Raw genomic sequence first — 71,184 nt, forward strand, 5'->3', positions numbered from 1 at the left:
ACAAAACAAAACAAAACAAACACTCTTTTGAGGAGGTGCAAGCATTGGGCTTTTTTCACGTTCCATAACTCTGTGATGTAGAATTAATTTTCCTTCCTCGTCTCCTGCTCCCTCCCCTGCTGTGTGAGGCCCAGTGGGGTCTGGGAGCTCTCAGAGCCCCATTTTGGGCTTCAACCTCCCCTGCCCAGAGGCTCTTCTTCCCTTGGGCAAGAAGTGAAAGCAGAAGCCGTTTTCTCACAATGTAACTTGTCATTATTATTATGTTTTTCAGGCAAAAGGTTTGCATTTGAAACAGGGAAGTTTGGAGACACGTTACCCATTAAGACTTTTATATATTTACACCGGTCAAGCACAGCAATGCCTATGAAATGAAAATATCAAAACAAAACAAAGCAAACACTCTTTTGAGCAGTGCAAGCACTGGGCTTTTTTCATTTTAGATTTATTCCGATGTATTTGCGGTTTTTTCGCCCCCGGCAGCTCCTGAGGCGGCGCGCGGGGCGGGCGCGCGCATGCGCGGGGCGGGCGCAGGCGGGAGCGCGCGGGAGCCGCGGGCGGGCCGCAGGTGAGGGCAGTGGGGGGGGACCCGAGCCGGGGGAGCCGCACCGGGATTTGGGGTTCTGGGGCTCTGGGGAGTAGGATTGGTGATCCTTGGGGTCTGGAGAGCGGGACTGGGGATCCCCGCGGCTCCGGGAGCGGCCGGCGGCGCCTCTGCCCTTCCCCAGCCCGCGCCGGGCCGCCCGTGCTCCCTCCTTGTTTGGATTTCGGGCAGGGTTGTTACCCCCGAAAAAAGTTTTTCTCTCAAGGCTTAAACCGATGCACAGGGCTTGATACCGCTCTCTTGCAACCCCTAAACAGGAACTTTAGCCATAATAATCACAACTTTTAGAAACAGCCTTCCTCAAAGCATCCTGTCAATGGACTGCGGTGCAGTTCCAGGCTCTGCCAGCGGTGCCTGGGAAATGCGCACAGAGTTTGGCCTCCAGAGCCATAAGGAACAAGAATTGATGCGGGGTTTGTTCTGTTTTCTCCAGGAAACATGAAGGTCATCACCTGTGAAATCGTGTGGCATAATAAGGAGCCAGTTTACAGCTTGGATTTCCAGCATGGAGCGGATGGGAGGATCAATCGCCTGGCCTCGGCAGGGGTGGACACAACCGTGAGGGTGAGCTGAACCGGGGCTGGAGGTGTGCGGGGTGTGGGGGCTGTTATCCAAAATACTGGGATGGTTTCATTATCAAAATGTCGGGTTGGTTTCATTATCCAAAATACTGGGTTATTGGGAGGTACATGCCAAGGGGAGTGGATCGTTTCAGGAAAGAGTGTAAGATTGTATATAGAATTACAGGTTGGGGTTGGAAGGGGACTTAAAGCAGGGACACCTCCCACTGTCCCAGGCTGCTCCAAGCCCCAATGTCCAACCTGGCCTTGGGCACTGCCAGGGATCCAAGGGCAGCCACAGCTGCTCTGGGAATTTCATCCCAGCTCCTCCCCACCCTGCCAGGGAACAGTTTCATCCTAATATTCAATCTAAACCTACTCTCTTAGTATGAAGCCACTCCCCCTTGTCATTACATACTCTGGTAAATAGTCTCTGTAGTAGTTTATTCCAGTTGTCTGAGGTAAAACTTTTTCCTTCCTCACTGGCAAATTCTTCCCTGATGGTGCATATGTTTCAGGGATTTTTTTAATATCTATTTTAGGGCTAAAAAAATGTCATTTTTCTTTCACATAAAATATGCTCCCTGACAGGAGGGTGGAGTCAGGTGGGGTCAGGCTCTTCTGCCATGTCCCAATGATTCATGGTCACCAGAAACTGATGCCTTGTGCAGGCTGGCCCAGAGCAGAGGCTGGGCAGAGCTACAGAATAAAGCAGGGATTGATTCAAAGCATCTCCTCCATGGATGCACCTTGGGCAGCACCAGAGCCCAGCCAGGGCTGCACCCAAGATGAACCAAAATGGCCCCAAAATGCACGGCCGGGCACGGGGTCTCTCCCTGGGATCAGTTCTGCTCCATTTGCATCTTGCAGTTCATTGTCCCATTCCAGCTTTAGCCCCTGCAGTCCCACCCTGCTTGTTTTTCTCTCTCCAGCCCACGGGGTTTGTGCTCTGGGGCTGAGATTTGGATCATTTGTCCTTGGTGCCCAGCTGGAGCAGGAATTGTTTTGTCTCCCTGCTCTGTGCACAGAGCTCACCATCCCAGAATATGAAGCTCAGACCCACACACTGAAGCAGCACAGAATGTGAAAAACAGAAAAGCTCAAACCCGAGGCATTACCAAGGGAAGGGAGGAGAGGAAATGGCCTCAAATTGCATCACAGGGAGGTTCAGATTGGAGATTTGAAAATAAATCAGAGTGGCAGAGTGGTCAGGCCTTGGGCTGAGCTGCCCAGGGAGGTTTGGAGTCACTGGAATTGTCCCAGAGGAGTCTGGATGTGGCTCTTGGGGACAGGGATTGGGGTGATGCTGGTGGCCCTTCCCACCCTGATGATCCTGTGCCGCTCTCCTAAGCAGATCTGGAAGGTGGAGAAGGGCCCGGATGGAAAAGCCATCGTGGAGTTCCTGTCCAACCTGGCGCGCCACACCAAGGCCGTCAACGTCGTGCGCTTCTCTCCCAGCGGGGACATCCTGGCCTCAGGAGGGGATGGTGAGAGCTGCTTCTCCTCTGCCTCATTCAGCAGAATTTTGAACTTAAACTAAATGAAATCCGCCTGAATGAACAAAAGGGACAAGGGGAAATTGAGCAGCTTGCTCTGGTTCCTTCTGCAGATGCTGTCATTTTGCTGTGGAAGCTGAATGACAGCAAAGAGCTGGAGCCGTTGGTGTTTCAGGATGATGATGAAGCTCAGCTCAACAAGGAGAACTGGGCAGTCATTAAAACTTTGAGGTAAATTTGTTGTTTGGTCAGTTTGTTTTTCTTTTCAATGGTTTTGTTTTCCCAGTGGTTTCTAACATGTGGTGCACTTTTCAGTTTGTGTAGAATTCCAGCACTGTCTACAGTTTGTTTGCTCTGATATGAATCCTTGTAACTCCCTGTTAATGAGACTCAGAAAAAGGGGGGAGAGGGACATTTTGAATAATCAGGTGGTGACAGGACAAAGAGCAGTGATTTTAAGCTGAAGCAGCAGTTCTTGGCAGCTGAGGTTGTTGTGAGAGGAATGCAGAAGTGCTTGAAGCACCAACAGGAGTTTTTATTTGCCTCTTGCTATTTTTTTTAACCTAAAAATTCATAAAACTCATATTCACACATAGCTTTTCATTTTCAAATTAATAATTGGTTTTTCCTGCCTTCCAGAGGCCACTTGGAAGATGTGTATGATATTTGTTGGACCTCAGATGGAAATTACATGGCATCTGCTTCTGTGGATAACACAGCAATCATGTGGGATGTCAATAAAGGTAAATGCTGCAGTTATCTCGTGGAATTCCAGATCTGCTGGAAGTGGCTTGTGGCATTTCCCCCCCAAAAAATGGGAAACATCTTTTTGATGATTGTTTTTCTGTGTGATTTTCTCTGTGTGTGTGAGGGCCCTCAATAAATAGATATAAAATATTCTCAATTTACACCTGAGGAATCTGACCACCTTGGAGTATTCAGGAAATTACTTCACACATTTTTTACCCCCCCAAAACTCTTGCACAAACTTCTTACGTCACTTTTTGGTGTTGTGCAGCATGGCCTGAGCTCTGTTTGTGTCTTTCCTTTTGAAAAGCTATTTATTTTCTTTGAAACTTGGCGGCTTCTGGTATTTCTTTGCAAGAAAGCAACACTTAAATAATAGAAAAAAATCCCACCTGTGGCAGGTGTTCAACAAAGTATTTCTAAAACTCTCTATAACTTTCTCTCATCAATATTTTGGCTCTGAGAACTTCTCCTGTGGAACATCAGTGGGGTCAGAGAGCTCCTGCCTTTGCTTATCTGAGTCATAATATTAATCTAATATTAATTCTAATTAATTGTTAAGTTTGTAGTGAACAAACCCTAAATAATGATCTAATATTAATTCTAATTAATCATCAAATTTGTAGTGAACAAACCTTTAACTGGCACTTTAAAAGCAACTTTTGCTGATAATCTTTTCAGCCACCATCCAATGGACACTTGTATGTTTAAAAAATTATTTCCCTACGTTTTGAAGCATTTCTTTGTCTTGTTTTATGTCTGAAATGTTTGGAAACACGTTGGAATTTATGATCTGGAAGCTGTTTGTAATTTCAGGACAGAAAGTTTCAATATTTAATGAGCACAAGAGTTATGTCCAAGGAGTAACCTGGGATCCTCTGGGCCAGTATATTGCAACCCTGAGTTGTGACAGGTGAGCTGTTGGTCTGAGTGGTTTTCCTGAATATTCCTTTTTCCAGGAGGATGAATTGAAAGGAAGTATGCCAGATAAACATGAGGTTTTGCTTTATTCACTTTGTTGTGTAAGCAGGCGGATCTGAAAGTAAAATGATATTTTAGTTAATTTTTTGGCTTAAGGTAAATGATTCCTGCAGTCTCTCTTAGCAGCAAATAAACTTTTGTAGGAGTCTTCCTTTAGGAAGACTTAATTCCTTTAATTCCTTTAGGAATTAAATTTTTATGTTATTGATCATTACTGATACTCTTCAGAGAGTGCTGCATGGTTGTGTTAATGAGCTGATAAATTCATCCCTGGGGATGGAGCAGCCTGGGACAGTGCAAGGTTAAAAGGAATTAAAAGGAAGTATGCCAGATAAACATGAGGTTTTGTTTTATTCACTTTGTTGTCTAAGCAGGCTGATGTGAAAGTAAAATGATATTTTAGTTAATTTTTTGGCTTAAGGTAAATGATTCCTGCAGTCTCTCTTAGCAGCAAATAAACTTTTCTAGGAGTCTTCCTTTAGGAGTTAAATTTTTATGTTATTGATCATTATTGGTACTCTTCAGAGAGTGCTGCAAGGTTGTGTTCATGAGCTGATAAATTCATCCTTGGGGATGGAGCAGCCTGGGACAGTGCAAGGTCCCTGCTCAAGGCAGGGTTGGAGTTCAATGATCTTTAAGGTCTCTTCCAGCCCAGAGCATTCCATGATGGTAGAACTGATGGAGATGTGGTTAATTGATTTTAAGGTGAGTTCCCACCCTTGAGGAGCCCACAGTGCCGGTAGGAACTGCCTGGCAGTTCCCTGTTTCCTAATTTCCTTGTTCCCCCATAAATCCAAATGCTGGGACCTGCCAAACCTTGTGGAGGGGTTGCCAAGCATTGTGAGGGGTTCATTGATTCTTTGGTCGTTCACACACATCCCTCTGGTGATGTCTCATGAGGAGAATTTTACTTGATGGTCAACTGGTGGTCCAGGTTTATATTTTTATATTTTGAGCTGCTGACTGAGAAGGGAGATCCTGGGGCATTTTTGGGAAACTTGGGGTGAAAGGAAGCTGTTCATAGGAAAGGCTGGCAGAACTGGGATTGTTCACCTGCACAGGAGAAGCTTTGGGCTGAGCTCAGGGTGGCCTTGCAGGGCCTGAAGGAGCCCCAGGAAAGCTGGAGAGAGACAATTTCACAGAATTCCCAGAATTCCCAGAATCCCTGGGTTGGGAGAGACCTTCAAGGCCATCCAGTCCAGCCCAGCCCCAACCCCTCAACTGAACCCTGGCACCCAGTGCCACATCCAGGCTTTGTTAAACACACCCAGGCATGGGGACTCCACCACCTCCCCGGGCAGCCATTCCAGAACTTTCTCACCCTTGCTGGAAAAACCTTTTCCCTGCTCTCCAGCCTGGATTTCCCTTGGTGCAGCTCGAGGCTGTGTGCTCTGGGTGTGTCAGTGCTGCTGGAGAAAGAGCCCAGGGCCAGCTGAGCCCAGGCCCCTTTCAGGAGCTGTGCAGAGTGAGGAGGGCAGCCCTGAGTCTCCTTTGCTCCAGGCTGAGCACCCCCAGCTCCCTCAGGGCTTCCTCACAGGGTTGAAGGACAGGACATGGGGATGGAGGGACAGGACACAGGGAATGGCTCCCACTGCCAGAGGGCAGGGCTGGGTGGGATCTTGGCAATGAGGAATTGTTCCCTGGCAGGGTGGGCAGGGCTGGCATGGAATTCCATCCCTGGATCCCTGGCAGTGCCCAAGGCCAGGTTGGACACTGGGGCTGGGGCAGCCTGGGGCACTGGGAGGTGTCCCTGCCATGGCAGCAATGGCTGATTTTTCATGTCCCTCCCAACCCTATGCACTCCATCATTCCCTGCTGGCTCACTCTGCTCTCCCACGCAGGGTCCTGCGAGTTTACAGCACCCAGACCAAGCGAGTGGCCTTCAATGTCACCAAGATGCCATCGGGGTCGGGAGCTGAAGGAGAGGTACCTGCTTCTGCTGGGGCTGCCAACTCTGCTGGGGGCTCTTTTAGCTAAACTTCCTGTTCCATGAAACCCAAAGATCCAATATTTTCCATTCAAACAATTCCTATGTTGTAGAATCATCAAGGTTGCAAGAAACCTTCACACTCATCCACTCCCACCATCATCACCCCGAAACCACATCCCCAAAATTTTTTGCTGATGAAAGCAGTAAGGTAATCCTTTAGTTGTAAAAATTAAAAATAGTGTGGAGAAAACAGTTCTTAACAGGGAAAATTTCAAACATACCTGGCAGTAGCCTGGAGTTTAGGAATGGATGTGAATAATAATAGTAATAATATTTTAAAGTTAATAGTGATAATGTCTTAAAGTTAATAGTAATAATATTTTAAAGTTAATAGTAATAATATTTTAAAGTTAACAGCCAGGAATTTTCAAGAAGGTAATTAGATTTTGAAGAAAGATATGAATTAGGGATTATTTAGGAAACTCTAACCCTAAGAGGGAAAACAAAGAGCTTTTGTTTCCTCCCAAACAGCTTTAAGTGATAGTAAAATAACACCTCCAGGCTGGCTGTAACTTTCTTAATTCCTTCTATTCATTCCTTTTCTTTTTGGGGGAAAACATTGGTAAGAGTTTTATGGACACTGAAGAACAGGCCTGAGAGCAGGCACTTTGCCATGGGAGAAGTTTTCTTTCAACCTCTAATCCTGGGGTTAGCACGAGATGCCTGAGCAGCACTGGGTGTTAAACAATGTTGTTCTCCAGGTTATGACTGTTTTTTGATGGCTGCTTTAAGGTGACAGCTCTGGGAGTGTTTTGCTTTGCAGCTCAAGAGGGATCAAGGATTATTTTTCTTAGCTGTGAAGAATTTATAGAGAGCTTGAAGGAGCCATGGCTTCTTAAAGCTTTTATTTGCAAAGTTCCATCAGGCTGGAGTGTCCAAGTGGATGTTTTGTGTCCCAGGGATGGCAGTTGCACATTCCTGGCCTTTTCCACAGTCCTGATTTCTGTGTTGCAGGCCAGGAGCTTTCGGATGTTTCACGACGACAGCATGAAGTCGTTCTTCCGCAGGCTCAGCTTCACTCCTGATGGCTCCTATCTGCTCACTCCAGGTGTGGGGACATCTCCTGGCACTTGGGTTGTGTCACTGAGCTTGGAAAACATTCCCAAGGTCATGGAATCCAAGCTGTGCCCCATGGGCACCTTGTCCCCAGCCCAGAGCACTCAGTGCCACCTGCAGGGGACACCTGCAGGGCTGGGCACTGCAAAGCTCCCTAGGCAGCCCCTGCCAAGGCCTGAGCTCCCTTTCCATGGGCAAATTGCTGCTGCTGTCCAAGCTGAGCCTGCCCTGGCCCAGCCTGAGGCCGTTCCCTCTGCTCCTGTCCCTGTTCCCTGGGAGCAGAGCCCGACCCCCCCGGCTGTGCCCTCCTGGCAGGGACTTGTGCAGAGCCACAAGGGCCCCCTGAGTTGGGATGGCTCCCAACCCAAAGCATTCCCTGAGAACCTAAGGTTTCTCCAGGCTGAGCCCCTTTCCCAGCTCCCTCAATCTCTTATATCCTAATTTGAATGTTCCTTAATATTTCCTGCATCTCAGTGATGCCGATTTATCCTAATTAAGCCATTCCTCATTCTCCTTATTGAAGAAAAGAAAAACTCCACAATATTCTCCATCAACAATCCACAACATCAAATTTCTCCTGTGATAAAAGTGCTATTTATGGCATTTTCGCTGGATAAATTGCAACTCCAGAAGTCTTAAGATAGAAATGAATGATAACGAGTGGGGTTTTTTTGATTTTGTCCTTCCCTCAGAACATTCTGCATTCAGAGTAAAAACAGCCCAGCAAGGAGGGATCAGTGTGTGCCTGTCCAAACCCTGCTTTTATTGATGTCTGGCAACATCAAAAAGCAGCTTTGAAGAGGGAAGTGTATAAGGAAAAACAAAACCAGCACTAAATAAATATTTGGGATGCCTTTTTAAGTTGTATTCAGCTTTTGCCCAACTGACAAGCCTAATTCCTGGGAATTAGAATATTTCTGGAGAGGCCTAATTGCCAGGAACTGGAATGTTTGTGGATACAAGGTGTGTGCTCAGGAGCTCTCTGAGGTGATGAGTAATGTTGGACTCTTTGTTTTTGCAGCTGGCTGTGTGGAATCAGGAGAGAACGTTACAAACACCACCTATGTTTTCTCCAGAAACAACCTTAAAAGGTAGGGGTTTAGTGAGATAAAAATCTGTTTGGATTGAAAAATAAACAATTCCAATAGTGCAAATGTGTTTTCTGAACTCCTGGCTCTCTCTAAGGCCCGTGGGTCACCTGCCCTGTCCTGGCAAGGGCACTCTGGCTGTTCGCTGCTGCCCTGTGTACTTTGAGCTGAGAGGAGCCTCTGCTGAAGGTATGGTCAGTGGGTTTGGGAAGGCAGCTGGGTGCTCAGGAAGGCAGGAGCCTCCCTGAAATAGAAAATGCAAATTATTACAGTCTGAATTATTATAATTTTGAAATGAAGGGACTCTCAGGCAAGGATATGGGAGTAGGAATAACAGCTCTTTACTGGGAAAAGTAAAAATACAAATGCAGTAGTACAAACAAACAAAAAAACCACTGCCAGAGTCAGAATAGGAGGTGCCCCTCTGTGTGCCAGGGGGTGGCACAGCCCCATCCCATGGGGGCTCAGCCCTCCTGCAGTGCCAGCTGTGGCTCTCCTGGAGCAGGGATCCTGCACAAGGGGGGAGTTTTCCTCTGCAGCTCCAGGGCTGCTGGAGATGGGCCTGGGCTCCCTCTGGCAATGCAGGGCAGCAGAAGCTGCTCCTCTGGCAATGCACTGGGCAAAGGCTGCTGGGCTGTCCCAGCACCTCAGATTGGATCCAGGTAGGAATGCTTGGCTCCTCCCCTGGGCGCAGCATCTCCCCATGGGATGATGGGATTGGATCAGCCCTGCAGGGACACTCAGTGGCCATGGACAGCAGAGATCTCCTGCAGGGAGGATTGGCTGTGGGAGAGAGAAAGAAAAAACTGCCCCATGGACAGCAGAGAACTGCCCCAGCTCTGACAGATGGGAACAGAACACACAGCCCCATTTCCAACCTAAGACATATGGGAAGCTTCAGGGAGTGGGAACTTTCCCACTTCAGGGAGTGGGAACTCCCAGCAAATCTGGGAAAGATGTGGCTGGACACTGTTTTATGCCCCAGCCTTTCAGCATTCATTCCTCTGAGACAGTGCTGAGAAGTTGCTTCCTGACTCTGAGGCCCTGAGTTCACCTCAAGTCCCTCATGAGTTGCTTTTGGTAGAGGGGATGAATGTTGTTCCTTGGCCTCTCAGGCTGCAGGAGCACTGTGAAATATTTTCCTTCAGCTGTTAACCATTTTGTGTTCAAAAGAAATAACCTGGTTTAGCACCAGAGGAGCAGTGCAGTGAAATAATTCCTGTTAGTCTCAGCTGCCCACATCACAGGGAGTTGGAGGAGTTTGCCACAACCACTGGTGTTTATTCAAGGAAGCAGTGCTGCTGTTACTGGGCAGAGCAGGAATTCTGAGCTGGGGGCAGGATTATGTGAAGTTGCACAAGAATTTGTTTTGTATTTATTTAATCCAGCTTTACTGTGGGTCCAGGAGTGTTTATATTTTAACAAGACTGGCATTACTCAGGTGGAAGGGCAGAGCTTGGCTCCTTTCTTTCAAGGTTAAATTTGTAGTATTCCTTACAGGATTTACCTGTTCTATTTCCATCATAATTTTAGATCCATAGTGTTGCAAAGCAAGGAGATGAGGGTCTGCAGTTGATCTCTGTAGCTCCTCTAAAATATTAACTTTAATATTAAACTTCTTATAAATATGCTGAAAAACTCCAGCTGGAAAACAGGGAAAAATTTACAAAACAAAACAGTAGTGATCCAGAGGGAGAAAGGTGCCCTTTTGTTTTTCAACTAAGAAAATAAAAAGTAAATTTCAGACAACAGAAATGTTGAATTTTTCATTTTATGCAAGAGCTGTCTGCTCAGTGTTTACACTGATTGATGCTGTAATTTTATTTAAATTAATGCCTAAGTGCAGTCACTACCTTGCAATAAATACAAGAGAATTCTCACTGTTCATTTCTTTGCAGATGAAATCAGTCCCAAATCCCCCCCTGCCCTGTTCAACCTCCCCTATCGATTGGTGTTTGCTGTTGCCTCAGAAGATTCTGTGCTTTTTTATGACACTGAGCAGTCCTTCCCCTTTGGTTATGTCTCCAACATCCATTACCACACCCTGAGTGACATTTCATGGTAAGGAATTGTGTTCCTGAGGTTTATTGTCATGGGGAAATGTCCTTTTTCCATGTCCACCGTGAGCCCTGCCTTGGCTTTGTATTTCATTTATGCCACACACGTGGTCACTCAGTGTCTGAGCAGCAATCCATCCCTGTTTGCTCTGTAAATTAGAGAATTATTTTAATCAGTTGAAGTAAAATCTTGGTCTTTAATGGGAATAAATCAATCCCAAACAGGTCCAGTGATGGATCCTTCCTGGCCATTTCCTCCACGGATGGGTACTGCTCCTTCGTCACCTTCGAGGAGGATGAGCTGGGAGTGCCCCTCAAGGAAAAGCCCCAGATCCATGTCAGGACTCCTGGAGCAGACAAGAAAGCCAAGAAGAGCCAATCCCACAAAGTCATTTCTCCAGGTTCCAGGCTGCCAGAGGGGACCCCTCCCAGCAAGGATCCCCCAGTGCAACCCCAAACCCCCAGCACTGTTGGGAAGGAGCTGCCTTCCACCCCTGTGGGCATCAAAACCATTCCAGTGCCATCCCCTTCCACCCCTGTGGGCATCAAAACCATTCCAGTGCCATCCCCTTCCACCCCTGTGGGCATCAAAAGCACCCCAGTGCCATCCTCAGAGGAGAGGAGGAGCAGCCAGGCAGGCACCCAGAGCAGCAGAGGCCCCCAGCCCAGGAGGGTCACCCTCACCACTCTGCAGTCCTGTTTCAAAACACCCAGGTGAGATTTCTGCTGCCCCTTCCACTTGGAAATAAAAGGGCCAAGGCAATTTGTGCTTGTGCTGCATTTAAAGGCTGAGCTTTGCACACAAATTCCCAGCCCTGGCTCTGAGTGGGAGCTCTCTTGATGTGGGGTTTTTTTGTTGTGCTGCAAACGAGAGGTCAAAATGTCTCCTAAATGTGGAGCTTTTAGGTTTCTGCTTGAAATGTGAGGCAGCAAATTCACCTGAGCCTTCACAACAGAAAGTGTCTGTCTTGGCCAGGAGTTGGGCTTTGATCCTCTTGGATCTCTCTCTTCCAGCTCAGAATATTCTGTGATTCTGTCTTCAGCTCCAGTTTTGTGCACAAAAGTGGTACCTGAAGCCTTCAGCTGCTAGGAGCTGTTTAAAAACCCTTCTGCAAGTCTAGCCAGGCCCTTGGTGTGGAACTTAGAACATGGATTAGGTGACTTCCTAAAAGATCTCATTTTTTAGGAATTGCCAGTAATCCAGGTGTTGATTGTACTGGGGCTCTGAGCACCCTGCTCCAGTGGAAGGTGGCCCTGCCCATGGCAGGGCATTGGAAGTGGATAATGCTCCATTCAACTTGTAAAAAGAAGGGAAAATGTGCAGTAAAACACATCTGAATTACCTTTGCAGTTAAGTGATTCTATATTAATTAAATCTTGAAGTGAAACACTCATGGAAGTGATGTCTATAAAGCAGTTTAACTGTTTCTGCTCTTTTAAAGGAGAATAAACTTGATTTCCTTGAAGCCAGACACCCCAGCCTCTGCATTTCCAGACCCAGCCCCCATCCCTCCTTCCTCAGAACAGGAACATGGTGAGTTTTTGTGGCTCTGAACACCAGCCAAGTCTCTTCCCAGGCAGATTTTTCTATTACAGATTTATATTGTAAAAAATCCTCACTCTGATTACAATTTCTGAAGCTTCTTCTTAGTTTTGATGCGTGCTTCGAGAGATTGAGATTGTTTTGAGAGGTGCTTTGGGCAGTATGAAATGTGTTCTCCCTGCTCTGGGGCAGCTGATGGTGGCTGTCCCTACAGGTTTGTAGAACCAAGGATAAATTCATGGGGGTGATGTTCTCCAGCTTTACAAAGACTTCTGTAGTTCCAGCTTATCCTTGTTGCAGGTGCTGGACACTCTCAGACCAGGGCTGGGTGGTTTTTAAATCTGAATTGATTCATTTGAAATGATTTTCCTGTCTGATTCTTCCAGAGAAGCCACTGCCATCTGATGAGAGCCTCCAAGCTCCCCCAGCCCCAAAACGTGCCAGGACTGAGGATTTGTCCCTTCCTGCAGCTGCTGGAGACCAGAGCAGCTGTGAGTCCAACAAATAAAGGCTGAGCACACCCCTCCCAGCCTGAAGGCAAAGCAGCCATGTCTGAGTGCATTTCTTTTTGCAAAAATTCAATCCTCAATTCCCAGTCCCAGTTCCCTGGGCAGGTTTGATGCAGAAACATCAACATTTCTGTGAAGAAACTGCCAGGAGAAGATCCAGGTTTCAGGAATGTGGTTCTGCAGCAGGAGGAATAGTTGGGAAGTGACTTCAAGGATAAGGAAATCAGGGAAATGTGGGGATTAAAAACCCATCCAGTAAGATGTGAGTCTCCACCAGAGTCCCTAAATCAAGTTTAGAAAGCATTCTACCTTCCAGGAACTGTCTGGCAAAAAGAATCAAATGCATTCATAAGATTTGATGTTGTTCAAGACCTAAAAAAAGAGGAAATGGTGTCATTCCAGCATTTTTGGTTATTTCTGGTGTAAAATGATGCTCCCCAGTAGCTGTGGGGTGGGGCTGATTCACTCTGAGCTCAGCACAAAGCTCAGGGTTGGGATGTGGGAGCAGAAATGGGAAGATTTAACTGCAAGAAACAAGAAAGCAAAAGGAAGGAATTCTCTGAAGAGCTGCTGGAAGAATGAAACAGCAGAAAGTTCTTCTTGTTTAATTTCTGGACTCAAAAAAGAAATGCAGCTGTGAGATTTTCCTGAGGCAGCAGGATTTGAGTGTGTACATTGAAATTTCCCCTTTTTCCCCAACTCCCTTGGCCAATAAAACACAATCCAGTGGATGGGAAACTGCTACACCTAAAACTTCTTTTTAGCATTTAATACTTCATAAAAGCAGAAATACAAATGTTCCAGAAGTGACTCACAAAAGTCTCACAGGGAGGAAATATTAACAAACCCCTCTGTCAGTCCTTCAGGCAAATGAATCTTGCCTCCAATTAAATTTCAGCAATTAATGAGCAAAAAGTTGGAGGAAACTTGGTGGGATCTTTGTTTTCTCACTGTGATGAGGATGGATCTTCATTAGACTTAATTAAAGCTGAGTTTTCTTCTAGTGAAGAATTACAAAGAGATCATTCTTACATTTCTTGGGTTTCAAGTAGAATTTGCAATTTTTTAGATTGATTTCAAGTGGATTTTGTCATTTTTCAGGTGGTTTCAAATAGAATTTGCAGGTTTTTGGATGGGTTTCATAGAGAACTTAGATTTTTTTTGGATGAGTTTCAAATAGAATTTACAATTTTTTAGATGGGTTTCAAGTGGATTTTGTAATTTTTCAGATGGATTTCAAATAGAATTTACATTTTTTAACCTGGGTTTCAAATAGAATGTGCAATTTTTATATGGGTTTCAGGTGGATTTTGCAATTTTACAGATGGGTTTCATTTTAAATAGAATTTGCACTTTTTACATGGGTTTCAATTGTAATTTGCAATTTTTCAGATGGGTTTCAAATAGAATATGCAATTTTTCAGATGGGTTTCAAATAGAATATGCAATTTTTCAGATGGGTTTAATTTCAAATAGAGTTTGCAAGTTTTCAGATGGCTTTCAAATGGATTTTACAGTTTTTCAGATGGGTTTCATTTCAAATAGAATTTGCAATTTTTCAGATGGGTTTTAAGTGGATTTTGCAATTTTTCAGATGAGTTTCAAATAGAACTTGCAATTTTTAGATGGGTTTCAAATAGAATTTGCCATTTTTAGATGGGTTTAATTTCAAATAGAATTTGCAATTTTTAGATGGGTTTCAAATAGAATTTGCCATTTTTTTAGATAGGTCTGAAATACAATTTGCAATTTTTAGATGGCTTTCAAGTGGATTTTGCAATTTTTCAGATGGGTCTCAAATAGAATTTGCAATTTTTCTGATGGGTTTCAAACAGATTTTGTAACTTTTTAGCTGGGTGAGGATTCATGATTGTCTTGTTCCTGAAAAGATTTTTGGCTGTGTAATAATGGTTCATTTTTAAACAGCCACACCTTGTGCTCCTGTGCTGTTGAATTTTAAATTTTTACCTACCCAGCTGCCAATATTAATTATCTTGTCATTAATTAGCCACTGCCTTCTGGTCAAAATTTGTTTGATCCTTGCCCATGGATTCCAAACAGGCTCTGCATTTTGTCTGCACATTCCCTGTGTTTATATGAATTTTGTTATTAAATAAGGAAATAATATAATATAATATAATATAATATAATATAATATAATATAATATAATATAATATAATATAATATAATATAATATAATATAATATAATATTTATATATCATTATTATAATATATAAATATATTAATATAATTTTATAAATTAATATATTATTATATATGATAATATATAATATTATCATATAATAGTATATATTATATAATATAATAATATTAATATATATAATATAGTATATTATAATAATATTATAATATATAATATATAATATATATTATATATAATTTATAATTATATAAAATTATATATAATTATATATTATATAATATATATAATATATTATATAATATAATTATATATATTTATATATATAATATATTATATAAATATATTAATATAATAATTTTATAAATTTATATATTATTATAATATAATATAATATGCAGTATATAATATAACATGATATAATATAATATAGTATAAGTATAACATAATTATAAATAAAACTTAAAAATATATAAAATATATTTATAATATAAACTTATAGCTTACAAAATTTATAATATAAATAAAAATAGATAAATTAATATAAATAAATAATACATTAAAATATAAAAGCAATATATAGATATAAATAAACAATATATGAACATAAAATAAATATAATATAAATATTATATAAATATTATATAAAATATAAAGACCATCAAATTAATTTTTTTTTAAATACTTTTTGGGGATTTTTGGGTGTTTTCTGCTCTGGCAGCTGCAGGACCCTGGAGAAGAGGCAGATGAATTATGTGCTAACAAAATGTCAGGAATTAAATGACATCAGGGATGTGATTCCACCACTGCCCTGGGCATCCTTCCTTTTCCAGGAATAATTTTTTCCTGATTTTTTCCCAACCACAGCCCTGGAGTGGCCAGCGCAGGGCCAATTTGTGGCAGTCCCAGATCTCACAGTGCTGCCTGTGAGAAATGGAAATTGTGGAATTCAGGGAGGTGTGAGAGGTCCCTGCCCTGTGGGAGCTCCTGCTTTTCCCTGGCCACGGGGAAGGTGGGAGATGGCTGGAAGAGAGGAGGGAGTGTCCCTGGGAATGGAGGTGGCTGGGAGAGGAAAAGGGACATGAAGGGGTTAATGGGAGCTGGGATGTGCAGAGAGGTTGGAGAAGGAGGCAGAAATTGGGCTGGGTGTGTGCGAGGGAAGCTGAGAGGGACTTTGGTGTCTCTGGGAATTCCTGTGCAGGAGCCTCCGCCCAGTGAGGATCCCTCTGTCCCAAGAACGCCTCATTTCCCAGCCTGGCTTTTACTTGGGAGGGCTTTTGTGGGGTTTTTCCCCTCTGGAATGGGGAGGCTCTTTTTTATTCCCACAAAACTCCAATTTCTGACTCTCCTGCCAGCAGGTGACAGCATTCCCTAAAGCAGAGCAAACTGAGCAGAAACTCCCCTCTGCTCCAGACTTCATCCTTCAGACATTCTTCATCCTCTTTACTTTTATATTTTTTTGTTCTACAAACTGATTATTTCAGGGTTTTTTTCCACGTGCTGAAGAAGCAAAGAAGGGTTTTAGAGGGAAGAGGACACAGCAAGATGACTTCAATCATGATCACAGCCTCTCCTACTCAGGGCATCCAGAGCCTTTTCCAGGAGGAACTGGCAGCACAGAGTGCTCCAAGCATCAGATCTTGGGTTAGCCATGGGCTGAGGGGGTACAGATTCCCAGGACTGCACATCCAGCAGAAGCTCTGACTGCAGGAACAGCCCACAGAGCTGCTGGCAGCCTTTAGGGAGAGGCTGGCGTGGATTTAGGGCTTGGGAGAAAAGTCCAGCAAGGGAAGAATGTTCAGTGCCTGGAGGAGGTGATGGGAAAAGAGGAGAGACAGGACAAGGGGGAGTGGCTTTGGGATGACAAGGAGTGGGCTTAGGGTGGATAAAGGGAAGGAATTGTTCCCTGGGAGGTGGCACAGGGTGCCCACAGCAGCTGGGGCTGCCCCTGGATCCCTGGTGGTGCCTTGTGCAGGCTGGCCCAGAGCAGAGGCTGGGCAGAGCTAAAGAATAAAGCAGGGATTGATTCAAAGCATCTCCTCCATGGATGCACCTTGGGCAGCACCAGAGCCCAGCCAGGGCTGCACCCAAGATGAACCAAAATGGCCCCAAAATGCACAGCCGGGCACGGGGTCTGTCCCTGGGATCAGTTCTGCTCCATTTGCACCTTGCAGTTCATTGTCCCATTCCAGCTTTAGCCCCTGCAGTCCCACCCTGCTTGTTTTTCTCTCTCCAGCCCACGGGGTTTGTGCTCTGGGGCTGAGATTTGGATCATTTGTCCTTGGTGCCCAGCTGGAGCAGGAATTGTTTTGTCTCCCTGCTCTGTGCACAGAGCTCACCATCCCAGAATGTGAACCCAGACCTGAGGAATCCTTGGCAGTGCCCAAGGCCAGGTTGGACACTGGGGCTTGGAGCAGCCTGGGACAGTGGAAGGTGTCCCTGCAATGGCAGGGGGGGGAGTTGGATGATTCTTAAGGTCCCTCCCATCCCAAACCCCTCTGTCCTTCCCAGATATTTTCCCCTGCTCATTCCAGACGTTCCTGCTCAGATCTCTCAGCCCTCACTCAGCAGCACTTTTACCAATCATCTCTGAAATCAAATCCCAACATTTGGTCCCAATTATGCCTCTCCCTGAGCAGCCCCAACCCCACACAGCAGCTCTGTTCTTCCTCAGGTGTGGGATTTTGGGATGCTGCCATTCCCCTTCCAAGGGGATCTGACAGAGCTGCAGAGGGATGGGACTGGGGGTGCTGAGGCTGCTCCTCCTTCCCCGTCTCTGTCAGAGAAACTTTTCCATGTTCATCATCTTGGGGTCTCCCTGCAGCTGCTCCAAGCCCAGCAGAAAAGCTGGAATGAGCAAAAAAAAGAAGGGCAATGGCTCCTGGTCTGGATCAGGAATGGAGTGGCCAGCAGGAGCAGGGAGGTCATTCTGTCCCTGTGTCTGTCCCTGTGTCTGTCCCTGTGTCTGTCCCTGTCTGTCCCAGGAGCAGGGAGGTCATTCTGTCCCTGTGTCTGTCCCTGTGTCTGTCCCTGTGTCTGTCCCTGGCTGTCCCAGGAGCAGGGAGGTCATTCTGTCCCTGCACTGCTGAGGGCACACCTGGAGTGCTGTGCCCAGCTCTGGCCCCTCAGTTTGGGAAGGACCTGGGGACCCTGAGCACATCCAGAGGGGCCAAGGAGGCTGGAGAGGGGCTGGGAGCACAAACCCTCTGAGGAAGCCCTGAGGGAGCTGGGGGTGCTCAGCCTGGAGCAAAGGAGACTCAGGGCTGCCCTCCTCACTCTGCACAGCTCCTGAAAGGGGCCTGGGCTCAGCTGGCCCTGGGCTCTTTCTCCAGCAGCACTGACACACCCAGAGCACACAGCCTCGAGCTGCACCAAGGGAAATCCAGGCTGGAGAGCAGGGAAAAGGTTTTTCCAGCAAGGGTGAGAAAGTTCTGGAATGGCTGCCCAGGGAGGTGGTGGAGTCCCCATGCCTGGGTGTGTTTAACAAAGCCTGGATGTGGCACTGGGTGTAGCCACATTTCTCTTCACAGAGAAACACAAGGCACAACTTCCCAAGAATATTTCTGAGATTCACATTCTCTGAACCTCAGAGAAAGGAAAAACAATTCTTGTTTCATTTCCTGCTCCCGTGTTTGTTCTCAAGTGGAATGCATGGTGGAAGATGGTTTACCTGAAGAGAATTGATAACTGGGTTCTGGTGGGGTTTGATTCACTGACCAGGTGAATCCAGGTGGGTGTGTCAGGACTGTGGGCTGACAGTCACGAGATGAGTGCAGATTCAGTTAAGATGTAATGTAACATAATCTAATATAGTATAGAATAATATAGTATAATAAATTAATTAATTAGCCTTCTGATAAGATGGAGTCCACCTCATCATTCCTCCTGGACGTTGGGGGCAAAAATATCTACCAGGGTTTAGTTGTGTTTGGGCTGGGTTGGACTCCATGGTCTTGAAGGTCTCTTCCAACCCAGTGATTCTGGGAATTCTGGGAATTCTGGGAACTGGGGGCAGTTTTCCCTCCTGTGGCTGCTGAGCTCCCAGCCCAGGGGTGTTGGTATTGCTGAGGATCCTGCTGCTTTTTCCCCCAGCTGAAAATTCCCAGGAAAAGCCCTGGCCCCGAGGCCTCTGTGCCTGCAACCCGAGAGGATTTGCCTCTCAGAGCATGAAGAATTAAAAAGGTTCACAGATTTCTTTCTGTCTGGAAACTGGGTATAAATTGGGGCTCTTCCAATGCCTGGGAAAACCTGATCCTGGTGCTCCTGAAAGGAGAGGAACCTGTTTGTGTCTTTGAAGTTTTTGCCATCTTTTCTGCAGGGGCTGAACTCCCCAAATCTTCCTGTTTGTGCTCCAGTTATTTGTGGTTTCCACTTGAAATGTTTTCCTTGCTGAGAGTTGAACCAGGAAAGCTTCATTTTGAAGGGAATTATTTCTCTGTGAAGTTTTCCTCCTCAAGATTTCAGTTTTAAGCACAATAATGCTAATTTTGATGATAAATAATGTCAGGATTTGTCTCAGCATAAACTCCTCCCCTTCAGCCACCAAAAGTAAATAAATAAGCTGGGCAGGAGTTTTTGTTTTGATTTCTGCCAAGCTGAAATGAGGAATTTTGAAGTGTTGTTTGCTGAGGGAAATGGAAAAGGGCCAGGTTGGAATGGGAATGGCTGTGGGATCTCAGCCTGCTCCATTGATCTCCTTCAAAATGGTACTTTGGGCTCACTGAGTGCTCCTTCTGCAAGGCAGGAGCTGCAGGAGCCTCTGGATGTTTTTGTTTTCCCCTTTCCAGTGGGGTTGCACCAGCTGGATGTGCTTAAAAATAAACAGCAGGGCAGGAGAGGAGGTGTTGGCTGTGTGCTCCAATATTCCAAATCTGAAATCTCTAAAAAATCTTCAGCTCTGCTCTGGGATGGATTTTACAAGAAGGGAAAATTGACAGCCAGGAACAGCCAAATCAGAGTTCCTTGCTTGGATCAGCAGGAATAGCACAAAACACTGTCCTGCTGCAATATTTTATTGGATAAAATACGAAATTCTGAGCAGAGAGTGCAGGAAAAAGGTGGGTTCTTGTCCATGGAATTCCTTGGAATGGGAAATCCTGTGTAGTGGCAAAGGGTGGGCATAAAACAACTGCACTTTATGCCCAGGCAGGGTTTTCCACCAAAAAAAATTGGAGAACTTTGCCAGGAGCTGGGATGTGCTGGTTCCTGGAGCAGGGGGGTGGTAAATTCACCATTGTTTCTGTAAATTCACCAGTGCTTCTGTTCACTCTCAGCTTCCCAGAAGGAGGGAAGGGATTTTCCAGAACATCACAGAATCATGGAATGGTTTGGGTTGGAAGGGACCTTAAAGCTCACCCAGGGACAGGTTCCACTGTGCCAGGCTGCTCCAGGCTGGCCTTGGGCACTGCCAGGGAGCCAGGGGCGGCCACAGCTGCTCTGGTGTGGCTGTGGGGGTTCCTGCCCTTGGATTTTTCCTGTCAGTGTTGAAGAATTTATGTGATACTGCAGAGAAGGGATTATAAGAGAAAATAGAATAAAATCACTGAAATTCACAAATTATTTCAGCAGTCGGGATGAAGTAATTCAAGAGTTGGAACATTAAAATTTCACTTTCAAGCCATGTCAAATATGAAGAGTATTGAAACTGATTCCTTGTCCTTTTTTCTTCCTTCTCGTTTCTGCAGGAAGAGAGGATTTTCACTTCTAGAATTTCTGCTTGGATAGCTCAAGATGAATTTTGGAGTGAGGTTTTCAATATGATCTATAAATCCCTGAGGGTAAGGAGCACAGGCAGAGCTGTGGTTTCACCCTATCCACTGCACACACGGTCTTGCTATAAAAATAATTATTGTAATTATATCCTGTAGTAGTAACAACTTCCAGCATCGTTTCGGAGCTTTATCAGAAGGATCCAGGTGGAAAATTCTTTCTGATGGATAAATTCAGGCTCATGAGCCTTGGCTGGGAGCAGCCACACGATGGCAACGTTGCTAATCCTTCATTTTGTTCATGGAAGCAGCTCCTGGAGCTGGGCTTTGCCTCAGAACGAGGAGTGGAGCTCTGGAGTTCTCTGGGGTTTCAGGGAAACTTTTCCTTCATGGTTTGACCTGGAGAGGGACATTTCCCAAGGGATGGAGTGATGGGAAAAGAGGGAATGGTTTTAGGATGAGGGAGGGCAGGGACAGATGGGATTTTTGGAGGAAATTCTTTATAATGAGGGTGGTGAAGCACGGATTGCTTGGAAGGTTTTGGACTTCCCATCCCTGGCAGTGCCCAGGGCCAGGCTGGACCCTGGGGCTGGAGCACCTGGGACAGTGGGAGGTGTCCCTGCCATGGCAGGGCTGGCCCTGGGTGGGCTTTGAGGTCCCTTCCAACCCAAACCATTCCAAAATTCCATGCAATCAAACCATTGTGAGACACTTTGTGGCTCTCAGCTCAACGTGGGCAGGTTTTTAAGAGGCAGGAGGAGAAAATGCCACTTTCCTCTTTTTTTCCCCTCCTTTTTTTTTGCTTTTTTCCCCCCCTGTAAAAAGCTTGAACCCGTAAAAGGCTTTTCCCTGGTGACAACCATGCAATTCCTGAAGTGGTGCAGCTCTGAAACAGGAGAACAGGATCTGGCACTGCTGAAGGAGCTCAACCAAGTTCAATCAAGATCCTCTTAGATCTTGGACATGATAAATATGGGCGAGTTTTGGTGGAGACTGGAAGAAAAATGTGTCCTTTCAGCCAAAGTAACTCTTATCCCGACAAACATTTTGCTGGATTGTTATTTGAATGAATATTTAATATAAAACATGCAACCTGCTCTAATAAGAGCACATTCATAATTTTGAGCAGGCAAGCCCTGTCCAAAATTCCCCTGGCTTTGCTCTGGGTAAGGAATAACTTAAGAAGGAAATGTTGGACTGCAGCAGCTCTTGGCTGAAGGACACAGTACAGCAGGAACAGCTGTGGAAGCAGATTTACTGCAAGAAGTGAGGCTGCTAAAATCCTGACAGTACTTTGATTTTTTTCTGCCTTTTTTTTTTTAATGAAAAAGTCCAATATAGAGTTTATGACTTTTCATACAGTTATTTATTTTAGGAATAAGAGAGCTGCCAAACACAGCAGGTAGTTAATACCCAATTCAGACTGTGTTTAAATAGGGAAGGAGCTATTGGCTGCATCCTTTGGGATTCTGTGATTAACCCACAGGGAGCTGGAGGTGGCTTTTTCCAGGGGCTTTCGGGTGAAACATGAGTGGGAGTTGGCTCCCTTGGGCTGGAGTGAAGTTGGAATCAGATGTAGCAGATAATTCAGCTCATCCTGAAATGATTTCTCTACTGAAATGAGCTTTTCCTTTGGACATGGGAGATGGAGCTGCTGGAGATAACCTGGAGCTGGGATGGAGATTCAGTCTCTGCCTCTGTTCCAGACATGGATCTTTCCTGCTGAGGGTGGTGAAGGTTCTGAAGAGTCAATCCCAGCTGAGGGAGCTGGGCAGGGGCTGGAGAATCCCTGAGGGAGCTGGGCAGGGGCTGGGGCTGGAGCAAAGGAGGCTCAGGGGCCCTTGTGGCTCTGCACAAGTCCCTGCCAGGAGGGCACAGCCGGGGGGGTCGGGCTCTGCTCCCAGGGAACAGGGACAGGAGCAGAGGGAACGGCCTCAGGCTGGGCCAGGGCAGGCTCAGCTTGGACAGCAGCAGCAATTTGCCCATGGAAAGGGAGCTCAGGCCTTGGCAGGGGCTGCCCAGGGAGCTTTGCAGTGCCCAGCCCTGCAGGTGTCCCCTGCAGGTGGCACTGAGTGCTCTGGGCTGGGGACAAGGTGCCCACGGGGCACAGCTGGCACTGCACGGGCTGGCAGGGCTGGGCCAGCCCCGGGGATTTGGGGTTCTGTGTCTCCTGTACTCAGGAAGGAGGCTCAGGCTGCTGGGCCCCAGCTGAGCTGCCCACGAGTCCTTGGTGGGACCCTGGAGGGTGATTGTGATTCTCCCTGCGTGTCCCATGCCAGGCAGAACTTTGGGATCAGCTCCAGAGGCTCCATGTGTGACCCCTGCTGCTCCCAGTCAGCTCTGGCATCTCAGGTTTGGGGGATGAGAGGGTTCAGCCACAGTTTTGGGGGATGAGAGGGTTCATTCCCAACCCACAAGGGGCTGGGGGCCTCTGGTTAGTGCTGAACAGTGGCCACTTCTTTAAACCCCTCTGGTGAACTTGGCAGCATTCACTGAATTCTTATTTTTGCTTGGTGCTCATCATAAAAAAGGAGGGATAACAATCCTTGCATCCCTCCTGAGTGTGCTCTGAGGTTAAATCATGGAATCCCAAAATTATTTGTGTTGGAAGGGACCTTAAAGGTCACCTCATTCCAACCCCCTGCCATGGGCAGGGACACCTCTCAGGAGATGATGGAACTCATTAGGCAGAAAACAAAGAATTCAACAAAGTTGGCCAAAACACATCTTCAAAATGTGTTGCAGGAGGAACAGAGGAAACTTTGGCTGGGGCTGGGAAAAGAGAAGCAGATCTGGCAGCGGGATTGACAGGAATTGCTGCAAGTCTGGTCACACTGAGGGAGAGCTGGAGCTGATGCCCAGACACCATAAAAGCTCCAGAGGAAGGGAAGGTGTTGAGTCCATGGAGTGTGAGCTTCTCTAAAGAGCAATATTCTCCTGTTTGGGCCTTGGAAGCAGCGAGACATTCCAGAAGTTCTGTTCACAGCCCATTTCTGCTTTTATGGGCCAGTTTGCTCGTGTCTGCCGCGTAACTTCTGCCAGGAGGCAGAACCACAGCTGGGAGAGCCCAGATTGCTTTGGGAGTCTGGAGAGGAGGAGCTGAGGCTGTGGCAGAGCCTGAGGTGCCACCACTGGGGTTCTGCTGGCTGCACTGCATATTCCAGTGCTCGGGATGTGCTGCTGGCCACGGGATCAGCTCCACGAGCCCAGAGATCCCAAACGGGGGCGTCTGCCTGGATCCAGGTTCCAAAGACTGGGTTCAGATCCCAAAGGCTGGATCCAGGTCCCAAAGACTGGATCCCAGGTCCCAAAGACTGGATCCCAGTTCCAAAGACTGGGTCCAGATTCAAAAAACTGGATCCAGGTTCCAAAGACTGGATCCCAGTTCCAAAGACTGGATCCAGGTTCCAAAGTCTGGATCCCAGTTCCAGAGTCTGGATCCCAGTTCCAAAGGCTGGATCCAGGTTCCAAGGTCTGGATCCAGGTTCCAAAGTCTGGATCCCAGTTCCAGAGTCTGGATCCCAGTTCCAAAGTTTGGATCCAGCTTCCAAAGTTTGGATCCAGCTTCCAAAGACTGGATCCAGGTCCCAAAGACTGGACCCAGGTCCCAAAGGCTGGATCCAGGTCCCAAAGTTTGGATCCAGGTTCCAAAGGCTGTATCCAGGTTCCAAAGGTTGGATCCAGGTCCCAAAGTTTGGATCCAGGTTCCAAAGGCTGTATCCAGGTCCCAAAGGCTGTATCCAGGTCCCAAAGGCTGGATCCAGGTCCCAAAGTCTGGATCTCATCCCCAGACTGGATGAGTTGGGAGCTCCAAAGAGCCTCACCCCAGGGCTGAGGGAGTGGCAGTTCTGGTGGGGCACCTGCCGGCTCCTGGTGCCAGGGGTTCTGTGGGGCTCTGGATCCAGCACAGCCCCGTTTGTTGCGTGCCCAGGTCACTGAAAGAACACTTGGATGGTACTGGAGATGGGAATTCCTTTCCTTTGCTCTCGGTTTTTTTCTCCTGCTGGCAGCTTGCTTGGTGGGTTTCCCTTGCAGAGGAAGCAAGCACCAATTCCACAAAACTCTAGAAAACATCAACCAGTGCAAAGCTGATTCCCTGAGTTCACAGTGCTCAGTGGAAGGAAAATATTTTACTGAACTGTCCCAATTTCCAGATTCTTCATCCTCTGCTTCCTTCCAAGAATGAGTGGGCTTAAAATGGTCTGACTTTGCAAACAGGATGTAACCCAGATCTGGTGTTACTTTATCTGTGCTATTTTATCTGTGTTATTTTATCATGGGTTTCACAGAATCATCCAGGTTGGAAGAGACCTTCAAGATCATCCAGCCCTGCCATGGCAGGGACACCTCCCACTGTCCCAGGCTGCTCCAAGCCCCAATGTCCAGCCTGGCCCTGGGCACTGCCAGGGATGCAGGGGCAGCCACAACCTCTCCCAAGCACTTTAACTCTGATTTTCAAGGCTTAGTGATGCTCCTGAAATTTTGCTCTCTGTGTTTTCCACGGAATGATAAAATGTGACCAAGTGGAAGAAAGAGGCAGCTCAGGGCAGGGTGGAAGGCTGGAATTGCTCTGTCCATGATCCCTTTTCTCCCACAGAGAGCCATGAAAAGCAGCTGAGGTTCATTAGCAAGGCAGCCGAATTGGGCTGGGATTGCCAGGGATAGCAACAGTGGTGGTAGCCCCAGCCTGGATGGATTTGAGAGCACCCCCGGTGATCAATACCAGTGATTATGACATTTTTAAAATAAAATTGCTTGTCCTTGACTCCAGTGGAAGGGAGATCTCCCTCACACATCCCACGGGTTGCAGCTGCTCTGCTCAATACCAAACACTTTGTGAAATGGCCAGCAAAAGCCTTTCCTTGCCATCCCATCCCTCTGAGGGGGCAAAATCCTCCTGACTTTGATTGTCTCTGCTCTGGAGGCCTTTTAGTTAAAAGCTCTCTAATAGATTTGGGAGTATTGACAGTAATAATGAGCTTATGGGTGAAATGGTGACCTCAGGGAAGTCAATGGAGCTGGAGTTCCAGCATTTTAAATATCCACACATCTCTATGAAGTCTGTACTTGTGCTCTCAGCAGGTCAAATCTCTGCATTGATTCACTCCCCTTTCCAACAGTTTGCTTACCAAACATCTTTGAAGTGTGAGCTAATGAAATTAATGTCTTTTCCTCCTGCTTAAAGCAGAAAATAAAATTAACCACCTTTTCCCCCAGGAAAAAGGAGGGAGGTTGGGTCTGTCCTGCCTTTCTTGTCCATAGAGCGTTTTAAAGCCATTCAGATGTTTGAGTTTATGGGAAACTGTCTGAAGAACAGTCAGGATTCTCAGGGAAGGGTTTAAACATGGCTTCTGATGGGCTGAAGATTTGGAAAGGATGATCTGAATTAAGTTGGGAATCAACACCTCCAGGTGCCCCTTTAGTGATAAGAATAGGAAATGTGGATACAATGAATGTGGGGAACAAGCTGTATTTGTAATTTTTAAGAAAACAAGTGAAAAATAACATTCATGCTACATGGCAAAGCAAGGCATGCAAGGAAGGGATAATGTCTTTTAGTAGATCAAAGGAGGAAAGAAGGAAAAGAGGGAAGGGAAAGGGAAGGAAATTTCAAGGAAAGGAAAGGAGATTTCAAGGAAGTGAAATTTCAAGGAAATTCCAAGGAAAGGAAATGTCAAGGAAATTTCAGGGAAAGGGAAAGGGAGAGGAGAGGAGAGGAGAGGAGAGGAGAGGAGAGGAGAGGAGAGGAGAGGAGAGGAGAGGAGAGGAGAGGAGAGGAGAGGAAGAAAGGAAGAAAGGAAGAAAGGAAGAAAGGAAGAAAGGAAGAAAGGAAGAAAGGAAGAAAGGAAGAAAGGAAGAAAGGAAGAAAGGAAGAAAGGAAGAAAGGAAGAAAGAAAGAAAGAAAGAAAGAAAGAAAGAAAGAAAGAAAGAAAGAAAGAAAGAAAGAAAGAAAAGCAGACACTGGTGTCAGTTTTAGCATGGAGTAAGATCCCCTGGTTCACAGCTCTGTGACAGAAACCATTTCCCTCTCTATTGACATCTGAGCACTTCCAGGAATTTTTGCCAGGATTTATAAACTGTTCCTACTCCTGTCACACATTCTGCCTGGCTGGGGATTGCTGCAGTAAGAACAGCCCTGCACAGGAGTATTCCCACCACACCAAAACCTGGCCAGGGAAGGAATTTATCAGTAGATGGCAAACCCTAATGACCCACAGCCATTTCCTCCCTTGGAACTGTGCTCCAGCATTCATGGCTGTCCAAGCCCTGCCTCAGGCTGATATCCAATCACTTGGCAGCATCCCTTAGGATGGAAATGATGGAAAAGCCTAAGGCATTTACCACCTCCATTGAGCTGAAAAAAGCATCCCAGAAATCCATAATGGACCATGAACAGTTGGTCTCCATCTTCCCTAAGAAGCTGTTGTGCAGTTTGTGTCCATTCCCTGCATCTCAGAGTCTGTCCCTGAGATGTTTGCAGGGTCATTGATCACAGAATTTGGGCTGGAGGGGACCTTAAAGATCACCCAGCTGCACCCCTGTGCCATGGGCAGGGACACCTTCCACTGGTGTCCAGCCCTGGAACCAGCCCAGGGAGGAGCTGGAGCTGCTGCAGAGAGCCCAGAGGAGGCTCCAGGATGAGCAGAGGGATGGAGCAGCTCTGCTGGGAGGAAAGGCTGGCACAGCTGGGATTGTTCACCTGCACAGGAGAAGCTTTGGGCTGAGCTCAGGGTGGCCTTGCAGGGCCTGGAGGAGCCCCAGGAAAGCTGGAGAGAGACAATTTCCAGGGCATGCAGGGACAGCACCCAGGGAATGGCTGCCAGTGCCAGAGGGCAGGGCTGGGTGGGATCTTGGCAATGAGGAATTGTTCCCTGGCAGGGTGGGCAGGGCTGGCATGGAATTCCATCCCTGGATCCCTGGCAGTGCCCAAGGCCAGGCTGGACACTGGGGCTGGAGCAGCCTGGGACAGTGGGAGGTGTCCCTGCCATGGCAGGGGTGGCTCTGGGTGGGCTCTGAGGTCCCTTCCAACCCAAATCCTTCTGGGATTCTGGGATTCTATGAATATGCAGACCAGGCTGCTCCAGCCCCAGTGTCCAACCTGGCCTTGGGCACTGCCAGGGATGCAGGGGCAGCCCCAGCTGCTCTGGGAATTCCATCCCAGCCCTGCCCACCCTGCCAGGGAACAATTCCTAATTCTCAATACCCCATCCCTCCCTGCCCTCCTTCAGTTCAAAGCCATTCCCCTTGTCCTATCACCACAAATAACCAAAGTCAGGTCCCAGATCACTTTTATTATTGTTGGTCTCAGCAAATTGCTTAGAAAATCCATTTATTTTTAAAAACAGTGGTGATGTTAACATGAAGCAGTGCTGAAAACCCTCTGTCCAATCCAAATCAACATAAAGCCAAAGGCAATGGTGATCAACCACAAAAGGGAAGGTTCAGAGTGAAACCAGGGGAAATGTTGAAAATCTCCCAGCTCCAGAGGTGACACAAGGTGACAATATAATTGCAAACAGATTTTTCTTTTTGCCAAATGAAGAATTGTTGCCTCATAGGTCTTGGAATTATTTTTTTCAGTGTGTTGGTCCATCTGTTGAAAGTGGGAGACCTATACATTTCTGGTTTAAGAGAAATCCATTGATTCTCTTTTTTGTCATAATTTTATATCCTAATATGTGTGCCTGGGACTTTGCTGTAATGTGAGATGGAGAGGGCTAGGCTTCTTTGCTCATTATTTTAATTTTTGATTGTTTGAATGCACTGTGGAATGATGGAATTCTGTGAGGATTTGAGAAGGAAATGTCTGGATTTGGTACTTCTGACAAGCAGTGGTCACAGTCCATGGGTGTTGGCATGAAGGGTGCCTTATGCCCCAATGGAAGTTCCCCAGAAATCACTGGAGGGGATGGAAATAACCTTGCCAACCCTATTGCACCTTCAGGCACAAAATACCAGCATTCATCCTAAGAAATGAGCACATTTCATTACATGGCATTCATGAAATAGGATTCTAGAAACTGTTTTTCCACTCCCTATAATGCATAGATTGTGCAGAATGCTAAATCTGCTCAACAGCTAAAAGTGACGAATTCTGAGACTTTTTAATTTTAATTTTTAAAGTATATTTAATATCAAATGTCTGGTTCCATTCTATTCCTGACATTTGTGGAAAACCCAATTCTGAGCCACTTAGAGGGTTTTTTTCCCTTGTGATGCATTTCAAAAAATGCACTGAAATTTTATTTTGATCAGGTCAAAACATTGTAATATAACTTCAAATATTGGCTGTAACAGGCTGTCAAATACATCTGTCACGGTGCCATTGAAATTCATATTTCAAGGGACTGTACAAAAACAAACAAAAAGTTAAGTGAAAGAAAAATTAATACCTTGTCATGTTCATGAATTATGGAAATGAGGAGCTGAGCAGGCAATCTGCTGGAAATCATTGTGTATCCCCAAAAAATTCTGGGTTTTAGGGAAAACTGTCTTTTTTTGGGAAGAAACAAAGCGATGTGGCCAGTTCTGCTTCACAGGGCACCGACTCCAAACCAAACTATAATTTTTAACAAAACACCTCTTGAATTACCTGGAAAGCTGTGATGGGAGGTAGACAGGGATGTGCTGCCTTGGGAATATCTCAGCCTCCTTTGACTTTATTTCCCAGGTTTTGCAGGCAGCAGTTCTGCATCCACACCCTGTCCTCCTCCGGGAAGAAAAGGAAGGAACGAACGATTGTGAACTCCAACATCCATTCCAAGTTCTCTGGTGCCAGGCACGGAATTCCCGAGGCAGCCGTGCCCGATCCAGGGAGAGCTCACACGTAGTCACTCAGTCTGTAGCCGCTGTGGGACGCAGATGCCAGGGAAGGAGGGTGGTCGCCCTTGGAGGCACTGAGTGGCCTGGAGGACGGAGGCGCTGCGGAACGCGGCTGGGAAGGCGCCTCATTCCCGAGGTACGACGTGCACAGCAGGGCCCCACCCAGGATGGTCAAGGCCGAGGAGACAAAGCCCAGATAAAGAGCCTGCCCTATCTCGTACTTCATCCCAGCGGGCAGCGTGGGGCTGTAGAACTCCACCACCACCTCGTTGGTGCACCACGACACCGGCACCAGGCAGAGCAGCCCGGCCGCCACGAAGCCGACGCCGCCGGAGCCGGCCATGGAGGCCTTGGTGGGGCTGCCCTCGGCGCAGCGCGTGCACCTCATGCCCACCACGGCCACGGCGGCCGCCAGCACGGCCAGCAGGCAGGAGGTGACCATCATGGCCCGGGCGGCGCGCAGGTCGGCGGGCAGCGCCAGCTGGGAGCGGTGGGCCTGGCACTGGTAGACGCCGGTGCTGTGCCGCACGCACTCCATCCACAGCCCCTTCAGGTAGGCCACGGCCGTCAGGATGTTGGTGCCCACGTGGGCCGAGCGCCACCAGTGCGGCAGGATGGTGGCAATTAACGTCCCAATGAAGCCCAGCAGGCTGAGGGAGAAGCCCAGCAGCTCCAAGGCCCAGCTGGCCATGGGAATGTTTGTCCTGTGTGGTTCCCTTAATGAGGCGCCTCCGCTTGGGTTCGCTTGGAAGGCGCGAGGTTTTCTTGGAAGATCTGCGGCTGTTTCGCCCCGACACCTCCTGCTCTCCTAATAAAAGGTAATTGAGGGAAAAAGGAGTTAATTATTACCCCAAAGCTTTGCCTCTCCAGCCAGTGAGGTGGGTTTCAAGTGCAGCGAGGGCAATAATTAGCATAGCTATCGCTGTTAATCGTGTTTTTGTGGAAGTAATGGGAAAGCAAGCTTCCCTCTTCCCTTATATAAACAGCCTTGTGCTGCCCACTGGGAAGAGAACTCAAGACAATTTATGAAATGGAAAAAAAATATTTGAAATGCAAATATTCCTCTTCCCAGCAGGCTCTTCAAAAAAACAAACATGATTTCCTCTCTAAAGCGGAGAATTAGGTAGTGTTAACACTTGGAATGAAGGAGATTTATAAAGTAGGGAACTGCAGGTTGCTTTACACGACGAAAACACTCCCAGAAGGTCATAGCAGGACTAGGAAAACAATAAGGGTGTATTTGCTCAAAGTAGGGAGCAAAAAGAGTGATTTAAATCCTGTGGAAGAGGATAACAAATATTGGATTAAAGTAGCTTTCCTGACTGCCCAGTATTTCTTGAGGTTGCATTTCAAGAAAGTAACTCGAAGGGGAATAATTTTCATTAGGATCTGGGGAGTTTCAGGTCGTGATTTCAGGTTGTGGGTGAGATGTGGAATCAGTTGAACATCCTGGAGCTTCTGAGGGACAACACCTTCACACTTTGGTCATGTATAAATCCAAGCTGGAAAAAAAGGAATGGCAACTCTTCCTCCTGTATAAATCCCAGACTAAGTGGCCTTTTCCAGTGGCTGCCTTGCCAGCTCTGTTATCCATCACACATGATGTGTGTGGGCAGAAACACGATATTTTAATATATAAAATAACCCCTGCATCACAATCCAGCCTGGAATTCAGAAACAGGAATGAGTGTAGGCTCCAGCTCTGCCAAGCCCTGTGCATGTGCTGAAGCTCCTGCTCAGAGGAGAAAGTGGAAGTGTTTGCTGGAGCTGGCCCAAGCAGGAAAAGGGAGGAAAAGCATCTGGATCAATAATCAAAGCCATCAGGACAGCAGAAGGAGACAGAGGGAGCAAAGTGAAAGCTGCTCCACATTCCCATTATCTCAGACTTGTCTCTAAATACCCTGGAGTGCTTGGAGTGGCATCAATGCCAGGGTTGGTCTCTGTTGTTGTGGCTTTCACTGCTCTCTGCCTGACAGCAAAATCATGGAATCGTGGAATGGTTTGGGTTGGAAGGGACCTTAAAGTTCACCCAGTGCCAGTGCAGGGACACCTCCCACTGCCCCAGGCTGCTCCAGCCCCAGTGTCCAACCTGGCCTTGGGCACTGCCAGGGATCCAGGGGCAGCCCCAGCTGCTCTGGGAATTCCATCCCAGCCCCTGCCCACCCTGCCAGGAACAATTCCTCATTCCCAATACCCCATCTAACCCTGCCCTCTTCAGTTTGAAGCCATTCCCTGTGTCCCGTCCCTCCAGCCCTTGGAAATTGTGTTTCTCCATCTTTCTTGCAGCAGGGGTCATCTCTTCCCCAAACAATCCTTTGGATGTTGTGAAAAGAAAGGGAAAAGGGAAAAGCACAAGGATTTTGTGGCCTGGGCAAGAAAACACCACAGGCTGAGGACCCTGTGCTCCTACACATTCCTTTGGTTTGGAATTTGCCATGGGATGGGCAGCAATGGGATGTTGGATTTGCTGCCTGGAAGGGAAGAGCAAACCAAAGAGCAGCTTTTCTTTAGTGTGCTGGTTCTAGGAGAGATTTTCCTCCTGTTGCCAGTTCCTGGCCTTTCAGGTTCTCTTCATGTAACACGGAAATGAAAACACCTGAGTTGATGTGGCTGCTGAAGGAATTGACCTCGTTTGCAGATTCTGAGAAAATCACAGAGGGTTTTATATCAGAAATCACCATTCCAGGGGAGGTCAGGCTGCAGATTTCTCTCAGCTATCACAGATATGACAGGCCATCAGTTAGGGCCAAGCACAGCACAAAGGAGCAAACTGTTTCCTCCAGCACTACTGGAGATATTTTATTTCTGTCCCAACCATGGGAAGTCCTCATGTATGTTTGCCTTGCAGGTTATTTGGGTTTGAGTCTCATATTAAGGAAAATTAAGCAGTATTTTACTTTTTTATATTATTTTTTGTTTTCTGCGAGGTGCTCCTGGATCTAAGCACGCCATACATCTCAGGGAAATTATCCTGGGAATATTCCTCCATGATCAGGGAGATGTCCACATGGTTTTGGGTCACAGCAGGACCATGAGGGACCTCAAGACATCTCACAGGACATCGGCAACTGAGCTGGAAATGGAGCTTGGGTCACCTGTGTCCTTAATCCCAGCACCACCTTCCTCATCCCTGTTTTTGCCTGGTCTGGACAGAAGGCAGAATTCACAGAGTGACCAGGTTGGGAGAGACCTTCAGGACCATCGAGTCCAGCCCAGCCCCAACCCCTCAACTCAACCCTGGCACCCAGTGCCACATCCAGGCTTTGTTAAACACACCCAGGCATGGGGACTCCACCACCTCCCCGGGCAGCCATTCCAGAACTTTCTCACCCTTGCTGGAAAAACCTTTTCCCTGCTCTCCAGCCTGGATTTCCCTTGGTGCAGCTCGAGGCTGTGTGCTCTGGGTGTGTCAGTGCTGCTGGAGAAAGAGCCCAGGGCCAGCTGAGCCCAGGCCCCTTTCAGGAGCTGTGCAGAGTGAGGAGGGCAGCCCTGAGTCTCCTTTTTTCACTCCCTCGTGATGAGCACGACCCAAGATTATCCTCTCCAATTCCTCACCCCACCCAGGACCTTTCCCACCCTCCTGAGGAGGGATCCAGCTCACTCTGGTGCATTTGCAAAGAGGCTCCCGAGGTCAGGCACGAGGCTTTGCAGCTGATCCTGGGGAGAACAGGGCCTCAAAGGAAAATGTGATTTACACCCCCAGTCCTGGGAAATGGACCCCCCCATTTAATGGAGGTCAAACCAGTCTGGGGCTCAGCAGCAGCTATTTTTAGATGTCATTAAGGTGTTATTTTTAAACATCAGCCATTAAAAGCTTTCTAATTTAAGCAGCCAGCATTAATTAGCCCCGCTTGCTCGGCGTCATGTTTTCCATGTGCCTCCCTCAGCAGTTCCAGCTGCCCCTGGTGCTCAGTAACACTTTCACTGCTGGGCACCAGCCTTCCCCTGCTCCTGCCAAGGGGTGAAAGCAGCAGGAACTCAACACCTTTTATCTCCAGGAATATCTGCAGCCTGGTGGAAATATCTCACTTTACAGCTCCTTTGAGCTGAGGAACATTCTGTGGGATCAGGTGAGTGGTGGCTTGGATGTTCCCTATTGGCTGAGCCAGGCAAATATTAAATCAAAAATCAGCCTTTTTTTCATGTGTGGGTTGTGTTTGGTGCTGTTTCTTTAGAAAGTGAGCAAATTTTGCTTTCTCACTTGGGAGTCACCCTTTTCTAGCAGGGAACAGGGACAGGATGAGAAGGAAAGGCCTCAAGCTGTGCCAGGAGGGGCTCAGGTTGGATATCAGGAAAATTTTCCCCATGGAAAGGGAGCTCAGGCCTTGGCAGGGGCTGCCCAGGGAGCTTTGCAGTGCCCAGCCCTGCAGGTGTCCCCTGCAGGTGGCACTGAGTGCTCTGGGCTGGGGACAAGGTGCCCATGGGGCACAGCTGGCACTGCATGGGCTGGCAGGGCTGGGCCAGCACCAGGATTTCTGTGTTTAGGATGAGCTGCTCAGACTTTGCCTGCAATTCAGTCTAGGAGAAACACAGGAACCAAAAAAAGGCAAAGAAATAAAATAAAAGATGTGAGAAGGCTGTGAATGCCTGGCAGCTGTGGGATGAAAGTTTGTGGGGGCACAAGTGAGAGGGGAAGGGTGCCCTGAGCCCCTGGGCATGGAGAAGATGGGGAGACACCCTGCCCATTCCTGCAGGCCAGCCTGGATCCAGCACATGGCCCTGGCCTTCCCCTTCCCCCTCCTCCTGTGCAGCATGGCAGCCCGGATCCTGTTTCAGGGCTTGTGCTGGTGCATTTTTCTCTCCCTTAGATCTTTCCATGGGAGAGCTCCGGCCCATCCATGTGGGACAGATCACCCTGGGGCTGGGCCTGGGGAAGGAGGGTCAGCAGAGGGGCTGTGCTGCCTCTGGAGAGCCACCAGAAATCTGGGAATGAGAGGAGAGCTGAGCATGCAGACAGACCCCCAGCAGGTTATGCCACTGGCAACACATCAGATTTCCTTTTGGTCTTTAACAAAACAATGGTTGAAATGTTGGGAAGAAGTTCCTGGAAGCACCTGCACCACGGGATGGCACTGGCCAAGATTTTGCAATGGGCCAGTTTGGGGATCAAAGCCCAAAACTCACCAAACATCCTAGCACCACAGGTGAAGCTAAATTGGGCTGGAAACCATTTTAAGCACTATTAAATAACATAAATAACGTGAGAAGGGGGAGCAGGAGTGAGCCCAGGTGAGACAGGGATAACAAACAAGGCAGGAGTGTCCAATGGATATTGGCAGGGCATGCACAGAACGAGGTCATGGGTTTGGGCTGCTGCAAGGAAATGCAGCTGGGGAAGGAGCAGCAGGGTTTGGTTTGGCTCTCAGGGTGTGTTTCTGGGCAGTGCAGAAATCTGCCACGGGAAATGTTAGAAACTCAAGGCCTGAGGCTGTTAAAAACCCAGTGGGGAAAATCACCCAGAGTAATTTGGGGGGGGAGCGCTCGTGGAACTGGGCAAGCACAGAGGTCTCAGAATTACAAGAGGGGCTATGACTTACAGTAACTCTGATACAATTATATATATATAAATATAAAATGTACATATATATATATATATAATTACAATATTCATATATATCTATAATATGTACAATAATGACAATATGAATAGAGGGCTATGAATTACAATAACTCAGAGACAAGAATATGTATATTATATATATAATACTTAAAATATATTATAGATATCATATATATAATATACAATAATTACACTATGGATAGACACCTATGAATTACAATAACTCAGGTAAAATAATATATATAATATAGATATGTTATAATTACAATATATTATTATATAATATATTGTACAATATATAATAGATGATAATTACAATATTATTAGAGGGCTATGAATCACAATAACTCAGATGCAATTATATATATTATATACATAATATATAATAATTACAGTTTGAATAGAGGGCTATGAATTACAATAACTCAGATACAATAATACATACATATCATGTATATATTATAATTATAATATATTATATATAATATATAATAATTTCAATATGAATAGAGGGCTGTGAATTACAATAACTCAGATACAATTATATATATAATATATAATAACTACAATATGAATAGAGGGCTATGGATCACAATAACTCAGATACAATTATATATATTATATATATAATACATAATAATTACAGTTTGAATAGAGGGCTGTGAATTACAATAACTCAGATACAATTATATATATAATATATATAATATATATAATATATATAATATATAATATATAATATATAATATATAATATATAATAATTGCAATATGAATAGAGGGCTATGGATCACAATAACTCAGATACAATTATATATATATTATATAAATAATACATAATAATTACAGTTTGAATAGAGGGCTGTGAATTACAATAACTCAGATAAAAGAATATATATAATATATATAATATATAATAATTACAATATAAATAGAGGGCTATGGATCACAATAACTCAGATACAATTATATATATTATATAAATAATACATAATAATTACAGTTTGAATAGAGGGCTGTGAATTACAATAACTCAGATACAATAATATATATAATATATATAATATATAATAATTACAATATGAATAGAGGGCTATGGATCACAATAACTCAGATACAATTATATATATTATATATATAATAAATAATAATTACAGTTTGAATAGAGGGCTATGAATCACAATAACTCAGATACAATTATATATATTATATATATAATACATAATAATTACAGTTTGAATAGAGGGCTGTGAATTACAATAACTCAGATACAATTATATATATAATATATGTAATATATATAATATATATAATATATAATAATTGCAATATGAATAGAGGGCTATGGATCACAATAACTCAGATACAATTATATATATATTATATAAATAATACATAATAATTACAGTTTGAATAGAGGGCTGTGAATTACAATAACTCAGATAAAAGAATATATATAATATATATAATATATAATAATTACAATATAAATAGAGGGCTATGGATCACAATAACTCAGATACAATTATATATATTATATAAATAATACATAATAATTACAGTTTGAATAGAGGGCTGTGAATTACAATAACTCCGATAAAAGAATATATATAATATATATAATATATAATAATTACAATATGAACAGAGGGCTATGGATTACAATAACTGACACAATAATATCTATATATAAAATATATATAATAATTACAGTATGAATAGAGGGCTACGAATCCCCATAACTCGGCTACAATGGGCAGCCAGCACAGCGAGCTGCGCACATGCAATGGGGATGATTTATGCGAGCCCAGAGCAGAGCTCCTGAGCCCGGGGCTAGCGCGGCTCCATCCCCCCGGGCATGCAGGGTTCCAGACCCCTGACTGATGCCGGGGCTCTCTGCACTTTGCCAGCAGCCAGGAGTGGCGCAGGGCAGCGAGCCCCGCGGGCTCTGCGTCGCTGCAGCCCCGGGGCTTTGTGCGGATGCTGGTGCCCCCCTTCCCCTCTAATCTGCGGGGCTGATGAAAGCCCAGCCCACGCAGAGCCGGGCCCTGGCTGCACAGATCGTGTTCCACAAGTGGATATGCTTGTTCCCAGCACGGAGACTTTCTGAGCTTGCTTTGCCTGCTCTTAGTTGGGAAGGAAAACGGTCCCAACACACACAAAAAATATATATTTTGATTGTCACGTCTATGTTTTTGCCAAAGATTTATTTTTACTCCAATCTCATGGGTAAATATTGAGATAAACTCTTGTCTTGTCTTTTCCCTGTGTATCAACTTATAAAGAAATGGTACATGAGGTTCAGAGCAATGCTCTTATTAAAAAAAAAAAAAGCTACGTTTAGCATAATAAAAAAATGTGATGTTCAGACCAATGGCTCTGTGGTCCCACTGTAAAACACCAGGGGTTCAAGCACCCATGGATTTACCCTCAGATGGAGTTATTTTCATAGAGGAAAAAAGTCAAATTATAAGCCAAAAGTCAAAATTATCAAAAAATATCACCAGTGTTATCACCCAAAAAGCACCCACCAGTGTCAGTGGAACTTGTTGGATTACACCTTTTTTTGATTTACAGATGGGGAAACTGAGAGGAATTTTAACAGCTTTTATTCCACTTTTAATCTAATAAGAAGGGTATGACTATACAGAATTACATTAGAAGTTGATTATTTCTTAATTACAATACATTATAAGCAGTTCTTGGCTTATCAGCTTTACCACACCATGCTGTAAATGCCTTAAAACCAATAATCTAAAATTACCCCTCGTGGGTCCCACTGCAATGCATCTTTCACAGTTCTGTTTCTCTAAAATATCTAATCTTATTTACAAAACCATCCTTTAAAACTTATTTCTAGTTCCATTTCTCTCTCAACAATGTCTGTCCTATTCAATGGCATTTCTAAGTCAGCATTTCTCATCTCAAAGTTTACACACAGATGCACACACTGTGTGAGCCTTCTATTAAACCTTAAGAATTTTCTATAAATCCATTTCCCACAGAACCAATCACCTGATTTTAACAGCACTGAGCATTTCCCCACCTTGCCTCGTCACACACAGAATTTTTTGTAGTGTTTGGTCCCCCCTGGAAATGGAATCTGGCATCTCTGATCTGCCCAAGCCTCCCCAGGAACTTTGGGAATGATTCCTTTCCCTGTTACCTCCAGACCAAATGAGGGATGGGCTCTAAAGGAAATAAATGCTGATTTATCATGTTCATACACAGGATTTCATTGTGTTTGTGTGTTTGCAGACTGATCCAATTTAAGATTATTCAGACAGGTACTGAGAACTCTTCCAAAGCCACAGATTCAACTGCAAGAAAAGAACCATTTTTGGAGGGTGTTGACTCCTCCAGCAGAGTCTCACAGGCAAACAAACCCTTCCAGGATTCAGTAAACCAATTAATTATTTTATTATTATTATTATTATTTTATTCCAGTGAATCAATTCCAGTCAATTTCTGAAAAGAAATGAAGGTTTTTGATGTGTATTTTAATACTATAAATAAAGGGCAGAACGAAATAGTCCATTGCATGCAGAATGTACTTTATAAATGTAGATATAATAAGTTATAATATCCTCCTTTATGTTATCCCATGGTGGATGTTTATTATCATTCAAAACTAATAACCTTGGCTTCCTTCAGTGAAAATCTGAGCTGCAAGAGCTTTTGTTCACATGCCAAGCAAAGAGCTAAATGTGAATATCCCTTTCTCTGACCACATCAATCATTTTATAACCACAGTCAGATCATTTTGCTCTTTCACTCTTGGTTTTTTTTTTTTTTTCCACACCACAGATTTTATGGTAGGACTGAGAGCCTGAGTTCAAGATGTGACAAATGATCCACCCAGCCACCCCAAAAAGCAGGTGGCAGCCCTTGAGGGGGCTGGCAATTAATGCCATATGTGACACAAAACTCTCCCTAAATGTACCTTCCTCAGCCACTGCTTATCTGTGGGGCTGAGGGGACGAAACTCTGAAATCTGAGGAATAAAATTAAATGGAACCAAAATGGAGACCTGATCCTGTTTTCCTTGTTGCCTCTCCAGTTTTTCCAGGTCTAGTGACTTTAATAAAAATTCAAAGTTTCCTCCTCTGAGAAAAACCCCAAATAACACACCACAAACAGCTGCATAATTCCATGATGGAAACAAAACATTTGGTGTCTTTTGAGGAGTATTTCAAAAAGAGAGAGAATTTTAAATCCAGCAGAGATGATGTGGGGCTGGTCCCAGGCAGGAATAAACCATGAAATAAAGCCAAGACAACCACAAAAAACCTTCCCTGGCACCCAGGAGGAAATCTGGGGAAATAATGAGGTGATGCAGGTCCAGTTCTACGTCCATGGAGGTTCCCACCCAGGGAAGGCGCTGGAGGCTGCAGGGATGTGAGGAGGGTTTGGGGCTCCTGCTGCACATCTGGCAGGGAGAGCAGCAGCTGCACTGCCCTGATCCATGGCAGAGGGGGTGGGAGTAGGTGGAGGATCAGGCTGGGTTACAATGTGCCTTTCAAACTTCTCTTCATTTCCTAATCTCCTCTTTCAAAAAGCAGAGAGGGCTGGGAATGAGGAGAAGAATTTTGCTGTGAGCCAGGCAGGCCTTGCTGCCCCTCAGATCTGCCCACCCTCGCCCACATCCAAGCAGGGAGCTCTTCTTACCAGCCAGTTTGGGTTTGTTGTTTTCTTTTTTTTTTCCCCTGAAAATATTTGTGAGAGGGCCTGGGGAAGTTGAAACAGCAGAATTTACAATGCCAGGGTGTGGAACCTCACTCACCTGTCTGGTGAACCTGAGCACAACCCAAATCTCTGATCCTTAAACATTAATTAATCAAGCTGTGAGAGATTAATCAAATAAAATTAATTTAAAAAGTAAAATGAGTCCATACTTAAGGGCTCGGCTTAGCTAAGATCCAGTACATGGTAATAAGGACATCACATCATTTTGCATTTTGCATTCCCAGTGTGGAGGCTGAAAGGGATTTCTGGCATTTTGGAGGGAATTGGTGCAGAATTTGAGGGTGCTGAAGGTAAAACTGCATCTGGGAAGGGGGCACAGGGAAATACTAAAATTACTGGGGCAGAATTCCCTGGCAGAAGCACCTGCAGCCCAGGGAAGGGGCACAGCAGCCACGGTCTGCATGAGAGGAACAGCTCAGAGGTCTGGAGAAAGAGCAGGAACAAAAGGATCAGACTGATCCGGGCAGGGAAGCAGTAAAATGAGAATCAATGAAAGAGACAGCAGTAAAACATGCATCTGTGGTTATTAATCCTGGGTAAAGACCCAGATTAGTGACATCAGACTCTGCTGTTTGTTTGGAGTTTACTCTGGAGCCGTGGCTCCCAAGGCTGAGGCAGCTGGGATGGAGCCCATGGATCCAGCCCAAGGATTTATCCCAGACATGGCTGATCCTGTGCAGCACAGGCATCAGGCAGAACTAAAGTTTGGATGGAAAAATTGCCTTTCCAGCCCTTGTGCTCATAAAAATAAAGCTGGCATGAGCTGGCAGGGTGAGGGAATTCAGAAGTTTCATAAATTGTCACATCATTTCACAGTCACTCAGTGCTTAGCTGGGCCTTGAAGGTCATGAAGGCTAAACATGGACATTGTGTCTCATTTTTTCTGTTGGTTTTTATCCCAGATGCCATATTATTTCACCCAAAAAGGCTGAGTCTGGTTGACAGAATCCCAGAATCATGATGGTTGGAAAAAACCAAGATTATGGAGTGCCAGCTGTTCCCAATGCCCACCTTGTCCCCAGCCCAGAGCACTCAGTGCCACCTGCAGGGGACACCTGCAGGGCTGGGCACTGCAAAGCTCCCTGGGCAGCCCCTGCCAAGGCCTGAGCTCCCTTTCCATGGAGAAATTCCCTCTGAATTTGCACACAGCCGTGTGAGCTGCACAAACTGCACCACTCCTGAATAAATGGGATTGGTGGCACCTGTGGCACCCAGGTTTGGCAAAGCCCAGGAGCTCAGCTGGCATGGCTGCTCCAAATGCAGCTCTGGAATGGGCTTGGCAGCCCCAGACTGGCCAAACATCCCCACTGTCCTCTGCCACCTCTGGGCAGAGGTTTGGACTGGCTGCTGTTGGTGTGAGCAGAGAGCAGCTCCTCCAGGTCCATCTGATGGGAGGGATGGGATCAAACCTGATCCACAGATCCTTCCTTTGTGCTTTGCCTTAACTTTGCACTGGTGACACTCATGGGTACCCCTGGATCCCTGGAAGTGTCCAAGGCCAGGCTGGACAGGGCTTGGAAGCAACCTGGTCTAATGATTGGCTTCCCTGCCCGTGGCAGTGATGCCTCAGGTTGGAGCTTTTCTATTTTTCACATTCTGTGCTGCTTCAGTGTGTGGGGCTGGGCTTCATATTATGGGATGGTGAGCTCTGTGCACAGAGCAGGGAGACAAAACAATTCCTGCTCCAGCTGGGCACCAAGGACAAATGATCCAAATCTCAGCCCCAGAGCACAAACCCCGTGGGCTGGAGAGAGAAAAACAAGCAGGGTGGGACTGCAGGGGCTAAAGCTGCAATGGGACAATGAACTGCAAGATGCAAATGGAGCAGAACTGATCCCAGGGACAGACCCCGTGCCCGGCCGTGCATTTTGGGGCCATTTTGGTTCATCTTGGGTGCAGCCCTGGCTGGGCTCTGGTGCTGCCCAAGGTGCATCCATGGAGGAGATGCTTTGAATCAATCCCTGCTTTATTCTTTAGCCCTGCCCAGCCTCTGCTCTGGGGCAGCCTGCACAAGGCATCAGCAGGGAGTTGAAGTGAGATGATCTTTAAGGTCCCTTCCAATCCAAACCATTCTGGAATTTTTGATTTTACACAAAGTTTTAGGTCCTGCCACTTGCATACCTCCATGGGAGACATTCTATTCCAGGCTGACAGAGTTCCATGACCAAACCAGCCCAAAGGTGACTGACACAAAGCTCAGGATGCTCGTGGCTTCCTGCACCCGACCTGGGGCACTGAACATCATATAAAAATCCCTGGAAACACCAAAATGTCATTTTCCCTTGGAGCTGAGACATTGTTGAACTCCTCACTGCCACACTTTAACCTGCATTTGTTCCCTCAGCTGTGCCTTTGGCCATGTGTGAAACTCTCCCCACAGTTTTGATATTTTCATTTGTTTCTCAGAATGACATCAGCAGAACCAGCGCTGTCGGCCACAAGCTCATTCATCTTTCCTGTGGCTCTCAGAGAGTGCCATAATTATTTAGCTTCTTAAAACCTTCACACTCTTACAGCTCTCATAAAGTAGTTATTCAGCTCTTGATATTTTCTCCCCAGCTGTGATGATTTAATCTGGCCTGGGGTTTGAAAGGCTCAGCCAGGAAAATCCCAGAGCGCAGTACAGCTCATTTATAAGGCTCAGCATTTCTGCAGTACCCAGCCCGAGCTGGGCTCTCCATCTGCCTTATCTAAACACTGCCATCACACTGCATTCAGGCTTTCCTGGGAAGTTAAACCACCACACAGAGCTCCTACATCTGGCCTGGAAATCTCATCCTGTATTTGAAACATTTTGTGGCACAGCTCGGTATTAATTCAGGTAGGGTGCGTTTGTTCAGGGAGGTTTCGTTCTCCTGCCAGCAAGGGGGAAGCACTGTGGTCTCTTCCCCACAGAAATTCTCAAAAAAAAAGCCCCCAAAAGATTAGTTCAGTTATAACTATATAAATCACAGCTTTTTATAAGCATCACAAAGTTGTTCTGAGGTGATTATAACACAGGTGAAATCCCCTTTTTTTTCCTGGTGATGACAAAAACCCCAAAATAACTCAGCCATGCAGCAGTGCCATTTCATTTATTTCAGAACCAAGCCCCCTCTGAATTCCACAGCCAGGAAATTCTCATGATTAAGATGCCTCTTCAAGACATTAAATAACCAATATAGTTTATGCTGCATATTAATGGTCAACAAGACTTTTAGAGTTCAAATTTCACACAGAAATTGCAAGTACAAACTCCTCTCACTACATATATTTGCTGTTGCTGAGCTAACATTGAAAGACACGTACTAACTTTTTAAATTTCCTGACTTTTATGATTGCTCAATTTTGCAACCTGAACATTATTTTGAAAGTAGGATTGTGTAAAATTTCCCTCAAGGGACTCAGAGAGCTCTGTGCTTTTGAAACGTGGCCTTGCTGTAGCTAATTTCCCTCATTTGGTTGGAGGGTGGGTTTTTTTTGGGGGGTTTTTTTCCAACCTTGCAGACAGGAGCAAAATTGCAGGACCTCAAAAATAATCAAGCGTTTTTCTGGTACCCTGGTGCCTTAATTTTGTGCATTTGCTGAGTTTTCATTCTGCAGTGCAGGTGCACATCTGCTATGGATCACAGCCCTGTCCAGGAAAGCACTTGACATCCCCAGAACCACTCACAGGCCTGAGGTGAAACTTTTGCTTCAGGGCTGTCCTGAATGGGGGAATATCTTCAGAGATATTTCAGACTGAAAGGAAACTGAATTTAATTTTCCTATTGATGCAGGTGGGGTTTAAACAGATGACAAATTGCAGGTAATGGCTGCAGTGCTCCCTGAGCAGGAGTGGGAAATGGATCCTTTCTGTCTACATGGAATTATAGAGCAGCACTGTAAGAGGGAGAAAATGTGTTCATCTGGAACAATCACAGGCTGTTCTCAGCTTGCTTGGCACGGCAAGGTGAGAACTGGGTTCTGTGCCCACCACTGCCTGGTTTGCTGGGGGTGAGCAGAGAGTGGGAGCTCCTCCATTAAATGGAATTTTTAGGTGCAAATTCTCCCCTTGTGAGGGGCCTTAGCAATACACAATATCTGAAGCCCCTCCAAAGAGGATTATTCAATGTCTGGAGGTTAATGCTGGCTCTCCACGATGAGGTGGCTTTTGGAAATGGGAATTTTGACTGCAAAGTAAGGACAACATCCCTCAGCCCAACACGGAGCAGTGCCAGGCACCTGCATCTCACCCAGTCGTCTTCCTCTGGCAGCAAGAATCCCATAAATCCCATAAATCCCACTCTACACCTGTCTGGGCTGATCTGGTTTTATTACTGACCCTAAATAACAGAGCAGACACGTTCCCCACAGGAACTCACCCCTGCGTGTAGGACCAAGGGCTGCAGTGGAAAACCAAAATCTCCTTAAACAACGAACAAATCACTCCTGCTACAAACCCCACAAAACCTGGTGGAAGCAAAGGTCTTCCAGAGGGCTCAGTGTCACACAGGAGAAAATTATTCACACTGCTGCAAAAATCTGTGCAAGGATGGGGGGTTAAATTTGGGAAGTGCTGGGAGATGCAGGTTCTTTTCCTTTGAATGCCCATTAATGCCTTCCCTTTCTTCCTTTGTTTTTAGGGGAAAACACCAAGCAGCATCCCCTTTTTGCCCACAAAATGAAGGTATTGTTTCCAGTGCCTTTTTCCCAGCATGGAGCAAGTTTTCCTATGGCAGAGGAAAAATTTGCAGCATCAGCTTTTACAGGGACTCAAGGATTCAACCATTACAGCATCGCTGCCTTATTAATCTGATTATTCCCGATCTCTCACTCCTATTTCCATGGTGTCAACACCCTTTTCAGAGGCAGTCACATCTTCCAAGGAGTTTGTCAGTGCCCATCCAGAGGTAGAAAAGGGTGTTTGTTGTTCTGACTGAGCCTTGCCCAGGAATTACCCCTCCAGTCCTTCCTTGGAGCTGCGATTCCTGGTGATGAAAGCTCCAGACCTGCTGGCTCCAAGGAGTTACTTTTTACTGGATCAACTTTTCACATGTCATAAAAAGCGGAGCCACACGAGAAATTGAAGTTATCTGTGTAGCCCCAGGTCTCAGGGAGCAAAAGACTTCTAAAGCCAGTGATGTGATTAGGAGAAATAAGGAAATGAAATCATTTAATGGGAATGCGCTGCGTGGAGAAGGAATCAATAAACAGTTCCCAGGAGTTATCAGGGGCCATTTAGTGCTTTTTTTGGATCTAAACTCTCTAATCCCTGCCCTTTCTGCTTTATTTGTCCTGCATTCTACCACGTATCACCGGGCTGGGATGCTTCCTGAAGATCCCAGCAGCTGCTCAGCCCTGGGATGGAGGTGCTGTGGAAAGGTCGAGTTTTCCTTGAATCCCATCTTGGGTTCTCCCTGAGAACTCTCTGTCTCTTCACAAGTGCTTTAAGGGCTCATTAAGGATATGGATAGAAGCCTGTTTCCACAGCCACTGAGTTACCTTCCTCTTCCTGTGGATTAATACCTGCTATGGAACAATCATCCCTGCCCAGTAGCAGCGAGTCCATCTGGATGCTGATAGACAAAGCAGTGCCTGGCTGCTGAATCGCTTAAAAAAGCAGCTCTTGCCAAAAAGAAAGGAGGCAATAAAAGCCTACAGGCCTCCTGTGACACCTCTGTGACCTTGCTGTGACTTCAGAGCCTGTCCCTGGATGTTTTCTGAGTTGCCTACCTGGGGTTCTTTGAATGACAGGAAAGGGATGAAGGAACAAGGATTGGAAACTGTCAGGCCTGAATTCAGCAGCCACTGATGTCACCCTTCCCTTGGGCAGGCCCTGGGCCAGGACTTTCATCCTGGGCGGTGCCACATTATTCTCCTGTCACTGCTGACAACAAGAAACCTCACAAGGGTGAATGCTGATCAAAAGCTCAGAGAGGAACAAATTACAGACAGAATTTGGGCCAGCAGATGCTTTTTATGCAAGGCTGTGTTAAGCAACATCAAAATATTTTGTTTGGTGGTGTCCACCTGAGCTGAGGAAGGTGTGCCAGCAACCAGTAGGGCAGGTTCATTTCTGTCCCTGAACCCCTGTCACATCTTGATGTTTGAGCCTTGTTACAGCCTGTATCCAGTCAGGAGCATGGCTCTGGCCCCTGATATTTATCATTGCTGGAAAAACTCAGAAACGCTTCCCTGAGGGCACAAGTCCTGCTTGCTCTGCTGGAAGCTGAGCCAGGCTGTGCAAAGCTCAGGAAGGCTTCAGGCTTTGCCCTGTTCTCCTGCAGATTAAAAGGCATTACCTGTGAAAAGCACAAAGTTTTACCTGATAACACAAACGACTCACTTTTAACCAGCCTGAATTCTGCAGTCAGGATATCCCTACACGCAGGAATTCTGTGTGCCATGGCATCACACCAAAGCCTGAGCCTGAACACATCTGATTTGGGAGATCTGTGTTAAGGTTTAGACTGAGTTTACAGCTGAAGTTGAATCTCCACACACTGAAGTCTTCTTGTGTGAGTTTTTCTCATTCTCTGCCTCAACAAATGTGTTTTACTTATGAATGTAAAAATTGGGTTGGGTTAGATCAACACAATGTCCCAGCACTGCCAATAGCTGAGGATTAGGAAATAAATAAAAAGAGGATGTAGCATGGCTTTTGCAGAATATTGTCCCTACAAGCTGATCATCACAGATTTCTTGACCCTAAAGTGTTACCTTCATGATTCACCTTAATGAGTTTTTCTTTCATTGTTCTCTCCAGTTATTTTTTGAACCCATGCAGGAGTTTGATGTCGATTATCCCATGACAAAAGGGACAAAAATCTTTGTTTTCTTAATATTTTGAGTCTTTTCCATCCCAATTTTATTGTAAACTCCTTTCTTCCTATATTAGAACCATAGAATAGTTTGGGTTGGAAGGGACCTCAAAGAGCATCTCATTCCCAACCCCTGCCATGGTCAGGGACATCTCCAGGTTGGGAATGACCCAGGTTGTCATTCCCAATTTAACATCTCTGTGCTGCTTTTGGAACACAGGTGCCACTGGAAGGAAAATCCAGACCCACGGAGTTCACATTTATTTGATATCAGGAGATAGAAACCAGTTTGGTTTTTCATATTGAAACTCCATTTCCACCTCCTTCCCCCCCTTTTTCCACCATTTTCAACCTGCAGTTCTCAGCATAATAAAAGGTAACAAGCACGAGTTCTTGGCAGATGGAGGGAAGTTATTTAATGCCTGTGGAGAATCTGTCCCCACATGTTTAATAAATGCTTTCTTTCAATAAATGTATACTCAGCTTTAAGGAACATGGAAAACTTCAGGGTTTTTTTTGCATCAAGTGCCAAGATAATAATAATCTGGCAAGTGACTGCTTACTCCAAGTAGTAAAAGGCCAGTGAAGCCAAGAGTTGCTGTTACCACTATTTTAATCATTATTTGCTGGTGACCACCAGTCTTCAGTGAAAATTTCAGGTGCCTCTGGTATTTTTCAATTTTTGCTGAGTGCCAGGTGACTCAGGGCCCAGCTCTGCTGCTCTTTCTCACAGAGTTTTATCTGATTGAAAATTAGCCTCCAAAGACTTGAGCTGAAGCAGAAAAACCACTCGTGCTGAGGAACAGCAGCAGAATCTGATCCCATGTTTCTGGTCTCTAAATGGTTTTTGAGTAGCTGGCACCAAGGCTTTACATTCATCTTTAAATAGTGGAGGTCTGGGGTTATTGCAAAACCTTGGAGGTTTTGTTTTTTGGGTTTTTTTAAAAAAACAAAAGTATGTTATTTCTATTAGATTCTGTTTGTAAAAATTACATATTGTTAGGTTGAATAGTGCAACCCCCGAAACGAAAAGTAAATGACAAATTCAGACTTCTGGAATTGTGTAAATTCCACTGAGAAAATAACCCTGAAACCTCAGCAGCCACATCTGTGTATATCACTGCTCAATTATTACCCTTTTACTAGACTGCAGGTTATTTTGCCTTACACCCAATGGTCCAGGGGAAAAAGAAAAAAAAGCAGCCCTTATTGACAATCATGGGGAAAAAGTTAAATCAATAAAATGAAAAATTATCTGACAATAATTGCAGTTGCAAGGCTTGCTCCTGGGCACACCATGAAAGCAATCTGAACTTCAAACCTCTGTTATTGCACTGCTCCAGTTCAGCTGTACAGCAATCCACTTTGGGCCTGGGAGTGCCAGATGCTGAAATCACTTTTGGGGGGAAAAGTAGACTAAAAAAAAAAATTAGACTAAAAAAAAATAGACTAAGAGTATTCTAAAAGCAAAGTCTGAACAAGGATGGATGGTGCCTGAGTGGATTTGTGTTACCCTGGAGCTCAGACCAGAGTCACCCACAGAAGGTGTTGCTCTTGCTGCTGGCAAGGAGAAATGTGGGTACAGAGATCAAAAAATGATGGAATATCCTGGTTTGGGAGGGATCCCATCCTGTGCCCCCCCTGCCCTGCCCAGACCCCAGCATTCCCCAGCCTGGGCATCCCTGGCAGCGCTGGCCAAAGGCTCCTGGAGCTGTGGCAGCCTCGGGGCCGTGCCCATTCCCTGGGCAGCCTGGGCAGTGCCAGCACCTGTCAGAGCCCAGGACATTCCCCTGGCTGCCCTGGGTGATTCTAGACCCTGGCAAAGAGCTCAGAGACCTTGGCACGGAGTCAAAGACACCTGTGCCTTCCATTTTAGCCCATGGAAACAATTCCCAACTTTGTGTGAGGATTTACCAGCCACAAGGGTTTGAGTAGAATGGTAGTGAATTTGTCACAGGGTGAAAAAGTAGAATTTTGGGGATTTAGAATGAGGGTTCAAGAGGCAAGATGGAGGAATCTGGGTGTGTCCTGTCCTTCTTCTTCTTCTTCTTGTTCTTGTCCTCCATCTTCTGCTGGGATGGTGGCACTTTTGGATTGGTTTAGGGTAGGGACAGACTGTCTAACATAGGTGATAGGTATTGGAAAATGATTGTAAATAAAGTACACACAGTGTTTAGTATAAAAAGCTAACACCACCCCAAGGGCAGTGGCTGTGCCTCAACCCAACCTGCAGGACAGATCTCAGCAGGTCAGAGAAAGAATGGAACAGATAACAGAAAATAAACAGCCTTGAAAGTCAGAACCGACGGATCTCGACTTCTTCAGTCACAGGGCTGGGAAAAAAGAGACTTTCTGAGACCTTGGGAGCCATTTCAACCACAAAAACCCAAGAGCACCCTCTGGGGGAAGAATCTTTCCCTAAAACCCAACCTAAATCCCTCCTGTCCCAGCACTCCCTGGGTGCTGTCCCTGTCCCAGAGCAGAGATCGGAGCTGTCCCTCAGGAAGAGCTGCAGCCCCTGAGGGGTTTCCCCTCAGTCTCCTCCAGCTGGACATTCCAGGGTCCCTCATCTGCTCCTCTTCCCTTCCAGACCCTTCCTCATCCTCCTGTCCCTCCTTTGGATGCTCCCTAATAATTTTTTATCTTTCTTGTACTTGGAGTCACACACAAGACTGGGAGGGGTGCTTGGAACTGATTCTCACATTTCCCATTTCCTGAGGAGGAAACTTCTCCAGACAGAGCTGAGATCCCTTCTGAGGGCACAAATTTAAGCCCAAATCTTCCTGGCCACACCCCAGCAGCAATTCTTCAGGACAGGCTCCACGATGTGGTCTCAAATGTCAGCCCAGTGAGGGAATCCGAGGCAAGCAAAGCTTTGTGCTGTGGCAGTGGCTGCATCTTCCTCTGTCTGGGAAACCTCCCAAAAGAGAATTACAGTAATTCCAAAATGAGCAGCCAAGAGAGCGGGCACTGCTCTTGAAGGATAATTGCAAAGTAAATAAGGCTGCACACAACATTTGCAAATTTTACAGACATTTAAATAAAGAAAAATGAGACCACTCTTGTGACCCACAGACATTTAAAAAAAGGAAAATGAAACCACTCTTGTGACCCACAAGTTTTTCCAGCAAGAGCTCAGAATCAAAAAGAGCCACGATAATCTTGTTTAAACCCTTCTAATTGCATCCTCTTCTGATACACATGACACAAACATGTATTAATCACCTACACATTTACATTTTCTCTGCCATTACCTGGCTTTTCAAGACTGCAGAGCCCAGAAAAGGGTTTCATTTCAATCTGCAGCACAAGGCTGTAGGATATCAATGAGCTGATAAAATATTCCATGTTCAGCACAGCCCGAGTGAAAGGCCTCCCCAAGTTCTCTGAAATGCCAGAGTTCAAACCCTGCTTTGAAGTGACTCTCAGCTGAGTGGTGACTGTTTCCATGTGTCACAAGTGGTGTGAGGCCCATGTCAGAGGAAAGCCATGAGGACAATCTGTGATAAATAACCTGGAAAGCTGCTGAAATCTGCTGCCTTGTCAAGGATCCGTGACATGGATCCTGTAGGAGCTGACAGCACCTCAGGAGCAGGGAAGAGACCTCCTGGGAGAAGATCAGCTGGTGGGAGCAGGCAGGAAGGCTCTGCAGAGGGATCTGCACAGGCTGGATCCATGGGATGAGGCCACCACAACCCCAGGGAGCTCCAGGCTGGGCAGAGGGGCTGGGAAAGGCCCTGGGGGTGCTGGGGACAGGGGCTGGGCACGAGCCCAGAGGTGCCCAGGGGGGCAAGAGGCCCCTGGCAGCTGGGCTGGATGAGGAATTGTGTGTGCAGCAGGAGCAGGGCAGGGATTGTCCCTCTGTGCTGGCTCTGAGAGCCCCTCCAGGGCTGGGCCCAGTTCTGCTCCTGCAGGAGAGCCCTGGAGGGGCTGGAGCGTGTCCAGGGCAGGGAACGGAGCTGGGCAGGGGCTGGAGAATCCCTGAGGGAGCTGGGCAGGGGCTGCAGAATCCCTGAGGGAGCTGGGCAGGGGCTGCAGAATCCCTGAGGGAGCTGGGCAGAGGCTGGAGAATCCCTGAGGGAGCTGGGAAGGGTTCTCAGCCTGGAGAAAAGGAGGCTTGGGAGTGTAGCAAAAAAGGGAGAAGCCACCAGGTCTGCAGGAGCTGTGGTTTCATCTCTGCTGTCAGGATTTCCCCTCCTGCAGCTCAGGTGTGTGGCCATGATATTTTCTGAAAAACCCTTTTGCTAGGATTTGCCCTCCTGAGAAGCCAAGAAGCCTCAGAAACAAAATGTAACCAATGGTTATCTGCTGCTGTGGAATGCAACAGGTGGATCTGTGATTGGTCTCATGTGGTTGTTTTTAATTAATGGCCAATCACAGCCCAGCTGTCTGGACTGTCTCGGTCAGTCCCAAGATTTTATTATCATTCCGTTCTATTCCTTGCAAGCCTTCTAATGAAATCCTTTCTTCTATTCTTTTAGTATAGTTTTGATATAATATGTACCATAAAATAATACATCAGCTTTCTGGAACATGGAGTCAAGATTCTCATCTCTTCTCTCATCCTGGGACCCCTGCAAACATCACCACAGAGGTGGATGTGGGCCCAAGGCTCCCACTGCTCTCTCTGCTTCAGGAAACCAAAATAACAACAGGAAAACCTAATTTCACCTCCAACTAGCCAGGAAATTGTGCCACTCCTGTTTGGATGTGGAACTTGGTTGAGCAAATTAGGCTTTCATCACCTTCAAGTTAAACTGTTGCAAGGAATATACTCTCGAGGTGGAGTCAGGCACAAAAAGGCACTCAGAACCCATGGCTGGTTCAGATTTGTCTCCTGAGTCAGACATGCCAAAAAAACCACTTCACACCAGTGCCCTGAACTCCTGGTCCAGTTAAAGGTTCAGCAATCTTGTTTTCATCTGTAAAATCTCAAAATGGCCCAAGTGTCTCACAGAACTCACCGTTCTTCCTTCTTGCTCTGTAAGGAAGAGGGATCAGTAAGGGCAGCAGTCACCATTTTCCAAAACATCAACAGACATTATGAGCAAAAATTTGTTCCTTTTGAGGGTGGGGAGGCCCAGAGAAGCTGTGGCTTCCCCTGGATCCCTGGAAGTGTCCAGGGCCAGGTTGGAAGGGGCTGGGAGCAGCCTGGGACAGTGGAAGGTGTCCCTGACCATGGCAGGGGTGGCACTGGATGAGCTTTAAGGCCCCTTCTAACCCAAACCATTCTGGGATTCCATAATTTAGGAGCATTTATCTTTGTACTTTGCAATGGCTTCATCTTCTACCACTCTTGGATATTTGTGAAAATTTTATCCATGTGAGGAATCTGGAATTTTGAAGATCTCATGTGCAGGGAAGAGGGGTTCCCAACGGCCGAGCCCAAATTCAGAGAGGAATGGTTTGAATGAAAAACAAGGATTTAGGGTCCCAACTCCCCATGATGTTCTTGGCATCAGAAACAGGTGGTAGGCACATTTCCTGAGGACAGATAAAATAATCTCCCCTGTCCTCCTAGAGCTCAGGGAAGGTGACAGGTTGGTGATTAGATTCTCCCTGGAGCTGCCTCATGGCCCCACTGTGGAAGGTTCAGGAGTTTACTTGGCTTCTGTGCTTCATGCTGAGTTAAAAACCCTACAAAAAGTTCTTTGTGTGTGGAAGTATCCCAAAGGACAGGAGATAACATTTTCCAAACCAAAGTGGAGTACTGGAGGAGCTACATCATTTCCATAATAGTTCCTACCACAAGATTCAGCAGAAATATTCACAGAGTGCCTCAAATGTACAAAACAACAATTACTCCATAAAAAACTCACAGAAAATTCTATTATTTTCCTTAAATTCAAGCTTTTCCTTTTTTTCCTTTTCAGTGATCTGGGGATTTGACAACAGAAGCTGTTGGTGCAGTGACCCTTGACTCCTTGTCTTGAGAAGCAGCGAGGGAAAGAAAATAAATCTCATTAGAGATGAGGATTATAGAACTCAGACACGAAGCAGGGATAAGGAATAATAAAAAACATTGAGTGGGAGTGAAAAGAGAATGTGACAGGAGATCCACAGCCCTTGGCACAAGGGAAGAGGAGGCAATTCCTGGAGCAGAAAGGGGATGTGGGGCGGGAGGGCGTGGAGGGCAAGGGCTCGAGACGTGTGAAACACATTTGGGCTGCAGTGATGTTCTCCCTTCCCTCCTGTTCCTCTTTGTAACTGTTCCCCATGACTCACACATCTCGTTTTGCCTCTCTCTCAGGGCTCTTTCCTCGTTAAAAAGGCTGAATTTTAAAACATCTTGAGGACAAATGGAGCTAAACGTGTGATGGTTGCCGTAGCTCGAAGCGAGCAGAGATAAATGTAAAGGACAGACTAAAAAACCAACAGGAGACGTCCCTGGGGGCTCTGTCAGGAAGGTCTTTTGATCAAACACATGCATGAACCTGAAAATCAGGATTTTCCCATGCTGAAAAATGGCAAGGAAAAAATAGTAACTGCAGATCTCCTCTAGTTAAGGCTGGTGGAGTAGAAAAGATCAATCCCTTTGTATTTGTCTGCTGTACAACTGTTATTCTCTGATTTTACACTCTACCTTTCTTAACATGTTCAAAACTTTCAAGAATCTTCTAAGAAGTGGTTTGGCTCTAATAAATCCTTTTGTTTTGGGAGCCAAGATCTTCTTGTCTTACTCACAAAGAATAGTCCAAGTACCCACCCTGCAGTCCAAGAAAGTGGAGTTTTACTCTGTAATGCAAACCCTGAGACTGATTGAATTGCCCTACACTTCATACACTGCATGTCGTGTACACTCCACATTTATCCTAAACCCATCTTTTACAGCCCACTCTAAAAATTCTTATTAATTCAACAAGGAACAGATAAAATTCCTTCCACCATCTTTATCATTATTGATTATTGTTCAAAAAAGCAAAGTTTAACCAGTGTGGTAGCAGAGCAAAATCAGGGTTGGTTTCCCATCCCATCCAGTTCCCAAAGAAGAAATCAATGGAGCAAAATCAGGGTTGGTTTCCCATCCCATTCAGTTCCCAAAGAAGAAATCAATGGAGAAAAATCAGGGGTTGGTTTCCCATCCCATTCAGTTCCCAAGGAGGAAATTCATGGAGTTATTCTTGCAGTTATTGCATGAGCAGTTTAGTTTTGAGCTGTGGGGATAACATGTGAGGGGCAAAAAGAAGGGCAGCCACACAGAACCTGAATATTTTCTTTCTGCAGCTTCTTTCACATCAACTGCAAACTTCTTTTAGTGGCTAGAAATGGTTCCAAAGAGATTGTGGGCAATTCTGGTACAGGGAATTCAGCCCAGATGCCAAGGTCTGAGCAGATGGGGCCAATATTTAACACAAGAGAGTAAAACAGAGGACAGCAGCAGGAATTTCTTCCTGGAAAGGGTGGTAAGGCTTGGCAGGGGCTGCCCAGGGAGCTTTGCAGTGCCCAGCCCTGCAGGTGTCCCCTGCAGGTGGCACTGAGTGCTCTGGGCTGGGGACAAGGTGCCCATGGGGCACAGCTGGCACTGCATGGGCTGGCAAGGGCTTAATGGAGAGTGGAAGGATAAAGATCCAGCTGGGGAATATTGAGCAATAATCTGAATTTTGGGTGACTGACAGCAATGCTTTTTTGGTTGCTGAGTATTGGAAATGGAGTTTGAGCCAGTGTTTACAAACAGCTCTGAGAAAGAAATCTCTCTCTTTGTGTGTGGAAGTATCCCAAAGGACAGGAGATAACATTTTCCAAACCAGTGAAGTACTGGAGGAGCTACATCATTTCCATAATAGTTCCTACCACAGGATTCAGCAGAAATATTCACAGAGTGCCTCTGACTGTATATTTAAACAACAATTACTCCATAAAAATTCAGGAGGAGTGAGTTTTTCACATGCAGGAGTGTGAAAACTCTCAGCCTGGGGTTGAATCCATGTCCTCAAACACTCTAAGTGGATCCTTCTGTATAATAAGGGCTTTTCCAAATCATTTTCTCCCTCCTGGGAAAAGGAGGAATATGAGGAAACCTTTAGTTACCACCACGGCTAAGCACACACTTCAGTTTGCTTTCCAACAGGAAAGGATTTAAGGCTCTGCCTCTTCTCTCACACAAATTAATTATCACCTCTTTTATCTTTAAGCAAACTTAGGATAGACCCGAGGAGAAGGACAGAAATCTTGTACTGCAAAAGCAATATTGACATGATTGTTAAAGCTGTAAAAGTCAGGCAAGGTGGGATGAAGGTGAAAAATCTCCATCAGCCAGACCCAGAGATTTATGGCAGCAACTCTTGCCTGGAAAAGGAGGGGTGAGGAATAAAAGCTTTCACTCAGACTCATAATATGTTATAGTTTGGGGGTTTGGTTTCATTTGCTCTTCCTTCTTCTGAGACTAAGAGTAAATTAATTAATTTAATTAAATTTATCTGTGCAGGATGCAACTGGTTCAAGTCTTTGTCCCCCTTGCACCTTTTACCCAGGTATTGAGTTACAGCCAGTTAAATACTCCCATCATCATTATTTTTGTGATAACAACAATAACCACAAGAATTTCTTATCAAACACACTGATTTTATGTGTGTGCAAAATTACACTAAATAAAAAAAATGTCCCACTTCTCCAAAATTTAGCCCAGTCTTGAAAACTGAATATGAAAAAGAAAACATGAAGATTTGTGGCAGGTGTTTTGAGACCACCCCAAAAATCCAGTAGTTACATACTGCTGGGAGATTAAGGGCAGCATGGGAGGCAGCAGAAATTAAGTTCAGGTGTTATTAATTTTGTTGCAGACCTTTTACCCTTAAAGACTGAGGGTCAGGGCTATAAAGCAGGGAGAGAGAGGTGCTTGATTTGTTTGGGCTGGTGAGGACAGAATAGGACAGGACAACCCTCAGCTCTGCTTTGCTGGGAATTAAAATGCAGCAGAGAGTGGGAAAAAGCAGGTTCAGCCTTAGTTCTTCAGTATTTGGGGGAGGGAGGGTAAGAAGAGTGTAGCTCTGTAAAAAAATCATATAATTTACTCACTTCTCCTTGCAAGGGCTCTGGTTTACACAGAAGTTTTAAAATTCCCCAGTTTTCTGGCTGTGGCTGCCTTCACTGAGCCAAACTGCTTTGTAGCTGGAGTGAGAGCTCATGTGAGGATGGCTTTGGCTCCCAGCTCCCTTTTTGCTGTTTAATGTTTGCTTCTTGTTCTTCCCAGAACCTGAAAGAGAAAAGATTTTCCTCTGCTCATCTCTGTTGGGACAATGGAATGAGCCAAGGCTGAGGAAATTTGGGGGTGGGAGTTGTAATTAATCCACAGTACTTTCATTTCTTAGGGAGATGAGGCGGTCTGGGTAATTGGTGTGAGAGTTGGGACCCACATTCAGCACCCACCTCCCTCTGAATGTCCTGTACAGCTCCAGGGGCTCCTGGACTGGATTCCAGCAGCTTTCCCAACCCTCAGGATGATCCCAACCCTTCCATCACTTGGTCTGTAACGGGGTGAAGGTTTGACAAGGCCAGGGCAGGCTCAGCTTGGACAGCAGCAGGAATTTCCCCATGGAAAGGGTGCTCAGGCCTTTGGAAGAGCTGCTCAGGGAGCTCTGGGGTCCCTGCAGGTGTCCCCTGGAGGTGGCACTGAGTGCTCTGGGCTGGGGACAAGGAGGGGGTCACAGCTTGGACTTGGTGGCCTTGGATCTCTTTTCCAACCTCAATGAATCTGACATTCTAAGTGCATGAATTCATTAAGAAGTGGGCTGAAAAATTGTGTTTCCTGCCTAGCCCTGAGCATCCCTGTGGTGAGCTGTGCTGTGTAGTAAATGCAGCTCTGCTGCTGCTTTTCCCACCCTGGAAGCATTCCAAGGACAGTTTTCTCTGCCTTGCTGCCTATTTTCATAAAATGCTCAGGAACTTGGTATCTCAGAAGCTCCTGCTCTCTCAAGGCTGGTTGGTGAGTTCAAAATTACCATTAAATGTGTATTTCAAGCACAGTTGCAACTGCTCTGCTCTAATCTGTGGGAAAAGTGACATCCAGGTCACAAGTTTATCCTGAACAATGACCTAACAGGGAGTGTTTGTGAGAGACAAACACAGCCTTATTGATGACATTTGCTATTTCAATCATATAATTATGGATAGGACTCAGGAACTGAGATGCCCTTGTGTCCTGATTTTCTGTAAGTACTGAGGGTTTGTGAAGGAAGTTTGGTTATTACTTAAAAAAAATATATATATATATATTGCCTGAGTGGAGAAGAAAGACAGGGGGATCTCTCAGAGGTTTAATTTTGTATTGTGTTTGCCTCTATTATAAAATTGTTAACATACTCTCTCCCTCCCCTGGAAGAGCAATGGCAGCATTTAAAGCCACTTTTACAATTTTCATCCTGTGTCTAAATCCTCCCTCATCCTGCTGCCTCCTTCCAGGCCTGAGCTTTTCCCCAGTATTCATTACCCCTCTCCAACAAATAAAACACCCCACACCTGCGAGTGGAATTTCATCTGGGCAGCAAAAATGGAAACTTGGTCCTGGTGAAGAAGGGTTTGTGCAGCTCCTGCCACTCTGAGGGGCACTGCTGCAGCAAGGAGTGAGCTGAGGATGTTAAACTGAACACTCTGCACTGGCACAGAGCTTGGAAAATAATGCCAGGGGGCTCAGGTTACTGCATCAGCCCTTGAAATGTAGGCCAGTGGATCTTAACAAGGTGGATGTTCCCTATTCCCCTTCTGAAATAGCTGGGAAAAGGTGAGCAGGTTTTTGTGGCTGCAGAGTGTGAGTTAATATCCTCAATTCCTGAGCTCCCCTGCTAATTACAGCTCCCTTCACCCCTGTATTGTAAAGTTTCACCCAAACACTTAAGCAGAGTGGGGAAAAAGCCATCACAAGAGCAGCAAAGACCAGACCTGAAGGAGCAGCAGACTCAGCACCTGCACTCTGTGAATTAATAAGTTCTTGGGCTTTATTACAGGCCGGCTCTGTTTGGGTTAGTGCTTGGCAGAGCTGTGTTCAATTTGTACTCAGCAGTGTGTGAACCAGTTCTCTGGATCCTTTCAAACAGTTTCTGCTCCTTCAGATCTGTCTGCACTTGTCCAAAAGCTAAGAAGGCTCCAAGAAACTTTGGCAACCTGTGATGTGAACAGAGCACCAGAAAAAGCTCTCCAAAACCTGAAGTTTGTACAGAAATAAGGTGGCAATTTCTACAAAACGAAACTTTGCACATCTGGGCATCTTTGCCCTGACTTTCATTTAGATGCAGAGGATACTGTGCTATTATTAATAACAATAATAATATTTATTTAAAAGTCTGAGCCTTTCACAGCTGGACCTAAAATTCAGTGCAAACTTCTGATGTTGACTTGTGCAGCCGTGGCAGGGAAGCTGTTTAGAAGCAATCAGTGAGGTACCAAAAAATTCCTTTGGCTGGTGCTGTTCAGTTACAAACAACAAGAACAACACCAGGCGGCTGAAACAGCCCTCTGTGCTCACAGCAGGCTGGAATAAACTCTCTATTTCCTTAGGTGAAAAAAAAAAAAAAAATAAACCCCCACTAAAATCACTCCCACCCCTCTTTCCCTGAAGTTTCATACCCTCTTAACACAAGGTGTTACCTCAATTTTTTTTCCTGCTGTTAATTAGGCAGGAGAAGAGGAATCTTTATTTGGAACAGCACTAAGCAAATATCCCACACTTATAAACTCAATCTGTGGAGGAGCTGGAATTTTTTTAAACCCTAATTAAAACATAAGCTTTATATTTCATCCTGCTTTATAAAACGTCAACTTTATATTGCTCAGGAAAATGGGGTTTGTTATCCATTCTCCCTCATCTGTGTGTTTAACAGGAAAGACAAGAAGAACCTGTTCTCCACCCTGTGACTTACCTGCAGCTCTCTGGCATCCCAGCAGCTCTTCCCTCTCTGTGCTTCAGGAACATCAGCAGAGCTTGTGGAGATGATCCCTGGTGGGTTACAGGAGCTGAGGAGTGGCACCATCACCCCCTTGGATAGCCAGGAGATGTTCCATGTTCCCTGTGGAGAATCCGTGGTGGGCAGGGAAATGCTCAGCCCATGCCAGGGCTGTGCTGCTGTGGAGAGAGTGAAGAGTGATCCTGTCTCTGCATCAGCTGCTGCTTCCCTACAGAGATGTGACACGGAGCCCTCGGAGGTGACACGAATCCCTCAGAGGTGACATGGATCATCAGCAAGTGACATGGATCCCTTGGAGGTGACACGGATCACCAGGGGGTGACAAGGATGCCGTGGAGGTGCCATGGATCACCAGGAGGTGCCATGGATCCATTGGATGTGACACAGTTTCCTCAGAGGTGCATGGATCCATTGGAGGTGCCATGGATCCACTGGAGATGACACAGATCCCTTGGAGGTGACATGGAGCCCTTGGAGATGACACAGATCCTTTGAAGGTGATGTGGATCACCCAGAGGTGACACAGATCCACAGGAGATGGTGTGGATCACCAGGAGGTGGCATGGATCCCTCAGAGGTGACATGGGTCCCTTGCAGGTGACATGGATCACCAGGAGGTGACACAGATGCCTTGGAGGTGCCATGGATCCACTGGAGGTGACGCGGATCACCAGGAGGTGCCATGGATCACCCGGGGATGCCACGGAGGACGAGCCCAGCAGCTCGCAGAGATCAGGGTTCCAGGAGACCTCCAGAGCAGGAATTCCAAGCACATCTTCCCACCTGGAAATGCTCCAAGCAGATTTGCTGAGGAGGAGCCTGGGGTCAGTACCCAGCTGGGAGGACATGACCCAAGCTGTCTAAATTTGTCATGGCAGGGAGGTGGCAGAGAGCAGAGCGTGCCTGCCCCGGGCGGGTACAACGCTGGAAACAGGAGCGTCGGGTTCAGCTGATTGTTTACAGTCTCCTGGAGACCAGGGGCTGGGACTTTTGGAGGGATGGGCACTGAAATGGAGACAACGCCACAGCTGGGCAGGACTGGCTGAGATGGGCTTACTTCAGTCTAATATCCATGATTAATTCCCTTTTTCCCTACAGCAGGGTGGGTTGTGGCAGGGAATTCAGCTGCAGGATCAGGCCAGGATGAGTAATTGATTTTCCTATGCCTCAAACCCAACACCAGAGACCCTGGTTTTTTGTAACATGAACTTGGAGGGATGTAGCTAAACTAAGGAAGAAAGTCATATTGAAAGAACGCACATGAAAATATTTTGCCTCCACTTTTTCTTGTTCCTTTCTCCTGCTATGTTCCCCTGTGAGGAGTCACTTCCCTTTTCAGGAAGGTGTGTTGAGTTCTCTTATCCTGCTCCAGCCCTAAAGGGGACTTGTCATCCACACCTGGAAAATAGCTGGAAACTGTGGCCAAAATAGGGATGGAACAAGGAAGAGGCTCAACTTTCTCTGTGTTAATCACAGAGTGATTTGTGTCAGAAGGGACCCTAAAGATCATCTTATTCCAATCCCCTGACGTGAACAGAAATTTCCACTACCCCGGGGTGCTCCAAGCCTCACCCAGCCCGGCCTTGGGCACTTCCAGGGATCCAGGGGCCTCACCCAACCTGGCCTTGGGCGCTTCCAGGGATCCAGGGGCCTCACCCAACCTGGCCTTGGGCGCTTCCAGGGATCCAGGGGCCTCACCCAGCCCGGTCTTGGGCACTTCCAGGGATCCAGGGGCCTCACCCAGCCCGGTCTTGGGCACTTCCAGGGATCCAGGGGCCTCACCCAACCTGGCCTTGGGCACTTCCAGGGATCCAGGGGCCTCACCCAGCCTGGCCTTGGGCATTTCCAGGGATCCAGGGGCCTCACCCAGCCCGGCCTTGGGCGCTTCCAGGGATCCAGGGGCCTCACCCAGCCCGGCCTTGGGCACTTCCAGGGATCCAGGGGCCTCACCCAGCCCGGCCTTGGGCACTTCCAGGGATCCAGGGGCTGCCACATTTCAGGCCCTGCCCGATGGCTGAGAATCGGTGAGCTGCAAAAGGCTTCTGTGAAGTTTTTTTTGGGGGGATTTTTGCCAGCACAGGAGACAAGGCAGTGCTTTCCCCAGACCCCACTAGATGTCAGTGTGCTCTGCGGGTCTGGGCTGCGGGAGATGCTCTGAGCTGAGCTCAGTCCGCTCCAGGTTCCAAGGAAAGTTGTGCTGTTGTTGTTGTTGTATTCCTGCCTTTGGGAATCACAGACTCGCCAAGGTGGAAGAGCCCTCCAGGATCATCCAGTGCCACCACCCCAAACCCTGTCCCCAAGGCCACAACCAGTCTCCTCTGGGACAATTCAGTGACTCCAAACCTCCCTGGGCAGCTCAGCCCAAGGCCTGACCACTCTGCCAGGGAAATTTTCTGTCCCAATCTCCAACCTGAGCCTGCCCTGGTGCCATTTGAGGCCATTTCCTCTCCTCCTTTCCCTGCCCCTCCTGTCAGGAGCTGTGCAGAGCAATGAGGTCCCCCCTGAGCCTCCTTTGCTCCAGGCTGAGCCCTCCCAGCTCCCTCAGCCTCTCCTCATCAGATTCATGTTCCAGCCCCTCAATGTCCTTTTTGAAATAAAGAGCCCAAAACTGGCCCAGGACTTGTGTGTGGCCTCACCAGTGCTGAGCACAGAGGGAATGGGCACCCTGATAGGTGAGCACACATTTGGGGATGCCTTGGGGTGGTTGAGTCTCATAGATGGACAACCCTACCCAAAGGAATGGGCTTGAAACCCTAAAGTGCCTTGGGAACGTTGCAGACACCAATGTCTGAACTGGAAACCTCAATATCTGAACTGGAAATCTCAATGTCAGAACTGGAATCATGCTTGTTCACCACCAGGCCGCTTCACCAAGAAACATTTATTAAAGACTCTCCCAATATTCTTCTGGAATCAGAGGCTGTAAATTTTCCCTCTGTTTTGTTGTAAAGGCTGCCCCAGAGCAGAGGCTGGACAGAGCTACAGAATAAAGCAGGGATTGATTCAAAGCATCTCCTCCATGGATGCACCTTGGGCAGCACCAGAGCCCAGCCAGGGCTGCACCCAAGATGAACCAAAATGGCCCCAAAATGCACGGCCGGGCACGGGGTCTGTCCCTGGGATCAGTTCTGCTCCATTTGCATCTTGCAGTTCATTGTCCCATTGCAGCTTTAGCCCCTGCAGTCCCACCCTGCTTGTTTTTCTCTCTCCAGCCCACGGGGTTTGTGCTCTGGGGCTGAGATTTGGATCATTTGTCCTTGGTGCCCAGCTGGAGCAGGAATTGTTTTGTCTCCCTGCTCTGTGCACAGAGCTCACCATCCCAGAATGTGAACCCAGACCCACACACTAAAGCAGCACAGAATGTGAAAAATAGAAAAGCTCAAACCTGAGGCATGATTGTGAATGCTGCCACTGGAAGGATCCTTGGGGAAGTCCAAGCCTTCCAAGGGCAGGTCTTTGCATCAGCCACTAAGCTCCCCAGCCCTGCCTCCCTGCAAAAGTCAAGGATGTTTGTGCCTGATGCCTTTGGTGCAAATCATTCCAAAGTGAAGAACTGGCCCAGCATTGGATCCAGATGTGGCTTCAGAGTCCCCGACCCTCCCTGTCCGTGCTGGACGTGTTGGAGCTTTCCTCATCCCATGTTCTGGGCCTGCCTCAATCACAGACATTTCACTCTTGATTTATTTTTTTAAAAATTTAAAATTCCCACTGCCACTATATCATCCACTCCTGGCAGATCTATAAAAATCTACTTGTTAAGCTGTTTCAAGGGACTGTCTCTCAAATAATATTAATATTCCTGAGGTTTGGTGTTTAACAAAAAAAATGTGGGTCAAACCATTGCTGGTGACAAGGCAGGAGAGGATCCCTCCTTCAGATGTTTGATGTACATCTGAACTGGAAGTTTGGCAGAGCCTTCCCAGATCCTGAACAAGAATTTGGGTCAGGTATTTGAGCATTTTTCTCTTTTATTTATTCCATGATGGACGTACAGGGCCAGCCTGAGATGCTCTCTAAGGGAAAAGCTGTGCTGTTCAATGTAAAGCAGATTAGGGGATGTAAATTCAAACTGAAATGCAGCAACAGGGAAATATCCACCCCATTGATCTCATCACCACAGAAAATATTAGGGGAAATTCCTGAGCTGACCAGGCTTGCTGGACTGTGCAAGGTCTCCCCAAAGTGATGATGCACTGGATCCCTAAATAGCATCCCTAAATTAAAATTTAGAAACTCTGTTTCAGCAAACAGCAGAGGTGTGTGATCAGCTGTTTGTAGAATCACTCAGTGTCAATGCTCTAAAATGTATAGGCTATTTAGAAATTATTAATTATTTAATGCATCTCAATAAAACCTGTTCCTCCCACAAGGCATAGAAACATTCTTCTGTCCAGCTCAAGACTGACATGGTATTTTTTTTTTTGAGCTCTGAACCCTTTCACAAAATACCAGAGTCACTGAGGCTGGAAAAGCCATCCCAGTCCAGTTTCTGACCAATGCCCACCTTGTCCCCAGCCCAGATGCTACACAACTCCTAAATCACAATATTTCTCATTCCTGGTGTTACTGTGACATCATTTTCCTTTCGGGGCTGGATTTTCATGAAGAGAATCCTAAAAACTCCACAGGCTAATAAACCACAGCAGACACTGAAATGATTCTGAGTAATTAGAATAATAAATCATAATTGTTGGTAAGGTCAGGAATGGACAAAGTCAAGGAGGAGAAGGCATTTTGTGCTGTGTGAAAGGACCAAAGTGTTTGTGACCCAGATTTTCTGCTCAGACTCTGCTGAGTGGTCAGAGCTCTGCTGACTTCTCATTAATTGCCCTTGGGCTGCTGCCAAAACAGAATGTTCTGCTCCTGAGAACAAATTCCAAGGATGGAGGTTCAAATGGACACAGGAGGGATTTCACAGCCCTGGGCAGTCAGGGATGGGGCTGCTCAGGGAAGCTGCTGGAGGCCAGAGGTTCCTCTTGAGGCTCAGGCAGAAATATCTGGAGTTTGGATGAAGAAACACAAATCTCTGGGTTCTGGACCAAGAAAGTTTCCCTGAAATTCTTGCCCTGCACCTTTGAGTGCAGAACTTGCTGAAGGAAGCTTCTCCTGGAGGAGCTCAGACCTTGCAGGAGAGCAGGACTCTCCCATGGAACCTTGAATTTGGAATTTCAATGAAAGCTCAGCAAAGTGGGAATCAGCTGAAACCCAGTGGTTTGCAGAGGGCCACCTCCTCCTCCAGCCAACCACCTCTACAATGGTCCAAAATGGCTTGAAAAATCCTTCTTTTAGTGAATCCCAAGTGAAGAACCCTCAACTCTCACACCTTTGTTGACAAAACCAGAAGAGAGGTGTGGGGGTGTGGGGGTGTGTGTGTGTGTTTTGTTTGAAAATTTTTAATTTTTGATTTTTAAAATCCATTTATAAAGCAGGGATGGGGTTTGTAGCACATAAGTTTGAATTTAGGGTAACAAGGAGTGGAAATATCTGCATTCACTCTGAGGTGTCTTTAGGACAGCAAAAAGAGCCCTCACAGATGTCTCAGGACTGACTCCTTCCAAATCCTTTTAGGTTTTTCTTCAGGAATTTCTCAGATACATGTTTTCAATTTTAAAATAAAAAATGTTGTGTTCTTCCAGGTTTTAATGAGGTTTCTCCACAACATTTATTTCTTGTTACAAAGGTGGGGAGATGTTTTATTTTCTCATGGTGTCAGACTTTGGGCTCTACTTAACCCCATAGTTTGGTTGGAAAAGACCTCCAAGATCATCAAATCCTACCTTTGACCTTTGATTTTAAAGAAAAATCAAGATTATTTCCCTAATGGGAGCAGAGCATCAGTCTGACTTGGGTGGGAACCTCTGACTTCTGCCTTTGCTATAGAGAATAAATTCCTTAAAAATGGCTTTTTAAAGTGTGTGCAGGAACATCATTTGCAGCTGAATTCTCCAGGTTCTCTGTAGCCCCTCCAGACCCTGGAAGTGCTGTGAGGTCTGCACACAAACTTCTTTTCTCCAGGCAGCTCCAAATTTCTCATCCTGTCTCCACAGGGAATTTCTCTCCAGTCTCCTCAACTTCATGTCCCTGTGGGGGTCACCTGCTCTGTGTCCCCTCCCAATCTCCCACTCACCCCCAATTTCTGCCAGAGTGGCAGAATTAAACCAGAAAAGGTCTTGGCTCTGTGTAAGCTCTGCTCAGTAATAACAAAAAAACCCCAAAAACCACTCTGTATTATCCCTCCTGTATGCAGCACAAACCCAAAGCACAGCTCCATCCCATCTACTGGGGAAAAAAAAAGTTAAATTTACCCCAGCCAAAACCAGCAGAGATGGCAATAATGACAATTATGAGTTTTGGGATGCAGCACAGAAATGAAATCTAAAAAAAAATAATCCAAAAAATGGTTCACATTTAGCCATTGGTAACTAAGACACAGATTTCCCCCCAGAACTGGCAGACTGACTATTAGCAAAATGATTTTTGTATCACTATGATTTGCCTCAGGGTATGAAAACCATGACGAAATTTGCAGGTGAAGATCTTATATATTATTTTAAATAATTGAATCTCCTTGCAGGTTATGTGAAAAGTAAACCCAAGACTCTGTGCTTTATTTTCTGAGTGGTGCCCAGGCAATAAAGGTTGTTTTATCACCAGTCCCAGAAGTCACTGTGCCTGTTGAGGTTGGCAATGCCTCTTAAACACAATCAGTCAGGCTTTATCACCCAGAAATGTGAGACAACAAAGTTGGTTCTGGTCTCAGTTTCAGCAGATACCAATCTGGTGACTGGCTGGGATCAGGACTGTGCAGGAGTCTCCTCAGTAAAATAATTTCTGAGGCAAAAATTCAGGTCTTGTTTGGGTTATTTTTAAGGGTTATTGACTGATGTTTTTAAGGGTTATTGACTGATTTGGGAGTGGAGTCCCAGCTTTATCACCTTCCACCAAGGGATACAGGCCCACCTGAAGGTAATTCTGAAATCATTGTACCCTGGCTCTGGGATCCCTGGAATCAGATTCCTGGAATCACACAATGGCTTGGCTTGGAAGAGACTGAAGTTATTTATCCCTCTGCCATGGGCAGGAACGCTTTTCAAAGAACAAGGTTGCTCCAAATTGTCCATTTTCTGTGGATCTTGCTCAGAAATTTGCCAGTTTGGAGCACCAGTGTGGATCAAGATTGCTGAGGATGAAGGAAGCGAGGCAGCAAAAGAAGCTGCAGCACCAGCCCTGGGTCTAATTCCTGCTTTTCAGCAATCCCTGAGCCAGTGGAGGAGAAGTCACGAAAAGAAAACATCTCACAGAGGCACAGCCAATAATCCTCACATTACATGCTGAAATGGAGCCTGTTTTGTTGTGATCCTAATCTCAGCCCTCTGCTTCCACATCCAAACATGTCTGGGTGGGAGACAAATTCCCTCTCCATCCCAAGGAATGCCCAGGTACAGAGCCTGGGCCTGGTCCTGCTGTTTTAACCTATTATCTTCACTTTTTTGTCCTTTTTTTCATATTTTTGAGTTTGACTCTCAGCCTCAGCAGCTCTTCAGCCTGTCTGAAGGTTCCTCAGAGGGTCCCTCCTCTGCAAAGACCACGTCAGGAACATTAAATTTGTAATTACAGACAAAATTAGCCTTTGCTGGGCACGAGGCCTATCTCTAAATCAAACTGGCGTGAGGCAGGGTGGTGTTACTGGAACAGGCTCAAAATCAAGTTATGAACCATGACTTGGCTCAAATTCTCTCCCTAGTCCTCAGTCATTAGGTTTGATATATACAAGAATTTTGCAGGGACACACTGGAATTCCCAATTTATTTTTTGATCAAAGTCTCCACAGAACGGGGCAGGAAAGTTTTGGCAGTTCAGGGAGAAGTTCTGTTATCGCCGAGATCTTCCTTAGGTTCATAAATATAACAATTTCAATTAAATGTGCTGATAAATTAGGAAACATGAATTCCAACCTTCCTGCTCGATCAGACTGACACTTAATTAGGCTGCAGCTACTTCAGAGATCTCCTGATCATTGCCACTTAGCACGCTTTGGCTCAGAGCACAGAGCAGGCTCTGAGCACACAAACCGGGCTCTTTTTGGGTTAAATAAAACCACACAATGTTCCAGTGTTGCTCTTAATTCTCCCCAATTATTTCTACACATTCAGCCTACAGGCCCAGACTGAACCCAGCCCCTTGAACATCTATCATCCTCACATCAGACACTCAACACTGGTTTTTCACTCCATAAATCCACTTTTATCAGGCCTTGTGCTCGCCGATGTCGATTCAGCCTTAAATTTGCAGTTTGTTTGACAAAAATCACTTGGAGAACATTTCTGAGGGGTCCTCAGACCCCACAGTGAAGCTGTTGGTTGTGGATCCATCCCCCTGTGCGAGCATTCTGGATTTAAAAGCTGCCTTTAAAATCCTCGCGCTGTCAGAATTTGCCAGAGATTGCAGGAAGAGCATCTGGAGTGTGGGATTTGCAAGTTGTCCCTTTTGACAATGGATAAAAAATGAACATCCAACGATTCCTGAGCAGCATGATAGGGCCTGAGGATGTAAACAAAGCTGAAAAGCTTGGATAGAAGGGATAAAATCCAAAAATAGAGGCTGTGTTGGGCGAGTGGTCACCTCTGAATATTCAGCAGTGGGGTTTCTAAGCCTTGTGGTGCTGTTGCAGCACCAGAATTATCAAAGAGAAAATTTGTGAAAACATCCAAATCCTCCTGGATGGATGGGAAAAGACAGTAAGGGAAAAGAGCAGGGGCAAAAACGAGAGAAGGAAGCACTTGTGCCTCATGGCAAACTGGTTCAAGTGAAAAGAACTGGGACAAAACAGCCATGGAGTCACAACTTCCTCACCAGGGCTGGAAGTTGGAATTTACAGAGGTCCCCAGGATGAGGTGAGAGATGAGTGAATCTGACTTCATGTTCTTAGAAGGCTGATTTATTATTATATCATCTATATTACATTATATAAAAGAATACTATCTTAAACTATACTACAGAAAGAGAAAGGATAGAGACAGAAGGCTTAACAAGAATGATCATAAAAAACTCGTGACTGACTCCCCAAAGTCTGACACAGCTGATGGGGATTGGTCATTAATTAAAAACAATTCACATGAAACCAATCAAACATGACCAGTTGGTAAACAATCTCCAGCCACATTCCAAAGCAGCAAAACAGGGAGAAACAAATGAGATAATATTGGTTTTTCTCTGAGGCTCCTCATCTTCCCAGGAGGAGAAATCCTGGTAAAGAGATTTTTAAGAAAATATGACAGTGACAGCAGAGAAACACTCTGAGAGCAGGGCCAGGGCCTGAGGGAACATCTGGAGCTGGGCCAGGAGGGATTTGGGTTGGATTTTAGGGCAAGGTTCTTGCCCAGAGGGTGCTGGCACTGCCCAGGCTGCCCAGGGAATGGGCACGGCCCCAAGGCTGCCACAGCTCCAGGAGCCTTTGGCCAGCGCTGCCAGGGATGCCCAGGCTGGGCTTGCTGGGCTCTGGGCTTGGATTGATGATCCTGGGGGTTCTTCCCACTCAGGATATTGCATAATTCCATGATTCTTTGATAAACAGAGCCTGAAAGTCTGTTTGCCTCCAGGACGTGAGTCTTTGGCCGATCTACATAAAAGCTGCCAAAGCAAATCTTTTTCTTTATGTAGTAATAAAAAGATGCCTTTAATTTGGTGAAAACTTGCTTTCAGCTACTTGTCAGCTACATAAACTCAGTTCAGATTAAACAAAAAGAGAAAAAACCTCTTTGTTTTTCCACAGGTTCTCGTTAAATTAACTCCAACAAATACTCCTGGAATTGGTCCTCCCAGCTGTGATAATGCCACAGACATGGACCACCCTGCCAGCCTGTCAGCTTTAAAATATTACTCCTAGAATAATGAAAAATCGCCACTTTCTCACTATGGCTTCATGATTTATGTGCAGTTCCTTCAGAGATTGATCCGTTGGTTTGTTTCCTTACCTGCAATGAATGATGAATATTTTAAAAAACACTTAATGCTGGACCTGGTGCAAATGAGATAATTTTACAGTGACTTGTTTGGTTGTTTCCAGAATAATTGGGCATTATTACCTGCCCACCATGCGTGAACTATGGGTCTCTGGAGGGGCTAAATGCCTTCAGTGGATGTTTCCTCAATATTTCCATGGAGTTCATCAGCTCTGTTCCTACAGGAGCTTTTACCAGATGGCTCTGCAGCCCCAGAATGACATTTCACATTTTCCATCTATTACTCACCGATGGAAAATGGAACAATTTGATTTGTAACTTTTGACTGACTCACTTCTGTACCTGCACTAAGGAATCGTGTCCCAGGGAGGTGGAATTGGGAAGGAATTTGTTGTGACCTGGAGTGGGACCAGCACAATATTGAAGGGCACAACTTGCTCTCCTTTGTGTGGGGTTTGTAAGGCTGCTCCTGGGATGCTTTGGCAAATAAAACAGAAGAATTTTTTAAAAATTCATCAAGAATCCATAGAAATTTGGAATTGCTCCTGGGAGAGAACCAGGAACAGAGGTCACCTCACCTTTGGTGCTTTTTTGGCAGTGGGGAGCTGAGGGCAACATGTAACCCAAGCCTCCCTTTGCTTCCATCTGGGAAATGTTTTGGCAGCATTATTTTATTTTATTTTATTTTATTTTATTTTATTCCATTTTATTTTATTCCATTTTATTTTATTCCATTTTATTGTTTTGCTTTATTTTATTTTATTTTATTTTGTTTTATTTTATTTTTTATTATTTTATTTTATTATTCTATTTTATTCTATTTTATCATTTTGCTTTATTTTATTTTTTTATTTTTATTTTTATTTTACTGGATAGTTTTGTTACACTTTTTTTTACATAAATGAACCTTTGAGATATTCAGTGCCCTTGTGTCTAATAAACCACCAACATTCCATTTTTCACCAACAGTCTTCAGCATGGATCAGGTGGCAGGAAATGGCCACTTTTGAGAAGATATTCAGAAAACTGCTGTTCCCAAACATAATCCTGCCTGTGCTGTCAGGGTTTGCAAGCCAGGAGCAGGATCTGAGGACAAACAAGGCTGGTTTGTGTTCCTGCCATCCTTTGTATTCTCCTTTGAAGCCAAATTTCTCTAAATTCTTCCTTTTAGCAAGGAGCTGGAGCTGCTGCAGAGAGCCCAGAGGAGGCTCCAGGATGGGCAGAGGGATGGAGCAGCTCTGCTGGGAGGAAAGGCTGGCACAGCTGGGATTGTTCACCTGCACAGGAGAAGCTTTGGGCTGAGCTCAGGGTGGCCTTGCAGGGCCTGCAGGAGCCCCAGGAAAGCTGGAGAGAGACAATTTCCAGGGCATGCAGGGACAGCACCCAGGGAATGGCTCCAAGCTGAACATTTTGCAGGTTCAGATCAATATTAGGAAGGAATTGTTCCCTGAGAAGGTGGGGAGGGGCTGGGATGGAATTCCCAGAGCAGCTGGGGCTGGCCCTGGATCCCTGGCAGTGCCCAAGGCCAGGTTGGACACTGGGGCTGGAGCAGCCTGGGACAGTGGGAGGTGTCCCTGCCCATGGTTGGAGTTGGATGATTTTTCAGGTCTCTCCCATCCCAAACCCCTCTGTCCTTCCCGGGTATTTTTCCCTGCTCATTCCAGAAGTTCCTGCTCAGGAGATCCCTCAGCCCTCACTCACTTGGCGGCACTTTTGCCAATAATCCCCAAAGTGTTTGAAAAGGTGAACGAGGAGATAACCAACAGCTCCAGCCACACCTAAAGTGTGAAAAACTTCCATGGTTTGAAGTGGAACGTGAAAGAGGCTGCTTTGGGATGGCAAAGGAGCCTCCCAGAGCTTCCCCAAACCCTTGGGGTGTCTGAAAATTCTCCACTTTTCATCAACCTAATCCTACAAAAACTTTTTGCTCCAACATCTCTTCCCTGGCTCAGGTCCTATTTTGCCATGGGGGTTACTCCTCTCCAGATGTCTCTGTCTCTCTAAAAATATTCCTGACTGGAATCTTTGGGATATTTTTGAACACAAGAGAAATGTTTATGCTGGGAAATCATTCTTTTATGGTGGCAAGGAGTTGGGTGTGGGGAGACTGCTGCTTGTGCCTTGAATTGTGCTGTTTATTTGTTTTGTCTGTGTTATCTCCATCCCTGTCTTCTCCTCCCGGGCAATTTTGGGCCATGACTACCTGTTATTGTGTCTGCTTTCCCAAATAACCCTCACTGGAGTCTGGAAGTGTTGCTGAAGCCTGTTATGAAAATTTGACAAGGTGGAAATCAAAGAAAGGAGCAGATCATATTCAGAGTTGCACCATATTATTTCGATGTCAGAAAATCAAATGGAAAGGCCTTTTTTCCACTTTTCTGAAAAAAAAAAAAAAAAAGAAAACCTCATTTTTATTCATAAAAGAGGCTGCTTCTTTAGCTGGAAAGAATTTTCCCCCCTCTCACTAGGAATATAAATAATGCAAGTAGAAGAGAACAGAGAAGCCACATTAATCATGCATGTATGGATATATTTTATTTCAAAATTATTTTCTTAAATCTAAAAAACATCCATGACTGTCTTATCCGAGTACAGTAGTTTTCATAATGTAGTGGACATATATAAGTATTTATTTCTTCCCTCAGAGACCTGGGTTTCCAAACATTTTTCTTTTTAATATCCAGAATTCATGTAAGGTTTAGGATTGACTTAGGCTGAAGCCATAATTCTTCAAGGGCTTGTGCACATGCCTGACTGGAGGAATGTAAGTCCCTCTCAGTTCAATAGAACAACTTTGTCTAAGTTAAATGCTTAAGGAAGATCAAAGCCTGAGCCTAACTTCCCAAATACGAGTCAGGAACATTCGTTATAATGATCTAAGCCATGCACAAAAATAAAAATAACCTTTGGAAAAGC

At 45.8% G+C, this 71,184-nt stretch overlaps 2 protein-coding genes across 2 annotated transcripts; one reads left to right on the forward strand and one right to left on the reverse strand.

Annotated features, from left to right (window-relative positions):
* The first annotated feature begins 550 nt into the window (after positions 1-550).
* On the forward strand, positions 551-12,887 carry CHAF1B (chromatin assembly factor 1 subunit B). Its single transcript, XM_036394125.2, has 14 exons — positions 551-565; positions 1,035-1,165; positions 2,516-2,648; positions 2,771-2,888; positions 3,297-3,400; positions 4,221-4,317; positions 6,227-6,311; positions 7,330-7,423; positions 8,453-8,522; positions 8,617-8,708; positions 10,418-10,580; positions 10,802-11,290; positions 12,019-12,110; positions 12,506-12,887. The coding sequence occupies exons 2-14, from the start codon at positions 1,040-1,042 to the stop codon at positions 12,625-12,627; spliced, it is 1,785 nt and encodes a 594-aa protein (XP_036250018.1). The 5' UTR covers positions 551-565; positions 1,035-1,039; the 3' UTR covers positions 12,628-12,887.
* A 16,433-nt stretch (positions 12,888-29,320) lies between these two features.
* On the reverse strand, positions 29,321-30,013 carry CLDN14 (claudin 14). The gene has a single exon (XM_036388571.1). It carries the CDS (start codon positions 30,011-30,013, stop codon positions 29,321-29,323), a length of 693 nt encoding a protein of 230 aa, XP_036244464.1.
* Positions 30,014-71,184: the final 41,171 nt, after the last annotated feature.

Source organism: Molothrus ater, chromosome 2 (assembly GCF_012460135.2).
Source record: "Molothrus ater isolate BHLD 08-10-18 breed brown headed cowbird chromosome 2, BPBGC_Mater_1.1, whole genome shotgun sequence".
In the NCBI taxonomy this organism is placed as follows: domain Eukaryota; kingdom Metazoa; phylum Chordata; class Aves; order Passeriformes; family Icteridae; genus Molothrus; species Molothrus ater.

Bases quoted from the DNA above. Each gene is read 5' to 3' on its own strand.
- CLDN14 (XM_036388571.1), bottom strand. From the start codon at position 30,013: ATGGCCAGCTGGGCCTTGGAGCTGCTGGGCTTCTCCCTCAGCCTGCTG.
- CHAF1B (XM_036394125.2), top strand. From the start codon at position 1,040: ATGAAGGTCATCACCTGTGAAATCGTGTGGCATAATAAGGAGCCAGTT. The intron at 1,166-2,515 runs GTGAGCTGAACC...TCTCCTAAGCAG, and splicing joins GGGTGGACACAACCGTGAGG to ATCTGGAAGGTGGAGAAGGG. The intron at 10,581-10,801 runs GTAAGGAATTGT...AATCCCAAACAG, and splicing joins ACCCTGAGTGACATTTCATG to GTCCAGTGATGGATCCTTCC.